We start from the raw sequence: 72,089 nt of genomic DNA, 5'->3' as shown, positions 1-72,089 counted from the left end.
GAGCCAAAACCTCGATATATAAGCTTCTGCCCAGGCATTTCCGCATTTGTGGACCAACACGCACACCTACATGAGATAAAATCTCGCATCTACGACTTCGGCTTAACAGATCAAGAACCGCACCTGCGAAATAGCTACCGCATCTGCGACACCGCAAAGCGTAGATAAAACCATAGAAGCAAATAGTCAACTGACACCCTATTCCCACATCTACAATCGACTTACCGCATATGCGAAACACCTGACCATGACAAAATCCAGTAAAAGCGAGTAAAACCTCGCAGAAGTGTTCCTGCATCTGTGCTAAAACCTCCACAAAAGTGGAACTCCCTTGAACACCTCCTCTTTGAAGAAGCGATCACTCCATTGCATAAGTGAGTCTGCACCTACGACCAAAGCTGCGCAGGAGTGAAGAACTAACATCAGAACTACCCAACACGATAAAATTAATTTGAAACACACTTGAGCCCCTTGGGATCCCGTCTGAATATGCCAACAAGTCCCAAAATATAACACCGACCTACTCAAGGCCTCAAATTATACATAACAACATCAAAACCACAAATCGTACCTTAACTCAAACTTAATGAACTTTTAACTTCTAAAACTCGTGCGGAAACATATCAAATAAACTCGGAATGACCTGAAATTTTGCATAGAATCCCAAATGACATAACTTACCTATTGCAACTCTTAGAATAACAATCTAAACCCTATAACATGAAGTCAACTCCCAATCAAAGCAATGAACTTTCCAAACCTTCAAATTTCCAACTTTTTCCAAATATTGCCAAAACCTCATAGAAATATCCAAATGCAAATCTGTGCATATGCCCAAGTTCTATAGCACCATCTAGATCTAACAGAGTCATCAAAACTCTGATTCGAATGGTCAAATACATAAATGTCAAACTTGGTAAAATTTTCTAACTTAAAGGTTCCTATTTAAGAATAATTCTTCCAAATCAATCTCGTACTACTCGAAAACCATAAACCAACCATGCACGCAAGGCGTAATGTATCATATGAAGATACTCAAGAACTTAAGCCACCGAACGGAATGCAAATGTTCAAAATAACTGGTTGGGTCATTACGTAGATCTTTGCCGTGTGAGGTGTTGATAATGTGGGCACACGGTTCCATATGTGTGTGATTTAATTTAATGACTTTCTTTGAGATTGGACCTTTATTTTTTCTATATTGTCATCACTTATTTTGATGAGGTTTATTTATTGCCTTATGTTACTCTTCCTATTGTCGGTCTTTAACATTTTGCAGAGGTTTTATTTGACTAGTGAGTGTCTTGAGTTGAACCTCATCACTACTACACCGATAGTCTCGATACTTACTAGGTATTGAATGTGGTGTCACATACTACACTTCTTTATATTTTTGTGGAGATCCAGGTGTCGAAGGTAGCAGACCCAGGTTGTGAGAGCTTCTTTGACCGCAAGGATTCAAGGTAGAGCTGCTTTGTTCATCGCAGTCCCTTGGAGTCCTTTCCTTACACTTATAATGTCAATTCTCCATTCGAAAAATATTGTATTTTTGAGCATGTATTCAGTTAGAGCTCGTGACTCTATAATACCTAGTCTTGAAGATTTGTTATGACTATCGTCGTGTTGGCTTGTATCACCATTATTTCTGCATGTATATTAAAATTTTCCTCAAAATATCATGTTTTATTGGTTTAATTATTGTAAGTGATCAGCTTGCCTAGTTTTAAAGACTAGGTTCCATCACGATCCTTAAGGTGGGATTTTGGGTTGTGACAAATTACAAGTAGTTCAACAAGGTTACCGTCAAGAACAAGTGCCCACTAATGCATATTGATGATTTATTTGATCGTATTTAAGCTATTACCATAATCTTGAAGATTGATTTGAGATAGGGGTACCATCAATTGAAGATTCGGGCTTCAGATATTCTGAAGACGGTTTTCAAGACCCGTTATGGTCACTATGAGTTCTTAGTGACATCTTTTGGGGCGACCAATACTGTAGAAGCCTTTATGCACTTGATGCATAACGTGTTTCAGCCCTATTTGGATTCCTTTATTATCATGTTCATTGATGATATATTGGTGTACTCTCGCAGTCGCGATAAGCATAAGGAGCACTTAAGGATTGTGTTCTAGATCTTGAGGGAGAAGAAGTTATATGTTAAGTTCTCTAAGTGCGAGTTTTGGTTAGACTCTATAGTGTTCTTGGGGCACGTGGTGTCCAGTGAGGGAACTAAGGTCGGTCCGAAGAAGATTGAGTCAGTTTAGAGTTGGTCCAGACCTTCTACTGCTATTGAGATTCGGAGTTTTCTAGGACTAGCTGTGTATTATTGCCATTTCTTGGAGGGTTTCTCTTCTATCGTCGCTCCTTTAACTCGATTGACTCAGAAAGGTGCCCCATTCAAGTGATCTGACGAGTGTGAGGAGAGCTTTCAGAAACTCAAGACTGCCTTTATTACAACTGCAGTTCTGGATTTTCCTTAAGCATCAGGCTCTTATACAGTCTATTGTGATGCTTCATATGTTGGCATTGGGTGTGTGTTGATGCAGGAGTTAGACCCCATAAATAATAGAAATCAGTATGGGCTGGTGAACAAGATAAACTAAACATGAACTAGGGACTGAGTGATTTGATAACGGTCGGCATCATGAGAATTTCAGATTGCCTTCCGGTGATAATAGAATGGACGACAGAAGAAGATTCATGAGAAATTCAAAGAATGGTCATTCAGGAAGACGCTTACCTAAAGCAAGCAATATGAGCAAAGTTGAGCTTAAGGGATTATATGTGCCAGTTACACTAAGTGTGGCCCTCGTGAGTAAGGAAATTTTTATCCTTGGTACAGAAAGATTACTGCAAGGCGAGTAAGGGCCATCGATTATGTGAAAGGATGCCAAAGATGAAGAGGTAAAACATCTATAGGTAGGTCGTCGTAGCTCCAACTCTTAGTACTCCCCTAAAGAGGGGAATATGGAGTGATGTGGCATTAAGTCAGAATTAAGTGGTTCAATAATTATGGAATGATAAAGGAAGAATGTGATAAAAATGAAAAAAATGAGATTGCACTTATTCAAAGCCTGCAGATATGCTACGATTCTAGAACATTATGCAAACACGACGTCTAGGAAAGGAAGTAAGGGTTTTTGCCTGAGGTGTTATTGATAAATAAGGAGCTAATACGAGACGTAAGTTAAGACAAAGAAAATAACCCAAGAAAGATTTCATAGAATATTGATATGAGAACGGGTCAACGAGTAGTTAGTAGTTGATTTAGGAAGAGCCTAGTTATGGCTAGATAAGAGGATACAAACAAATCAACAGATTGAGCAAGATAGACATAGTGAACTCCAATGTGGGAAATTCAGTCTCACAGATATGACATTATAATATTTGAGGAGTATTCACATAGGAGTTGGGTAGTTAAAGATATTGTATGAGTGTTATGGAAATAAAAGAGAGTCCCATTAGGAAGATGGTCAAAACTTTAGTTCAGAAAGCAACTGTGCGAGCACATGAGTGTGGAGAGCCAGAAGGTCTCCCTAAGTACTACAATGAAAGACTAGCTGAGGAAATAAAGAAGAAGGCTTCAATATAAGCAGAGTGACCTAAAGAGGAAATGGTCTTGTAACAAGAGTCTCATTACAACATTGTATGCACTCCATAAGAAAGTGGCACCTACCGTGGTTAATGAATGGGAAGGAAAAATCAAAAGTAATATTCGAGATCATATGAGTTGCACAAAAATTCTGACATGCGTGGGAACAAAGATAAGCTAAGTATGCACGCATCGACGTAGAAGACCAAGAAAAGTAATAGCTTACGTTTAAAGAAAGTTGAGAAGGAACGAAAGGAACTATTCGATCAATGATCCAGAGTTGGTTATGTTATGAATGCAGTTGCGATTTTATACATATATGTTGACAATCATACAATTGTAGAAGACTCCAATATAAATTAAAAGGAAGAATTGAGTCTAGTTTATAGACAAAGAATTGAATTGTTAGAAGATTGTATCCTAGATATTCTATAGCGTCCGTGAAGGACTAAAGTAATAACTAATATCATGAGCCGCAGAATTGGAAGATAGCTTAAGCCTACACGAAGGTTGATCAAAGGATAGAGGAAACTAAATAGTTACATCAACTAAGTAAATCAGGATTCTGTTTATTGGACCCAAAAAATTATAGACCTCACAATTGAGGACATTGCAGGATCACTCTTAAATATTAGAGGTACAAGAGAGATAGTACAATAGCCATATTCTATAAGGGCATCAGAAGAATACAAGCCTCATAAGAAGTCAGTATGAAGCTCTCATCAGATTATTTATACACTAGAGGTGTAAGTATTATAATAAAGCTTCAAGTTATGGATGTGAATTATACACATGTGGAAGGAAGGTCATGAAAGGGATACAATATGTGATGTAAGATTTTAAGGTAAGTAAGGTAAAGGTGGAAAATGTATGCGATATTCAAATGCAAAAGGTTGTGAATTGTCCATACTTCGGAAAAAAGGCTAGAAGCGCCGGGATTCAGTGTCCAGGAATGATAGCAGTGTCGTCAGTGGAATATCTTCCAACCTATGGTTTTAAATATCGAGAGATCTAGTTAAGAAAGTAAAGAGGAGTTAGAGAAGATGTGATGTCTCGCTTGATATTCTAAAATAACACAAGGAAATCTATGGTGCAAGCAAGTTGAAGGAAGGTTGCAAGCTAAAGCATGGTGGAGCGACGAGATTTTAGGAAGATAGGAGTAAGGATAAGAAAGGGCAAGTAAGAAGGTGACAAGAATGGATAAGTACTCGGGATTAAGCCTATGAAAACAAAAGGAGATGATGATTTCTCTAAGTTATATAAAGCTCAATATAGCCTGACTGAACTCAAAGAAGTCTAAGACTAATGGCATTTAGAATAAATAGTATGTTGCCCTAGTAGGAGAATAAGGGTGTAACTATGGTAGGTAAAGGACGACGTTTGGGCCTTCGATTGAGTTATAATTTGAAAAGAAAAGGGGGATTTCATGAGTTATACGGGATTAGAATAACCCCCAAAGGATGACTCACATTGGGATACTATGAAATACGGTGGTGGAAGTGTAGTATCGCCCCCAGGTGGATCAGTCTAATCACTTCAGATATTCCCCGATGAGACGTAAGCCTTAGTAACAATGTATTACGTAAGAGGTTTAAAATTATCTATAGTAGATTGCAGATCAACATTGAAGTGAATCAACAATTAATGGATAAAAGTTACAAAGTATGAGATAAGATTAGGCAATTGAACAGTAAGGTAAAAAGCATTAAAGGATTTAGTTGCATATAGGATAAGCAACGAGAATAACCCGGAGTTTGGTAGCAAACCTCAGTAACGATAAGTCGAAGTAATAGTTATGGTGTAGTATGACCTACCTAGATAAAGTAAAATCATGCAGATGGATAGCCCAGGTCTATGAAATAAGATAAAGCAATATTCATAAATTCGACAAAGTACTGAGTAATGAACTTCAGTATATCCATAGATGCTTAGAGGGACACCTTATCAAGTTTTGTATATGTTTACAAGTGAGGCCTAAAGATTGGCTAAAATACGGAGGAAAAAGGAGAGAAAAGTCACATAGGCACACTTACAAGGTCAGTCATAGAGACTGCAAGATAGAAGGTAGCAACAGTTACGAGATTGGAAGGATTCCGACCACAAGTCATGGTGTGCGAAAGAGGCCTAAAGTGGGGAATGCCCTGGACATTAGATTTTTTCACAGAACAGTTGCCTAGATGGAAAGAGAAGTACTAAAGTATTCGCAAAAGCTATGGGATATGAGAATGATAAGTGCATCAGTCAACATTCGAGGACGAATGTTCCAAATGGGGGAATGATGTTACACCCCATATTTTCGTACATGAAAATACGCCATAAATAAATTAATGAGAGCTCGAAAGTGAGATATTACGTCCTGCATTTTTGTACATTGATGTTTGGTCGTAAGTTAATTGACATAAGCTTAGAAATGAGATTATTTTGGAATTATAAGTATTATGCTATTTCAAACAAGGAATAAGTAAATTCATGAAGGTGAGAGGGCAAGCAAATCGAAGAAAATGAGTTTCGTTGAAGTTTGTCAATTTGGGATAAAATACGGTCCAAGCTATAATATCCGGGTATTTATGGACTAGTACCATACAAGGTATCACATGTCCATGATAGTAAGGTATATAAAGTGTACTAAAAGTGAGTAGTATTTCAGGTAATTGGAGATAATTCTTAATTAAGTGGGCAATTGGTTAATTATTGGATTTGTGGATAAATATTTAAGTGAAATTGTTGGATAATTATAAGGGGATAACAATACATGTGGAGGTATGTAAGTATGGCAAAACATTTCCAACTAATCAAGCCTAAAGGAGGAGGTGGCACTAAATGGATCAAACATGGATTTGCTAGACCAAATATTATAAATAAATACAATTTTCATTAATAGGAGGTGGATTTATTTATGCATAAAGAAAGACTACAAAAACGTTATTGATCTTCCAAATCAAAGTTACAAAAATCTTGCAATCAAAACCAAGTCCACCAACGTCCAAGAATGCAACTGAAGATGCAACGGGATTTTGCGATTCTAAGAGAGTACGGTGCAATCTTTCTCAATAATATCATACATGTTTTTCCTACTCTGGTCTTGCCGTCATGTGTTTTGTCGCGATTGTCATGTGTTAGAGGGATTGTCCGAAGAACCGTCTCAGGTATGTTAAGGCTATCTCTTCTTTCTTTTTGGCATGATCTATATGACACGAACAAAATGAGCAAATGCACAAATTCCAGAAATGACTATATTCATAGAAGTGTTAGAGATGTCTATGTTCTTGAATTCCCATGTGTCCTATTATTCTATCATCTGTTCAGGGGTCTTAGAAAATACATAAATTGATAAAGTTTATTTCATGATATTAATAGAGGCATAATGATCTTATGGCATTCTGAGAGGTTTTATTGACGTACTTCTCATGAATTGCATTTGTTTACATGTACATAGACCCATGATCATATGGTGTTATATACGCATACATATGTATATATGTATGTATATGGGATATGGGAAATGGTTACGGCGTTATATACACACCACCACCTGATCAGCTGGTATATGTTGATGATTTTTTGCCCACAGTGGCCGAGATGATATGATGGGATGCCCTCAGAGACTTGATGATATTATGAACACATGCACGACATGACATTCATACGCATATGCATGACACTGTAAGTATTTCATGATTTACAGAGTTATCTAGACTTACAGGTTGAGTCAATTGCTCCATGTTTCTTTCATGTCTTTTATGTAGTTATTTATGTGCCTTACATACTCGGTACATTATTCGTACTGACGTCCATTTTGCCTAGGGACGCTGCATTTCATGCCCGTAGGTTCCGATAGAAAGGTCGAGAGTCCTCTATATAGGCTATTAGCTCAGCGGAAGATGTTGGTGCGCTCCATTTGCTTCGGAGTTGCGTGTTTGGTTAGTATGATTTAGATGTATATTTGTTTTGTATGGATTGACTCTGTCCTGATCCTTATAAAAATTATGTATTCTTAAAGGCTTGTAGACAGATGTTATGTATGTAAAAGATTGTATGGTCTTGTCGGCCTATGTTCAGTATACGAGTGGTTATTTTGGTCTTATAGGCCAGTATGTCATATGTATAAGTTTGTATCTTCCCATGATTTACTTCGGTTCATTTATCTATGATAGAATTGTATGAAAGAAATGTTACGTTGGTACTTGGTTGAGTAAGGTACCGGGTGCCCGTCGCGGCCCATTGGTTTGGGTCATGAAAACTAACTTGGGAGTAGTTCTCACAGCTATTTCTAAAGAAGTTTCTCCCTATCACACTGAGAGAGGATTACCGCAGGTAGTTTGAGCGTCTCTAGTAGGTTAGTATGGCTATTACCCAGTACGAGACCCGTTTTGTGGATCTAGCTCCTCATGCCCTTATCGTGCTTCCTACTGAGAGGGAGAGGGTGAGGAGATTTATTGATAGACTTACTTATACTATCAGGTTGCAGATGGCGAAGGAGACCGGGGTGAGATTTCCTTTCAAATGGCTGCAAATATTGCTAGGCGGATCGAGATGGTTCTTGCTTAGGAGAGGGGGTAGGTGTCGAACAAGAGGCTTCGAGATTCTTTTTGTTTCAGTGGTGCCTCATCTGAAGGCAGGGGTACTTTTCGCAGGGCCATCCTCCTAGGCCATTTTAGTCAGCGCTTCGGTATCTCACAGTGCTTTAGGGAGTCGTGGTCCTTATGTGCCTAATTCTGTACAGCCATCCTACAATGCACCATCAGCTCCAATCAGTGCGCCTCTGACTTAAAGTTATCACCATTGTTATCCGGCTCGTTCAGGTCAGTCTCAGTTCCAGCAGCCACAGTAGGATAGATGTTTTGAGTGTAGTGGCTTTAGACATATTAGGAGGACCTGTCCGAGATTATTGGGCGGCATGCCATAGTAGAGTTCTCATGCCATGATCCTGACACCAGTTGCTCCAACGCCTGCTCATCTAGCTAAGGTTAGGGGTCAGGCAGCTAGAGGCAGCGGTCAGATCGTTGGAGGTGGAGGTCAGGCTGTTAGAGGTGGAGGTCAGGCCGGTAGAGGTGGAGTCCATCCAGCTAGATCCCATCCTAGAGATGTAGTTCAGAGTGGAGGGCCCCAAGCCCGATTTTATGCTTTTCCATCCAGGCCTGAGGCTGAGTCATCTGACACTGTTATCACAGGTATTGTTCCAGTTTGCCATAGAGATGTTTTAGTTCTATTTGATCCAGGCTCTACTTATTCTTATGTGGCATCCTATTTGGCTTCATATCTGGTTGTGCCTCATTATTCTTTGAGTGCTTCTGTGTATGTGTCCACACCTGTGGGAGATTCTATTACTGTATATCGTGTCTATCGTTAGTGTGGGGTTACTATTATGAGTCTTGAGACTAGTATAAATCTTCTACTTCTTGATATGGTAGATTATGATGTCATCTTGCGTGTGGATTGGATGTCACCTTATCATGCTATATTGGATTGTCATGCCAAGAGGGTGATCTTAGCCTAGTGGGGGTTGTCTCGATTAGAGTGGAAGGGGACTCTTAGCTATTTTACCAGCAAGGTTATCTCTTATATGAAGGCTCGACGTATGGTCGAGAAGGGATTTCTAGATTATTTGGATTTTGTTCGTGATTCTAGTACGGAAGTTTCTTTCATGGATTCAGTACCAGTTGTTCGCAAGTTTCCAAAGGTGTTTCCTGCATATATGTCGGGGATGCCACCCGACAGATATATTGACTTTTGCATTGATTTGGCTCCGGGCACTCAGCCATTTTCTATTCCTCCATACTTTATGGCTCCGCTAGAATTGAAAGAATTGAAGGAGCAGTTGCAAGATTTGCTTGATAAGGGCTTTGTTAGACCTAATGTCTCGCCCTGGAGTGCACTCGTGTTGTCCGTGAAGAATAAAGATGGATCGATGAGGCTGTGTATAGATTATTGGCAGTTGAACAAATTCACCATCAAGAACAAGTATCCATTGTCGAGGATTGATGGCTTATTTGATTAGCTTCAGGGTGCCAAGGTATTTTCAAAGATTGATTTGAGTTCTAGCTACCATGAGTTGAAAATTAGGGCATTTGATGTCCCTAAGACGGCCTTTCAGACTCGGTATAGGAAAAGATTGATTTGATGTCATTTAGGTTGACAAATTCCCCAGCAGCATTTATGGAGTTGATGAACCGGGTGTTCAAGCCCTACTTGGATTCCTTCGTGATTGTATTTATGATGATTTTTTGATCTATTCCTGCAGCCGAGAGGAGCACAAGCATTATTTTCGGATTGTACTCCAGACTCTAAGAGATAGCCCGTTGTATGCCAAGTTTTCAAAGTGCAAGTTTTTGTTACACTCATTCCCCCTTTTAGGGCATGTGGTGTCGATAGAGGGAATAAAGGTGGATCTTAAGAAGAATGAGGTCATTCAGAACTGGCCTAGACCTTATTCAGCTACAGTGATTAGGAGTTTCCTTGGTTTGGCGGGTTATTACCACCGGTTCATGGAGGGGTTTTCATCTATAGTAGCCCCATTGACCAGATTGACCCAGAAGGATTCCCCGTTCAGATGGTCAGACGAGTGTGAGTCGAGCTTTTAGAAGCTCAAGACTGCTTTGACTATGGCAGCAGTGTTGGTGTTGCCCACAGGATCAGGATCTTACACGGTGTATTGTGATGCATCTCATATTAGGCTTGGTGTAGTATAGGATGGCAGGGTGATTGCATATGCATCACGGCAGTTGAAGGTTTATGAGAAGAATTACCATGTTCAAGACATAGATTTGGAAGCCATTGTTCATGCGCTAAAGATTTGGAGACACTATCTTTATGGCGTGTCGTGCGAGGTATTCACTGATCACCAGAGTCTACAGTATTAGTTCAAGCAAAAGGATCTCAACTTGAAGTAGAGGTGTTGGTTGGTGCTATTGAAAGAATATGATATCACCATTTTGTATCACTCCGGAAAGGCCAATATGGTGGCTGATGCCTTGAGTAGAAAGGTAGTGAGTATGGGCAGCCTTGCGTACATTCCAATTTGTGAGAGACCGCTTGCATCAGATATTCAGGCTTTATCCAACCAGTTCATGAGGTTAGACGTTTCAGAGCCCAGGCGTATTCTAGCTTGGACAGTCGCTCGGTCTTCATTGTATGAGCACATCACAGAGCGGTAGTATGATGATCCTCATTTGCTTGTCCTTAGGGACATAGTGCGGCATGGTGGTGCTAAGTAGGTTATTGTGGGAGATAATGGGATTTTAAGGCTGCAGGGTCATATTTGTGTACCCAATGTGGATGGGCTTCGGGAGTTGATTCTTTAGAAGGCCCACAGTTCCTAGTATTTTATTCATCCGGGTGCCGCCAAGATGTATCAATACTTGCAGCAGAATTATTGGTGGAGAAGGATGAAGAAGTATATAGTTGCATATATAGCTCGGTGTCTAAATTTTCAACAAGTAAAGTACAAGCATCAGAGACCTGGTGATTTGCACTTCTGGAAGGCAGTACAATGTGAGTTGGGCAGGCAGGTTGAGTGGGCACAACATTTCTTCCCCAGATGGACGGACAGTCCGAGCGTACTATTCGGATATTGGAGGATATGTTTCATGCTTGTGTTATAGATTTCGAGGATTCTTGGGATTAGTTCTTGACACTTGCGGAGTTTGGCTACAACAACAACTATCAGTCTAACATTTAGATGGCTCTCTATGAGGCATTATATGGGAGGCGGTGCCATTCGCCAGTTGGATGGTTCGAGCCGGTGGAGGCTCGATTGCTAGGTACATATTTGGTACTAGATGCCTTGGATAAGGTCAAGATTATTCAGGATCAACTTCGCACAGCTCATTCTAGGTAGAAGAGTTATGCCGACTGTAGAGTTCGAGATGTTGCTTTCATGGTTGGAGAGAGTGTATTGCTCCGAGTTTCACCCATGAAGGGTGTGATGAGGTTCGTGAGGAAGGGCAAGTTGAGACCTAGGTATATTGGACCCTTTGAGATTCTTGAGAGAGTGGGTGAGGTGGCCTACAGGCTCGCATTTCCACCTAGTTTATCAGCAAATCATCCGGTGTTCCATGTGTCTATGCTCCAGAAGTATCATAGCGATTCGTCCCATGTGTTAGATTTTAATTCAGTCCAGTTGGATAAGGATTTGGCTTATGAGGAGGAGCCGGTGGATATTCTAGCCTGGCAGGTCCGACAGTTGAGGTCAAAGAGTTATCCTTCAGTTCGAGTGTAGTGGAGAGGTCAGCCGATCGAGGAAGCCACTTGGGAGTCTGAGTCGGACATGCGAAGTAGATATCCACACCTTTTCACCAGTCTAGGTACATTTCTATGTCCATTTTAGGACAAACGTTTGTTTTAAACGTGGAGAATGGGATGACCCAATAGGTCATCTAGAGCGTTAAACCTTAATTCTGTGTTTCGAAACCTCAAATAGCTCCTTTTATCCTTCCTCGACTTGCGTGCGCAATTCGTGTCTTTTTTCGGAAGGCTTTTATGTGAAAACTTGATTAAAATATGAAATCGTTCTTTAAAACTCACTTTGGTTGACTTTGGTCAATATTTTAAGCAAATAGACCTGAATCCATGTTTTAACGATCTCGGTGCATCTGTATCATGATTTAGGACTTGGACGTATGCCTGGAATCAAATTCAAAAGTCCCTAGCTCGAATTATCTAAATTTAATGAAAAATTGAAGCTTAAAGGTTTAAAGAATTAAAACGTTTGACTGAAATTTGACTTTGTCGATAACGGGTCCGGATATTTGGTTTTAGAACTTGGTGTAGGTCCGTTACTGTATTTACGATTGGTCTGCAAAATTTGATGCAAAACGGACATGATTTGACGTGATTCGGACGTCCGGTTGTTAAAATGAAAGTTCTTAAGTTTTATTAAAATATTTATTCGTTTTGGTGTCTGATTCATAGTCCTAGGTGTTATTTTGGTGTTTTGATCATGCGAGCGAGTTCGTATAATATTTTTGGACTTGGGTGCATGTTTATTTTGGAGCCCCTAGGGCTCGAGTGAGTTTTGAATAGCCTATAGACCATTTGAACTTAGAAAAATCTAGTTTGTTTGAGTGTTGCTGGTATCTGAGGTTTTGTACTTCGCAATCGTGAAGGTACTCCCGCAATCGCGAAGGTACTCCTGCAATCACGAAGGTACTTCCGCGATCGTGAAGGGAAAACTGGGATAGGGGAGGGTGTTCTTCTACGTGAACGCGTAGAACCGGTCGCGAACATGAATCAGTAGATGGATTACCCTTTGCGAACGTGACCGTTTGCACGCGAACGTGATGGGTTAAGGGAGATTCTGGTAGGGCAGGGGTTTCTCTATGCGAACATGAGCCTAGACTCGCGAATGCAAAGGCTAGGTGGGTGAGACCATCGCGAATGCGTAGGTTTTCCCACGAATGTGAAGGCCATTTAGGCCGCAATGCTTCGCGATTGCGTCAGGTGTCTCGCGAATGCGATAAACACCTGACGCACAGCCTTTTAAACGGTCCAAAAATTGGGATTTATCCCATTTTCAAGTTTGAGCTCGGCCAAGAAGCGATTTTGAAGAGGTTTTTCATCCCAACTTCATAGGTTAGTAGATTTTAACTAGTTTTCTTTCATTTCCATCAACACCCATTAATTCCTAGCCTTAATCTTTGTTCTTCCATGGTAGAAAACTAGGGATTTGGGAAGAATTGGGAGGTTTGCAAATTCGGAATTTAGACCTCAGTTTGGAGTCAGATTTCGAAACTAATTACATAATCGGGCTTGGGAGTGAATGGGTAAATAGGTTTTCGTTCGAATTTCGAGTTTTGACCAAGCGGACCTGGAGTTGACTTTTTTGACTTTTTGGGAAAAAGTGTAAAAATCCTAACTTTGTGTATTGTAATTGATTTTCTTAGCATTATTTAATATTATCGAGTTAATTGTGGTTAGATATGATTGGTTTGGAGGCGGATTCTAGAGGAAAGGCCCCAGTAGAGCTCTAGTTGAATGCGGAGTGAGGTAAGTATTGGGTTTAACCTTGATTTGAGGGAATTATGAACCCTCGGGCTATGTGCTATGTGAAATTCCTATGTTGCGGCGTGTGTGCAAGGTAAGGAGTGCTTATACGCAGCCGAATGGCTTGTTTTCCCTGATTTTTTGCATTTCCTTAATTATTTCCTTCAATGCCTTAACTGTTATGTACTTTAAATGCTTCCAATACCTTTATCCGCAACTTGTTAATCATTATTCTCATGTTAAAAATGTTAGATCTTCCCATGCTTTCATGATTCACTGCTATTTGACTTAATTGACTTACTTGCACCCTTTAATTGTCATTTACTGGACTTGTCTTACTGTTTAATAGTACATATGGTGAATCCTCAATTTGGTACGTGGTTTCCTTTTTGATTCGGCTTCATATTTGTTAATCATATAGGTTCTTGTTATTTGAGTTATTAATTTGATACTGATATGGTGGGATCGGGTTACACGCCGCAACATGTGAAATAAGAGTGGATTGATATGGTGAAATAAGGGTGAATTTATACTAATATGGTGGGATCGGGTTGCGCGCTGCAACAAGTGAAATAAGAGTAAATTGATACGGTAAAATAAGGGTGAATTTTGATTTTGATTCTGATTATATGGTAGGATCGGGTTGCGCGTCGTAACATATATAAATTTTTTACTATTGTTGATATTATTATGGTGGGATCGGGTTGCGCTCCGCAACAGGCTATGTGTTTCAATTTCCTTACTGTGTTGGTTTTTGGTATTTTCGTACGAGACTCTAAGGGTTGGTAATTCTGACCTTCACTGGGTTTTTTTTAGGATTGAGCTATTTTGTTCAGTTAACTTACTTATTTCATTCCTTATTTTCCTTTCATGCCTTTATTTTAAATTGTGTACAGGTTATAGTGTAAGTGACCCGCCTTAGCCTCGTCACTACCTCGGCGAGGTTAGTCTCGGCACTTATAGAGTACATGGGGTCGGTTGTACCCATGCTACACTCTACACTTCTTATGCAGATTTTGTAGTCGGTTTCAGCGACGGTCATTAGCATGCTCGGGCTAGCTATCAGTGTGGAGACTTGAGGTACAGCTGCTCGGCGTTTGCATCCCTTAAAGTCCCTTTCTTATTATTTTAGCTATATACTTTCTCTCAGACAACTCTGTGTTTTATTCAGACCTTTTATCTTTAGTATTCTAGTAGCTCATGCACTTGTGACACCAGATTCGGATTGTATTAGAGATTTTGGTTGTTACATTTTCCGCTCTTTACTTCAGAATTTATTTCAACTATTTCGGTTCTTTATTGTTATATAATTTGAATTGTTAACAATGAGCAAATACTCTAATATTAGCTTGCCTGGCGAGAGAAATGTGAGGCACCATCACAGCCCCGAAGTTGGGGAACGTTCCGGGTCGTGACACCCTCTCCATTAGTGATAAGTAAAATGTTGGAAGACAAGCTAGATCAGGTAGTAGAACTAAAAGATGCTCGTTTTCCCCTTTCAGTGCAAGCCTATCCGCCACTATATTGATTACCCTGAACATGTGCTTGATCTCCTGCATTTCTATTGGCTTCAATAATGACATGCAATCGTTAACAAGAGAAGAGAAGTCACATATATTGAGTCAGAGTTGTTGATCATTTCGATAACCTCTGTGCAGTTGTAATGACCGAAAATATTTTTTCATACTTATTGCGAGATTAAAGAATTATTTTTTTTAGTTATTGATGAGCCATATATAAGTTAACGAAAGAGGATTTATTGTAATATACTTACTCTGTTCACTTTTACCTATCCATTCTTGACTTTGCACATCACTTAAGAAATAATAAATAAAGTGCATAATTTACAATGATACCCATATTAATTGGTGTATAGATTTAATGAATTTTGAAAATGATTTGGAATGAGTAATTAATGATAAGAGCAAAAAAGGAAAAATAAATTATTTTTCTCGCAAAAGTGGACAAATAAAAATAAAAATCTATTTTTTAGAATAGTGGACAAGTAAAAGTGAACGGATGGAGTATAAAATAGGATAATAGTTAATTTGCTAGTGGACCATTCAAAGTTGTTTAATCGTGGGCTTTAAGACAATAAAAGAATTGGGCTGTGAGACATCCCCAGTCCCAATTACTGCCCACGTTTAAGAGAGTATTAGTTAAACTAATCTTATTCTAGCAGTGAAGAGAAGCAGCAAAATAGATCAAGAGCATTGGGAATATTGAAGGCACGTCAGAAAGCTTTTACTGTGAAGATCTTTTACAACTTTATAGGAGTCCAGGTATGAATATTAACTTTAACATGCACTTTGAATTTATTTTATCTAGAATAAAAGTGATGGCAAAATAAAGTGTATAAGCTAATTAATGATTAAAGTGGTAATTACAGAACCAAATATTATAGCAATAATTCGTAAACTGTAAAATTAGGTAGCGAGGAATTGCAAACTAAGAACTGGTTTATAAATGAGTTATTTGGACTTTACTATCTTAGAACACTGGTGGCTAAAGGATGATTAAGTGTTGTTGTTGGCGTAGCAAGGTTAGTATGTTATATTCCAGTGTAATATAATTAAGCTAATTTAACTTGAGAAATTAGGAGCAGTAGCAATTAATTGTCTTTAATTATGATAGAAAGAATCCAAGTAATTAAGTATATCTACTTATACGCTTCAGTAGTACAGTGAATTAATATGAGTAATATGGTTACCATGTATATGTTGACAATGATTAAGACAAGAATGTGGACAAATTAGTATAATAATAAATAAGTAATGACGAGAACAATGATTAAGAATTTAACCATTATATGAAAGTTATGAGATTATGCATGTTAGAAAGAAAACAATGGTATAAGTACGTGAAGTTCATCTGGGACGTTAGCATTGCAGCGTTACAGTGCCTCGTTTGGCATTTAATTGTGTACCAATTTTTTTATTAATTAAATCGAGGGTTGACTTTGATTTTGATTTGTCATAAAATTATGAAAAAATTTCACCTACGCTAATTAGGATATGTCATTCAATATTTTGGATAGATTGAAGCCATTCCATTTGGTTGGTGTTCTAAATATTGCAAAGTTGAAAAACATCCCGCTAGCAAGGTAAGTGAGACTTTAAGCTTTGATTCTTGCTTTTCCTTTTCACTATTAGAAATTAGTCCTATGGCAATGGCTGAAAACCGTTGCAATAGAGCTACTGGAACGGTTTGCGGACCGTTTCACCAGGTCGCGTGGCAATAGATCTACTGCAACGGTTTGTGTAACCGTTGCTATATTACTATCTATTGCAACGGTTTTTCCTTCCTTCTATTACCACGGAATTTTTAGTCAATTGGAACGGGTTATAACCGTTGCAATATCTTTATGCAAAGGTTTATTAAATCTATTGCAATGCCAAAATTATGATATTGCAACGGTTTCGAATAACTATTGCATCGGTTTTGTCGAGACTAAAAGCTAGTATAACACCTACTGCAACGGCTCACCGCACCTATGGCAACGGCTCACACATGCTAGCCCGGGTGTAAATAAATAATTATGCATAATAAAATGTAATACACCAAAATTTATATACATTACAAAATAAAACTATTCATAAACAAAAGCATAATCCAAATTATCCAATTGATAATATCCATAAGAGCAAAATACAATTCAAAAGTTAGCATAAGTTTCAAAATGAATGAAATTAAAAGATTCCTAAAATATCTAAAACTTCAGCAACAATTGAAATCTTCTTAACAAGGTCTTCACTGTTTTTGTCTGTAACTTTATCATTTACTTCACCTACAAAAGATGACAAATAAGAGTATGAGATAACATTAAAGTCATGTTAAACATTTTGACAATGCTACATGATTTATCAGCTCATCAATACTCAACTTTTGTTACTTCATATAGACTAGTGATAAAAGCATAAGTATATAAATGATTTGATATAAGATTTTATCTTGTTTCCATTTTATTTATTATTCCTGATCCGGACCCCACGGAAAGAGGAATTCTATCCATTAAAGAAAGGAAAAAATCCAGGAAGTCACTAATCCTTTCTTTGATCGGCCTTCCCCAGACCAGAACTGAACCGAAGGTTAGGCCGACTACTTTAGTAGAGCAACACCTAAAAAAGTTGATTCATGGCTGCCATCGAGTACTGGGTACATCAACTTTCACAAATTTCACTAAGAAGGTACATATATACTTAATAACTACACAAATTTTCCATGTCAAGTTTAAAAAATCTTTTCCATAACCAAATTATGTTCTCTTTTTTTTCTCCTTATAGAAGAAGAATTGGTGTTGCTAGAAGTATATGCAAGTATAAAGGGGTTGCTAGGTAATTAAACCCATTGCACCTTGTCCAGTCGCCAATATTCCAATCCTTTACTACCTTTTCGTTCAAAAGAAACAAAAGTATCTTTGAATTGAATTAATTTCAGAAATCATCACAGTAAATATGGGAATCAGACGAGTTTAGAAACAAAGATCTGTACTTAGAGGTACTTATAATAAGTACTTTATTTCACTCCACATAATTTCTTTCAACTTCTGATCTAATCAAGATCATTAACAGAGAAGGAAAAATTTTAAACTTGGTAGTTATCTAGGAATAGATGAGTAGTAGTTGCTTCACATGAATTGTACATGAGAATAGACCATCAAATGTAAGAATGAAAATATCTTAATTTAGCAAAGAAATCAAATATAGTAACTTGCTGTGTAGAGTCAAATAGTTACCATAGTTATTATCACAAGTACTGGAAATTTTAACTTTCTACATCATGTGTTTTTTTCCCTTTTAATCTCCTTTGCCCCCCCCCCCCTTTTTGTATCTTAGATTAAAGTTCTGGTGTTTCTGTACAAATATAGCTTTCTCCAGTAATCCTTCTCACGAGAGAGATATTAAATATGTACGTATCATGGGTGTTTATAGTAGATAGAAAGTTATAAGAGGAAGAGAAGGAAGAGTAGAGTTGGTGTAGCATCTAAAATAAATACTGACCTTGTTTGTTACTACTAGTAGAAAGATGAACGATGAAATATTTGTTGAATAGCAGTTTGAGGTGCAGAGGTATCGATCTTCTCCCAATGAACGAGCAGCAAATATAGCTAGCATTTCAACCACGTTCGTAATTTCTTGTCACAAATTCTCTTTTTGTTTCTCTAGTTTTACTTGTAAATTTTATTGAATTCTTTGATGCATCATGTCTTTAATTTTCTCTATTTTTTTTATTCAACTTCTCCTGAGTAACATTTATAGAGGCCCAGAACCTCCAACTTTTCCTTTCAAAACTGTTTTCGTAACCCCCGCCTATACAATCTCATGCGTCCACGATGCTTGGATTCCATGACTGATTGATTTTCATCTTCACTTTCTTGAGTTGGTCCATCTTGGGATATTCCTCCATCTTGTGGTTGTATATTAAAGTACTAACAAATAATCAAATTGAAGATTTTATGCCAAGCCAAAACAGAAAAATAGCAACAATATTTTCAAATTAAAAACCATAGAAGAATCTCTAAAGTTATGCACATTAAAACCAAGTGTGAAATATTCAATTAAAACAACTATGACAGGTGTGTTAGCCATAAAATCAAAAGCATCATGACAAATCAATTCAACTGCCAGGGGTACAAAATTGCTCAAAATTGTATAACTGTTCCTACTTTCCATGTTATCATAATTATCTCGTTAGCTCTAAGCTGGACATGTCACATGACGTTGTTGGAAAAAAACGATTTTACAATTGAACTAACAAGCAAATATAACCATAAAAAATATACATGTCATGCAAAATACTAAAGTAACATGGCAATCTTTATAACTTTTGATGGATCAATTTGATACTGAATTACTTGTCTCTTAAAATTGTAAAATGAGGCTACAAGGCATTAACTATTAAAGCAGAATATTCTACTAGAATTAAGTCAACTAAGAAATGAGAAAAAAGAAAAACACAATGATGCTTTCAAACCCGCAAGACCAACTTCATCTATTACCAGGTAAGAGTTTGGAGCCATAGTTAGCTAAAAGTTAATAGGAAAGATTCATGTGAGAGTCATTCAATTAGTTTTTCTGTACAATTCTACCTCCTAAACCAAGAAAAACACAAAATAAGCATATGAAACTCATTCTTAACAGTAATCCAAAGACGACCAATGATAAAATACACCTACACTATGGTCTTAGATTTTTTTGTGCTTCTATAGATGATTTTACTGACTTTCTAAGATGATTCATAAGAAAGAGTTGATAATGGATGATTAGCAGCTACTAAAACCCACGAATAGCCTTCAAAAATGGACAGTCAATCAATTATAAAGATGCAATAAAGAAGAAAAAGAACCCTAACAGATCCCCAATTTTAAGAATAAAGAGCAAAAATGGAAGAATTTTAATATGAAAAATCCTAACATGTCCCTAATTTAGATTCAAAGCTTCAATAGAAATAAAAATGATGAACTCAACAAGAAATTAATAAGTGGAACAAGAAAGGGATGATTAATTCAAGAAGAAACCCCCAAATCTTAAATACATTACCACACATCTTAAATTAGGGATTTCAAATTTTTGCACCTTTAACCTGCAACAAGCAGTAGGTAGAATACACGAAATCTAAGATTGCTAAAACATCTATCCAAGAAAATACACTTACCGGCGTCACCCAATAGAATTTTACAGTTACGTACCGACAATGATGTACAGCTACCGGCAGCGAGATGCTATATACATACAGGTTTCCAAAGCTATTTGGCACAGATTGTGGTGATAATTTACGGCTACAACTACTGATCATGGCTTTGGGATGATTCTTCCATAGATCTCAAGAGAATACTAGAGTTTTTCGGAACAGACTTTGTTCCTTAGGTCTTTGAGTGCGTTGAAGTTATTTGGGGTTTTAGGAGTTTTACAGATGTTATAATTAAAATAAAAGATAAAAGATAAAAAATAAAATAATAGTGTTGGACAAGCTTAGTGAAATGGGGGAAAAAGAGGAGGGAGCAATACACCGACCCAGTATATACTTTTAGCCTAAAATCCGTCGCCAAAGATATGTCTATTGCAACGGTTACAAAATCGTTGCAAACATTGATGCTACAACAACGGTTCCTAGAAAAAGGCAACGGTTCTATATCTAAAGTGTCTCAAAAGCACTTAGACCCTTAGGCAACGGTTACATCAATGTAGTGAAAACCGTTGCAGAAAAAATCGTTGCAATAGGCCCAATTTCAAGTAGTGAAAACCCATTTTGAAAGTATGTTTTGTTTGCCCGGTCCATGTGTTTGGACGAGCATGTGCTTGGCAGAATTGGTGATCTTCGACCAGCCGCAAATATATATTATTTTGTGAAAAAGCTAAAATTATTTGATAAGTGATTTGTGTGAGGCATAGCCTCGTGCTATGGCGTTCGGGCATTAGAAATTTATTTCTTCGCTGCTGTAATATTTTTGGGGCATTGTGTATGCTGACGTGATATATTTGGAGCATGTTGTCGTGGACTAGTCGGGGTGTTTGGTTAATTTCCTTCACTATCGTTTATGACAAGTCCTTAGTATCGATTGTGATCAGATATATAATGTTGTTGTTGAATATATGTTTGAACCTTATGGGTAGTTATATGGTGAAATAATTTCTGTGCATATTATTTTTGTGCTCGTTGTGTGTTTGTATTTTCTAACACTTGTTCCAGGGGTATTTAAAGTAGCGGGTTGGGGATCTTACTGGGTTATATTTACATATAACTCACTCCTTACATGCATGTCCATGCAAATACTATTGATGAGGACGAGACTAGTGGTTGAAGAGTACGTGAGCGGATTCCATTGCTGAGATGAGCCGCCACATTACTCGAGGAGGCTATTTTTCAGCTTTTCCTATTTTATGTCTTTCATTTCTTTTGAGATTTACATGCCAGACAATAAAACTCACATAACTCTTTAGATGCTCCATGGTCTTAGTATGGAATTTTGGTTAGAGATTTATTGCTTGAGTGTTCACCAGATTTTACAAATAAATTATATTTTTTGTTGGATAATTATTTTGTATTTAGTGATTTTTAATGCATTTAGGCTTGTACGTATTTCTCTCAAGGCTTATATAAAGGTTAAGACTTATATAGAGGTTAAGAGTACATAAATTACTTCGCCTGGTGTATGGTGTTAGTTGTGTGTCAGTCACGTCCAGGGAATAGATTGGGATGTGACACCAGTCCATTTCAATTTCTATTGGATGGAGCCATTGGGCGTCTGCCCCTATGAGTCCCTTGTAGAAAGTCCACTGTTCTGCATGGATACGATTGTTTGTGCTAAACTTCCATAATAGCCAAGAAACATAACCACCCTTGTAATTTTTTATTACTCCTATTCCCCCAACGCTCACAAATACTAATTAAACGTCATTTGAATTTTAACCAGTGCTAGATAACTGATATCATGCACAAGTTTGTACCTATATGGCTATATAGTAAGGATGCGTTATGACAATTGACAAGTGATGCGTTAGTATGGTTGACGTACTATTTATTGGTAGTACGTGTTGGAGTTATATTTAGGCCACACTTGACTATTCTGTATGTATCTAATTATTTGTATTGCTTAATCTCCTTTAATTATTATTTTTTGTAACTATTAGATGTACCCGTGCGATGCACGAGCAACATTAAAAAATATTAATTAAATTAAATTGTGATCGGACTTGTTTGAACAAATTAGATTGTATTACTTTAATAAATTTCAGTTGTCATCTTATTTGTCAATGTAATAGAAGATACATATTTTATTACTCTTGAAATATTTTTTTTTATTTTAAATTTTATCCTATTGTTCTCAATAATATTATCTGAAATTTAATGAATAAAATTTCTATTAAATTAATGAAACTTATATAGGCATTTAATTATTAACTAAATAACTAATATGCTATGTGGCTTTTTTCTAGACTGCCACTTGGCTTAAGGAGATGGATTTTTCGTTTCTTTTTAATAATATATAGATTTATTATTTTATAGATATTTAAATTCAAAAAATAATAACTAATAATAAATTATTAATTAAATAACTAATTATTAATTATTTATGCCATGTGGCGTTTTTCTAAGTTGCCACTGACTTGAGGAGATGACTTTTTCCTCTCCTTTTAACAATATATATAAATTGGTTAGACCTGAATGTATGTGGACTTGTATATAAATGATTAGTGGTTGCACTTTGGGACCAAGTTGCCTATTTTAGACAGAAACATCTCCCGTCTCTTTCTCGAACCTTCCCTCTTCTTCTTCGTTGAGTCTGTGATTATTTCATCAAATTCAACAGCACGTGAAGGAAGCATAAGATTGATTGAACATTAGAACCATAAAGAAATAGATTCGAGATAGTATATAACATTTTAACCCTTAGTATATTACTTCACGTTTCAATTTGTATGATATACTTTGCTTTTTAGCATGTTTCTAAAACGAATAATATTTTTGTATATTTAAAAATAATTTAACTTTAAGCTTTTCATTTTAACTTTAATATAATAATTTATAATCATACAACTATTTAAAACTTGCTGTAAATTACTACCAGTTTAAAATAATCCTTTCTTTCTCGAATTCGTGCCCAATCAAATTGCATTACATAAAATTAGAGGGAGGAATATATAACAGTTTCTCCAACTCGTAAATAGCTGGCATGTATTGCGGTACTACACTGTAAACTTCCACCTCAACGCCATTTCCCTTATTAGTATATCATAACATACTGCATGTCAGGTCATGTAATTATACTCATTTTATAAGGCTTTGTTTGACTGCTCACTAAATTTAAGAAAAAATAAGAATTGTTTTTATAATTCATGATATATTAATATTTTTATGGCTCTAACTTTATATCAGTAATAGTAAAATAAGAATTTAAATTAAATTATATTTAACTATAGAAAGTTCTTTTTTTTTTTTAGATAGACTAAAAGTAAGTGTACATGAAATAAGTCTGGGGGAAGTGTATCTCGAAAATAAATAGAATGGAGCAGCTAATTTGTTGAGTTTAATGAACACTAAACAATTCTCGATATTTTAAAAGGGTGATGCAATAATTTACATATATTAACAGTCAGCTTAATTTATCTCTTTTTCAAAATATAAAATCACGTGCATGTCATGTGACGTCATTATCCTGATAATGTTAAGGGAGGCTAAAACTGTACTCTCTCTGTTCCAGTTTATGTGAACCTATTTCCTTTTTGGTCCGTTCCAAAAAGAATGAACCCTTTCTAAATTTGGTAACAATTTAGCTTAAAGTTACAACTCTACACTTAATGAGAAGCTTTTATAACCACACAAATACTTTGGGTCCCATTTGGACTTGTTTAGGACCACAAATTCTAAAAATCTTCATTTTTTTCTTAAAATCCATATACAGTCAAATAAGTTCACGTAAATTGGAACGGAGGGAGTACCATTTCATCACATTCTAAGGTATACTCTGCTAAGGTCTAAAGTTAAGGGAGGTGAAACAGAGTTGGTGCCGAAGATAGGGGACAAAAGTCCATTTAATCTACTCCTTGCATTTTACAAAATTGAAAGAAAAGAGAACATCACTTGGGGTGTGTTTGGTATCAAGAAAAATATTTTCCATGAAAAATGTTTTTTTTAGAAAATATTTTCATGGAAAATGAGTGGTTCTATCACTTATTTTTCCTTGTTTGGTTGGTGAGTGGAAAACTTTTTCCGGAAAATATTTTATAGTGTTTGGTTAAAGAATAGTCGGATCGACGAGGATGTCACACACCGTATTGGGGTGGGGTGGATGAAGTGAAAGTTGGCATCTAGAGTCCCGTGTGATAATAGAGTGCTACCGATACTCAAAGGTAAGTTTTACAAAGCGGTGGTTAGACCGACCATGATGTATGGGCTGAGTGTTGGCCTGTTAAGAACTCACATATCCAGAAGATGAAAGTAGCAGAAATGAGGATGTTGAGGTGGATGTGCGGTCACACTAGGATGGATAAGATTAGGAATGAAGATATTCGGGAGAAGGTGGATGTGGCTCCCATTGATGACAAGATGCGAGAAGCGAGGCTTAGATGGTTCGGACACGTACTAAGGAGAAGCCCAGATGTTGCGGTAAGGAGGTGTGAACGACTGGTTTTGGAGGGCACGGGAAGAGGTAGAGGACGGCCTAATAAGTATTGGAGAGAGATGATCAAGCAGGACATGGCGAGACTTCAGATTTCCGATGACATGGCCATTGATAGGAAGCTACAGAGGTCGAGTATTAGGGTTGTAGGTTAGGATGTAATTGAGTCTTTCTTTACTTCGTACCTTTGTGAGGCTAGCCTGGTAGAGTTTTTATCGAAGTTAGTTAATGGCAATGTTGCATCTTACTACTCTTTTATTTTTCATAGTGTCGAGTCTATGTATCATCTATCGCTTTTGCTTTGCATCTACTTTCTCATTTTCATGATGTTATTTTTCCTATAGTTTCTACTAGTTATACTGATATTGTCTCTTTTCGTCTTCTTGAGCCGAGGGTCTTTCGGAAACAGCCTCTCTGCTGCATACACACTACCCTTCCCAGACCCCACTAGTGAGATTTTACTGGGTCATTTTTGTTGTTGTTGTTGCTTAGAGAGTAGAAAATATATTTTTGTGCTAATCTTCTCACCCCCTGCCCCCAAGTCCCCATGTTTCCTTCCTCCCCCCTAATTACCCAATGTTTTAGGACTCTATTTTCTTCAACTATTTAATTATTCTCCTAAAAATTCACACAAAACCAAAGGAACTAATGTGTTGCTTTACTTTTTTTACGCAAAACAACGTTGAAATTTATGCTCCATAACTATAAAGAAAATACTCTTTTTTTGGTTGAAAAAGAAAGTACTCTTTCTACAACATGAAAATAAAGTAATCATTTTATTGCAATAAAAGAAAATACATTTTCTACATCATGAAAAGAAAATACTCATTTTATTGAAATGAAAAAAATACTTTTGCTACATCATCAAAAGAAAGTATTTTTTTTTGTTAAAATGAAAAAAATACTTTTTTATATCATGAAAAGAAAATACTCATTTGTGAAAATGAAAAAAAAATCTATTTCTAACATTAAAAAAGTACTATTAATAATATTTTTATTTAGGGTGGCGGTGGAGTGTGATGGGGGTTGGGATGGGGTTGGTAGGTGGGGTGTGAGGGTGGGTTGGTGGGGCTGGGGAATAAGGTGGGAAGGTTAAAAAGAGTTTTGGAATATGTTTTCCCTTTTTCTTCGTAGGGAAAATATTTTTCTACAATTGGAGAAAAATGAGTTCATGAGGAAAATATTTTTCAAAATATTTAAGCCAACCAAACATAAAAAAATTGAAAAAGGTTTTCCTTCGTACCAAACACTCCCTTGATGCCGAAGTTTTCTAAGGTGAGTTTGCAAAACAATACTTGAAAAAGGAAGTTTGCATTTATACCGAACTGATCTACTTCTATTCATGAAATCCAAGAAAATAAATGTAAGAAGCGTTACAATTGCTACTTCCCACATTTTGCGGTGAAGATTGTCACAATTCTTATCCGTACTTATTCAGTACCTTACTCTCCTACTTACAACTCACTATTAGTACAATTATTATGGCAAAAACCAAAAAATTAATTAATGGAGGTTTTCCTTAGTTGAGAAGCTGGAGTAAACAGCACAGTTATGGCTCTCACCTCATTTTGTTTTGCTTGATGTCATTACTTCGGCAAACTCTTGGTTGTTTACGCCAATTTGACTTTATTAACCCACCTCCCCCTCCTCCTCCCCCCCTTCCCCTTTTTTTATTCTCATCTAATTTTTTTTAAAATTTATTTTGAATTCTTTAGATTTTGGCTTTGCAGGAGAAAACATGATTCAATATTGAAAAATCAATATTTGCTGTTAAACCCTTTGAGAATCCTGCGTTGTACTTCTTGGGATTTAACTTTGGAATATATTATAATGAAAAGGAAAAGAGAAATAGTTATGTTCGATAATTCGGTTGTCACTTTGATTTGTTGGATATCAGTTCGACCAATTATTAGAGTTAAATTGGACTGATATGTGAGATTCAAATTACTTGAACACAAAAATTTATCAATGCAGGTTAAGGAAGCATGCATGCACATTGACGAAAGATGGTGATAGTAAGTTCAAGTACATAAATGACTTCTGATCGTAAAGATAGATTTTATGTTCTCTTACCTAGGGTAATTAATAACTACTACTAATTCAAGGTTTCAAGATTTAGCCACTTCATTCATTTAATTTTTTTGCCTCCGGAAACATAGATTTAAGATAGAAACTCTAACCTTTTGTAGATTTTCTATCTAAATAGTTCTGTATATGCTGCATTAGCTGCAATACAATTTCACATATAATTTTCTCTTGTATTCAGCATACAATTTCACAAAAATTCAATTTGCTAAAACGATTAATATTTGACACCGAATGTAGTTAAAAAATATTAGCTCTTATCCTTCTCACGAAAGACCAAAGACAAGACAAATACACATGTATAAATATGAAAAAAATTCAGTTTGCTAAAACGATTAATATTTGAGATCGAATGTAGTTAAAAAGAAAATACGCTCTTATCCTTCTCACGAAAGATAATAAGACAGATACACATATATAAAGATGAAACAAATTAAGTTTGCTAAAACAATTAATATTTGAGACCAAATATAGTTAAAAAGAAAATAAGCTCTTATCCTTCTCATGAAAGATCAAAGACAAGACACAAATACACATGTATAAAAATGAAACAAATTGAGTTTGCTAAAACGATTAATATTTGAGATTGAATGTAGTTAAAAAGAAAATAAGCTCTTATCCTTTTCACGAAAGATCAAAGACGAGACAGATACGCATGTATAAAGATGAAACAAATCCAATTTGCTAAAATGATTAATATTTGAGGCAGAAAAAGAAAAAACAAAACACACTTGTTCTTCACAAGAAAGATCAAAGACAAGACAAATACTCATGTGTAAATAAAATAAAATATTGAATCCCAACTCATCTCCTTAACTATATAAATTAAAGAGGTTGAGGTGGTTCCATTGTGCATTTTCATCCCAGCATCTTCTCTAGGCTCTTCTTTATTATCCTTTATACCAACTCAGCCAGTTCCAAATCTTCCATTTTAATGGAGATTGATTCAACAAACCATGAAAAAGCTGGTATCTTCACCAGCTGGTGGAGCCAGCTCAAGGGATTTCCCAGGAAGTTAAAGGACAAAGCTAGGAACATTGCTAAAAACACAAAGAAGATTGGGAAAGATGATCCTAGAAAAATTTGGCATGCAGCTAAGGTGGGACTAGCTCTTACTTTAGTCTCATTTTTCTACTATAACGGGCCGCTTTATCATAGCTTTGAACAACCAGTAATGTGGGCTGTCCTGACTGTGGTGGTTGTTTTTGAATTCACTACTGGTAATTTATTTAATTTTTTCCCTAAACACATTGCTAGTTTTGGTCTAATTTATCATCCAATTTGTTGATATCATTTTGTTTTCTTCTCTTTCTCGAGAGAATTAATAGACATATTAATTGATGTTTATTTTAAAATTCAGGTGCAACCATATCAAAGAGCATAAACAGAGGTACTGCTACGGCACTGGCTGGTGTATTTGGTGTTGGAGCTAAATATTTAGCTGGCCTCTTGGGAAATGAAGGGCCGGATCCTATAGTTCTTGGGGTTTTGGTCTTCATTGTAGGTAAGAAATACAAGCATAATAGTATAACCTATTTCTCAAAATTAACAAAATGGACACAAATCATTAAATTGTTCCACATAATGAAATTAATTAAAGACTCCGCTTGTTCATTTATTCACATCAAATGTTCAACCCATTTCACCATGCAGGCTCTGTAGGTACATATACAAGGTTTTACCCCCAAATTAAGAGGAGGTATGACTATGGAACCATGATCTTTGTGTTGACCTTTAGCTTGGTCGCAGTCTCAAGTTACCGCTCCGAGGATATTTTGACCGTTGCTTGTGAGCGGTTAGCGACCATTCTGATTGGCGTCGCCACCGTCATGACCATTTCCATGGTTATTCGTCCAGTTTGGGCCGGGGATGATCTTCATAAGCTTGTTTGTACCAATCTTGAAAAGCTAGCAAGTTTTTTAGATGGTCAGTGGATATATATATTCCTGTTTTATTATTTTAATTAACCTTCCGTCATTACAATTTTTATGAAAAGTTAAACTTAATTCTCTCCTTAATTTGCAGGTTTTGGAAGTGAGTATTTTCACATTTATGAGATTGAAGGGAATGGTGGAGGTACCAAGAGCAATGAAAAGGGCTTTCTTGAAGCCTTCATTAGTGTTATTGGTTCTAAGGCCACTGAAGAATCTTTAGTGAGTAAAACAAATTAATATCCTCACTAGTTAGACTTTTTCATTCTCAAGTTCCATCAATCTTCAGAGAGGCAAAAAGAGGTTATTTATTTATGTTTGACTTGTTTTGAGGAGGACCAAGGTGACAAAGGAAAAGCAAGCATTAATTTATTCTTGCCCTTTTAATCCCGCCCTTTCTTTACCAATTTAGGTATAGCATGAGAGCCAATTCATATTTACTGATATTTGAGTACTAATTATTAAAATGAAAAACGATTCAGGCAAATTTTGCATGGTGGGAGCCCCCTCACGGATCTTTCAGGATTAGTCATCCATGGAAACAATACTTGAAGATTGGTAGTCTTGCCAGAGAATGTGCTTGCCATCTTGTAGGTCTTACTGGCCGCTTAAATTCTAAATCTCAGGTAGATATAAGTTGAACACTCTTTCTTAAAGACCTACTTCTCCCTCCCCTTTCCGCGTGTCATGCATTGAAGGGTGCAACACGCCTGCGCGTGTGGATTACAGGTAACAGTTAAACGAATATTAAAAAGTTAACAGTATCCGACAAAATTAAGGAATGAATGTAATTAATATGTCGGTTTTTTTATTGTATTTTATACATAAAATGAAGCGCGGATAATAAAAACAATTCTTTCCAAAAAAAAAACATAAAAGCTCTTAAATAACACTAAAGTGCACATATATTAGTTGTGACGACATATATGCATAAATGGTGAAATGAAATCCTTGACTGGCAGGGAACCTTTTTAGCTTAATATCACTCTGTCCTTTAAAAAGGAATGATATTTTTTTATATTTAATAATGATAATTTAATTTTAAGCTTCCTTTTTGTCCTTAAAGAAATATTTGATAGCCATAAAAATATTTATGGCATGTTTAGCCGACAACAATTTCACATATTTTTTCTTTCTTTTAAATTGTATGCTCAGTTAAACAAATGTCACATAATTGAGACTGAGAGTGCTGTAAGTTTGAATCTCTCAATAAACAAAATGGATTTGCAATAGTCCATCCCCATTTATATACACCAATTTAAATCTGTACAATCTTATTAATTAGTTATCAAAATTTTAAACTTTAACATTATTTATTAATTTCTCTTCCAAACACTAATATGATATTTAAGTCATACTATTAACATATAAACTCAATATCCAACCATATATCATCGTGTAAAATAGGACTAATTAAGACAATATAATAATTGGTATTTTTTTTTTGGGCAACTTGCTGATATTAACTAATATTTCCAGGTACCAACGGAATTCGACAGGAGAACAGAAGAAGTATGCAAAAGAATGATCACGGAATCTAGCAAAGTCTTAAAGGAACTTGCGTTGTCCATTAAAACCATGACGCAACCTTCTTCTTCCTTCATGGAGGAAACCCACATGCGTAACGCAAAAAGTTCCATTGATGACCTTAAAAAGACACTCGGTACATCCAAAACTTTCTTCCAAAATGACGAATCAAACGTCATGGACTTGGTCCCAGCTGCATCTGTTCTGTCCACACTCATTGACGTCACCAAATGTGTCCACGAAATCTCCAAAGCTGTTGAGGAGCTTTCAGTCAAAGCAGATTTCAAGAAGAAGAAAGATTCGCCTTCTTCTTCTTCTTCTTCACCGCCCCCGCCTTGGTCCCAGTTGCTGCACCGTGGAATTGTGAATCCTGTCATGGAGGATGACGTCGAGAGTGGTGATTTCATTGTGATTGAGATAGGTGAAAACATTGAATCAGCAGAGAAAGTGGAAATAGAGGAGGCGAATCCAGCCAATAATTCGCTAGCTGCAAAGAAAGAAGAATCTGTTGTTTGTGAGATACATGTGGTGGAGGAGGTGAAAACGGAAGAGAAGAAAAGAGAATCTGTTATTATTGGGGTACGTGAAAGCAGTGCAGCAACAACAGTGGAGGAGTTGAAAATGGCACAAAAAATTATGAACTTCGCCGATATTACAAAGCTTTATGACAGCACACAATTTTTCGAACCAGTTGAAATTGGGGTACGTGGAAGCACGGCATTGGTGATTACGACAGTGATGGAGGATGGCATAGGAGGAGGTGAATCCATCCCATGGAGAAAAGGATCGTCGGAAATAGACAATTGTAAATAGTAGCAAATTGCAGTGTAAAAATTAGACAAAGGACATAAGAGAGTGAAATTTGTTCCGGTAGTTTTATTTCACCCCTAGTGATAAATGATAATAAGAGCAAGTAAAGTGACGAAGCAGGATGGAGAGTGTTAAACCGTAACTTTCCTTTCAATATTTTGTATATGTAATACAAGTTATTTTGTGCGTTTAAATTCTCTTCTTTTCTCTCCTTTTCCTTTTTTCTGTTTTAGGATGCTAAAGTTTTCTATGCTAGTTTTTTCATATACACAAAAATAAATGAAACGGGGACTTGAAATATATGCTAACAATTAAATAAAAGGGGAAACGTAAGTTCTTAATCCTGACTAAATTTTATTACAGCGGAAATATTTTAACTAAAGAAAACAAGGTAAAAGCATAATTAAGTTGCAAACAACAATGTTTAATAAAATTTCCAATATATAGGCATAGAGATTGTTTGTCACACCTCAAAATGAATTGCAATATGGTCGCCACCCAGTGCCTACCAACTTGCACCGAGTGAACCGTAATGATATTGTACATACTTAAATCACCCTCGCGTGATCCAATATAACTAATTAATAATAAGTAATTAAAGTGAAATAAATATAAATAATTTTAAGTGAGCCATAATTATAAATGTCACTAGTAAATCCTTTGAAGTAGACATAACCCAAAGTAATACAAGTCTACAAATGGAATCTTTATGACGTTACGAGTGAATACAGAGTTATAGGTCTAGCTAGCGCTATACAAAAGAAACGAAATACAGCAACATGGTTCCCAAAATCTCAAAATGAGTCACCAAGTGTGTGAAGGGTGCAGGAATCCTAACTCGCGCGCGGGCTATGATACAATGCTAAACCTAATATCATAACACTGTATATGGTTAGAATAAGGTTTGCCCGATTTTGCCATTTAATCGAGATCAGGTCAGAACACGAAGATAAAGTATCAAGCTCGAGAATCGAGGTACTCGTCGAGATCAAGGCCAATAGTGATCATAACTATATATGATCGACTTTGAACGAAGCACAATAACGGAAAGGCGAGATATCCGTAACCGGTCGAAGATCTCAGCGGAAATCCCGGAACAGATCAAATCAAGGGCGGTTGTTTAGGCTAATCATGGAATTTATTTCTATAATTAGAGTTATATCATAATTAGGATTCCTCTACTATATAAAGAGGAGTCCCCATCATTTGTAGTCACCTTATATTCACGAATATCAAAGCAATATAAAATTTCCTAGCTTACCTTTTTGTTCATCAGCTTGTGATATCCTTTACTATTCTGGCATTAATTTGTTCGAAGGAATACGAGCTCGAGAGCTTAATTATGTTGCATAGCCGGTTTGCTTTATTTTCATTGTCAATTCCCATTGTTCATCTTTATATTTATCCATTAGTATTAGGTGAATCACACGTATCCTTGAAATCATATTATAAGTTTAATTGTTATCCAATTTTTAGGATAACCAGGTTGGCGCCTACCGTGGGGCTAAGGATAATAGTGATTGCCTAGTATTAATCCTCATAACACACATTGCTTTTACACTTGTTCTTGTAAGTGTCTTTGGTTTCAGGAATATAATCAACATGTCAAACTCTCAAGCAGTGCCCACTCACACAGACACCGACCTTGGTCTTCATGGCGAGAACGAGCACATAGTCGCCTCGGGAAACAGAGTACCTACAATCAATCCCGATGGACCACAGGCCGTAGATCCAGTCTATGTCAATTCTCGCATTGCAATTCATAGAACTTTATGTGCCGATCCTGAAAATAGCATCCGCAGAGACGCCCGGGCAGCCGATCAGAATGCACAAAGTGGTGAAGAAGCCGGGATTAGACTTCGAATGATATTTGAAATGTTGCAGACTCAGCAAGATGCGATAACACAGCTCCAAAATCAGAATCGAGCGCCAAGCATAATCGAACTCGATGCATCACACGAAGTTATTCAAAGGGTCAAGCCTATACCGAAAAAATCAAACGATAGTGGATCGAGAACTGACTCCACCATCATGAAAATGCTCGAGGAGCTAACTATATGGATCAAATCCGGAGAAAAGAAAATTGAGGCTAACGATAGAAATGTAGAAACATATAACTCACGGGTTGATCAAATATTGGGGGCACCCCCGATTTTTAAGGATTTGGATTCGAAGAAGTTCGTGCGGAAGCCTTTCCCACTGAGTGCGGCTCCGAAGCCCATTTCCAAGAAATTTTGCATGCCAGAAATTCCTACGTACAATGGCACCACTAATCCTAATGAGCATGTCACTTCTTATACATGCACAATAGAATGAAATGAATTAGAAGATGATGAAATTGAATCTGTTCTGTTGAAAAAACTTGGAGAAACTTTATCGAAGGGGGCACTGATATAGTACCATAATTTGCCGCCAAATTCCATCGATTCTTTCGTTATGCTTGTTGATTCGTTCGTAAAGGCATACGCCGGAGCAATAAAGGTCGCAACTAGAAAATTGGACCTCTTCAAAGTTAGACAAAAGGACAACAAAATGCTGAGTGAATTCGTATCTCGGTTCCAGAAGGAACACATGGACCTACCCCCAGTCACCGATGATTGGGCTGTTCAAGCCTTCACTCAAGGTTTGAACGAGCGAAGTTTGATAGCATCGCGATAACTAAAGTAAAATTTGATTGAACATCCATATGTGACTTGGGACAATGTGCATAATCTGTACCAATCAAAGATCAGAGTTGAGGACGATCAGCTAGGAGCCCCTTCCGGTTTTGTTTACCCAAATAGATCCAAAAGGCAGGATTCAAAGAGACATCGACAGAGAGCCCTGATCAAATAGAGATCGATACCAACCATACATCGTAGATCGTAGAAATAGTGGACCAGGACGTAATCCCGTTCGGAATGATCTAAGGAATGATCGAGGACAAAATTCTCAAGGGCTTATGAGTAAGAGTGGCTTCGATAAACATGTCGAGCCCAAGGAAGCGCCACAGTTATCAGAATACAATTTTAGCATCGATGCATTGGATATTATATCAACCATTAGATGGATCAACGATACTAGATGGCCCAGACCCCTACAGTCCAACCCGGCTCAAAGAAACCCTAATCAAATATGCAAATACCATGGAATCCACTATTATAAAACAGTAGACTATAGGCAATTAAGGGAGGAGGTAGCTCATTTATTCAACGAAGATCATCTTCGAGAGTTCTTGAGTGACCGAGATAAAATTCATTTCAGAGACAGGGATGCAAATAGGAAAAACGAGCAGGAGGAATCGCAACACGTGATTCATATGATCGTTGGTGGGGTCGATATTCCTCAAGGCCTAATATTTAAATGCACGAAAGTTACAATCACAAGGGAAAAGCGTACCCGAGACTACTTACCAGAAGATACCTTATCTTTCAATGATGAGGATACAGAATGGATCGAACAGCCTCACAATGACGCACTAGTAATATCTATCCTTATGAATAAAATTCAAATTAAATGTGTGTTGGTTGATCCAGGTAGCTTGGCAAATATTATTCGGTCAAGGTTCGTAGAGCAACTCGGCCTTCTGGATCAGATTGTGCCCGTAGCTCTAGTACTCAATGGCTTCAACATGGCAAGCGAAACCACCAAAGGGGAAATCATTTTGCCAGTAAATGTGGCCAGAACTATCCTGGAAACGAAGTTCCATGTAATCAAAGGTGATATGAGATAGAACGCGCTGCTCGAAAGACCTTGGATTCACCATATTGGGGCAGTACCTTCAACGCTTCATCAAGTCTTAAAATTCCCAACATCGGAAGGAATAGAAACAGTGTACGGCGAACAACCAGCAACCAAAGATATGTTCGCAATTGATGAGGTATTACCAGTATCGACACTAACATCAACAACAGGACCAGAATCAAAAGAAAAGCAGGAAGTCAAATAGCAACCACTGTCGCCGGCCTTGATCAGATCGGAGTAGCAGGAAATTATCGAGGATGATGATTATATGATATCTCGAACCTTTGTAATCCCCGATGATTCCGATGCCACGAAGTCAACGGTTGAAGAGTTAGAGCAAGTCATATTGATCGAGCATCTTCCCGATTGAAAGGTATACCTAGGCAGGGGGTTAACTCCCGAGCTCAGGGAAAAACTCATTAAATTCCTTATTAAAAATATGGACTGTTTGCTTGGGTCCACCTTAACATGACAGGGATCCCACAGGAGATTACCACTCATCGATTGAGCTTGGACCCAAAGTTCAGGCCGATAAAGCAAAAGAGAATGCCACAATCCGAGGTAAAGCACGCATTCATCAAGGATGAAGTAACCAAAGTTCTCAAAATAGGATCCATCCGGGAAGTAAAATGTTACACCCCGTGTTTTCGTACGTGAAAGTATGCCATAAGTAAATTGATGAAAACTCGAAAATGAGATTATTTTAAGATTATAAGCAATTTATGCTATTTCAAATAAGTAATGAGTACATTTGTGAAGTTAAGAAGGTAAGCAACTTGAAGAAAATGAATTTCGTCAAAGTTTGACATTTTAGGATAAAATACGGCTCAAGCTAAAATATCCAGTATTTATGGACTAGTACCATACCAGGTACCACAAGGCCATGATAGTAAGGTGTATAAGGTATGTTAAAAATGAGTAGTATTTTAAATAATTTGAGATAATTCTTAATTATATGGGTAATTGGTTAATTACCGGATAACAGAATATTACCTAATTAACTAATAAGTTTGGGATAAGATTAGGACCCACCCCCAGGTGGAAGCTTTTGCCATAACATATTGTGACTCTTACATTTTTTAGATAGGTGGCATGAATCCATACATGAATCCAAAATGAGTCTTTGAGAAAGAAGGGGCGGTGGCAGTACTTAAAACCAAGGAAATATAAGAGTTATATCTCTTTCCTTCCATTCACTTTATGGAAGATATACATATAACAATCACACATTATTTTGGTGTGAATAAGGGACAAAAAAACGTTCAGATTCCCTTAGTTAAGGATAAATCTTTGGAAATTCGTGCAACAAAAATTTATCCAAGTTTGAATGATTGATCTACGACCTTCTCGAGATCTTATGAGCAATTATGGTATGTTAAGGCTATCCCTTCTTTCTTTTTCGCATGATCCAAATGATACAAAAGAAATGAGCAAATGTACAGCTTTCACAAATGACTCTATTCATAGAAGTATTAGAAGTGCCTATGTTCTTGAATTCCTATATGTCTTATTATTCCATCGTCTGTTCATGGGTCTCAGAAAATACGTAAATTTATTTTATGATATTAATAAGAGGCATAATGGTCTTATGACACTCCGAAAGATTTTATTGATATTTCTCATGCATTGCATTCATTTACATTGACCCATGACCAGATGGTATTATATACGCGTATATATGTATATTATATGTATATGGAATATGGGAAAAGGTCACGGCGTTATATACACACCACCACCTGATCAACTGGTATACGTTGATGATTTGCCTATAGTGTTCGAGATGATATGATGGGGTGCCCTCAGAGGCTTGATGATGTTATGAACGCATATACCTATGCATGACATGACATTTATACGCATATGCATGTAATTATAAAAATAAATTCATTCATAAAGCTATGCAAACGTACATGTCGAGTTTTTTACTCCATATTTCTCTCATGTCTATTATTTATTGATTTTCATTCCTTACATACTCGGTACATTATTTGTACTGACATCCCTTTTTCTTGGGGACACTGCATTTCATGACCGCAGGTCCCGATAGACCGGTCGAGAGCCCTTCAAATAGGCTATCAACTCAGCGGAAGATGTTTGTGCGCTCCATTTGCTTCGGAGTTACTTGTTTGATTAGTATTATTTAGACATGTTTTGTTTGGTATGGCGGGACTCTGTCTTGACCTTTATGAAAATTATGTATTCTTAGAGTCTTGTAGACAGATGTTATGTACGTAAAAAATTGTATGGCCTTGTCAGCCTATGTTTAGTGTATGAGTGGTTATTTTGGTCTTATAGGCCCATATGTCTTATGTATAAGTCGGTATCACATGTTGTATTCTAATTATCTCACGGTAGCCTTCGGGCTCAGTTATCTATGATAGTATGACATGAAAAGATATGTTATGTTGGTACTCGGTTGAGTAAGGTATCGGGTTCCCATCGTGGACCATCGGTTTGGGTCATGACTAAAGTGGTGTCAGAGCAGTTCTATCCTAGAGAGTCCACAAGCCGTGTCTAGTAGAGTCTTGTTTATGGGTGTGTTGTACACCATACTTATAAGCAGGAGGCTACATGGCATTTAGAACTATCATTCTTTCTTATTACTCTAGATCGTGTGGTAGAGCTCAATTGTAAAAACTCAATTTCCTAAACTCTATCTTATTCATAATACTACGATGCCTACATTTAGAAAGACGGTTGGCAAGGGATTGAATACGGTTGTGGAAGAGTTGAGTCAGAGAAACTCGATTTTACATCAAGCTTATGATGAGTAAAAGTAAGGTCTTCAGCAGATCATGTGTGTACTAAGACGTGTAAACTTCTGGAAAAGGAGCCCTAAGGCATGAATATCTATCCACTCATATAGCAAAAAGCAATGAGAGATTCAGAAGGAAGATATAAGCTTCAACAAGTAAAAGGAGTAAGATGAGGGTACGAGGTACCTAGTTAATGAAAATTATCGGTATTTACAATTCACGAAGAAAAATATAAGCATTTTAAGTTACCTTCAACAATAGCAGAGGTATGTACAGTAGGCCACACCCATCTCATTTATGTCCTATAGGGGCTAACAGAAGTAGTATAAGAGAAGGACGGATATTGGAATCCGGCTGGGGTTAGAATAACCCAAAATGGTGGATGGATTGTTTGCGTTAGTTGACATTTCTGGAAGATATTGCAAATGTGCTAATAAATCTTCTTGTGAGACACCTAGATGATGCACTCTAAAATAGTATAACTAGATATGAGTACTACAAAGATAGGCACTGGAATCCTGGAAAGGATAAAAAAATTACCTTAGTACGGCCCCCGTCCCTAGTAAAGAGAGAATGTTAGGCAACTTGAAGAGCCAATGGATAGAGCAAGGGGAGCTAAAAGCAAAAGAATGTCTTGTTGAAGTTTTCAGAATAAAGTGATAGACTGAAACGTCAGCATGATTAGACACGGAATTTAAGAAAAAAGAAAAGACTTTTGAACTTGTGGTATAAAATGTATATTGTGTGGCTATAAATCATTACATAAAGGTAAATTGTTTTCAAATAAGGAGAGGTCATTCTTTTTGGCATGAACTAAAAAGTAAATAGGTTCGCATAAATTGAAACGGAAGGAATATAATAAAAGATCTTGAGATGATGGTGTCGTTTCTCATGGCATATGAAAGAATTAAAAGTCAAAGAGTGGGAGGTAAACCCAAATGAAACTGCTTTTGTTTTTTGTAGTGTTGAAGTTTTTGCCATCTAAACACATGCTTTCTTGTCATTGATGAAAAGTTGTGTTGTGGAATCTTCTACATTTGCTGCTTCAAAATTCAGGATGCCCCGGTGGTTGGATGCTCAGAATCTTCTTCTTCTTAAGCTCTTCACATCTGAAAGTTACCTAGGGCTAGTTACTTAACTATTCTATCTGCGGAATATTCTTCATCTCTAAGCGCCTCATCAGAATGAACTTTTTAACTACTTACCTGAACCACTGACCAGATGTCTTAGATTAAATAAGCCGTTTTGCTTTCTTTTTTTTTCTTTTTCTTTTGAGGTGTTGGAGGGTTTGATTTTGTTACCATGTTAAAGTTTCCTGGACAGCTGGACCTATCTTGATTAGATAAAACATTGTCTGTATTATGTCTTGACGAGGTTACTAGATACTATTATCATTCTAGAAAAAGGAAATTTTCTGTCTGAATGCTAATGGAGAATATATAAGGTTGGAGTTTGACATGTGAGCAAAAGAGCTCAAGTTAAATGAGGAAGGGTGTTTGGGACTGCAAGGGCATGTGAGCAGAGAATCTCTGATGAGTAACTGAGAGATCTTTTAAATTTTGTGGCAAAAGTCATCCTTAATTGCTAGATGTATTATGTCTGTTTGATTCTTCTTCCTGTGTTCAGTTGATATACCTTATCTATAACCAATCATTCTTTTCCCACAACAGTTGGATAACATTGGTGATCATGGGAGTAGGATCATAATCTACAATTTGTGGCTAAATAATGAAGGCAAAATGGAGCTCGACTTTCAGTCAGGTCCTGAGATTTGATTTCTTTATCTGATTTAATTTTCCCATTTGGAATCTCTTGCACTGTTATTTACCATAATAAGACTACTTCTACAACAATAATTGCAGGATATTCGTATCTCTTGTGATGCAGAAAGTGGTAAAAGTTGCTCCAGCACGTCAGTAAGTGACCTGCATCTTGCCAACACTCTTCAGTATTCACTCCGAGTAAGTTCTTTAATGAACAAGATGCACTTGAAGTTTCTTTATTCAAGGAGATCCCTGATTTCTAACTATGTTGTATTCTTCTTCTAAACAGGCATATCTATCTATCTTGTATTTGAAAATCCCTGAAAACTTTTGCATATTGTTGCGCGGACGGATAGTAGAGTATCATAACATTGCTAGAGATCTCAAGTATCCAAAATCTATCGTGTACAAACCTCAAAATGGTGGATGCAAAGAGGTTTCCACTAGTTTCTCTCTTTCTCAAACGTACTGTAAAGCATATCATTGATAACATTGATCAGAGCCTGCTCTTCTCCTCTATTTTATTTGTCAGAACAGTATATCAGTATAAGCCCATTTCTTCCTTTGATCTGCTTATGATTAAAAAGAGACCGATTATTAAGCATAATATATGGACACACTCGCACATACTATAATTTCTGGGAAAAAATGAAAAAATCTGTGTAAAGGGTAAGTTGAGTCAAACTTACCAAATGGAGGATGTAGTAATAGGGTATTCTAAAGCTTCAGATTTTTCTAATAACACGCAGCAGCTTCCTCCTTCTCCCTCTTTAAGATTCCTAACTGTTATTTTTCTTTATTCTTGGCAGGGTTCCATCATTATTTCCATTGGCTTCCTAAAGGAATTGTTGGGAATAAACCCCTTACCAAAATAATATTCACGGTAATAAAGCGGAATAATAATGTAGCACCGAGATACGGTAATTAACAAGAATAAAAGAGTAACAATGACACCAAGATTTTTACGTGGAAAACCCTTCTGAATAAGGGGAAAAAAACCACGACCCCGAGAGGAGCAACTGATATCACTATAGTAAGGAATTTTACACTTTGTAGGTCGGAGGTAAATACTCCAAAGACCACTACAACACTCAAAAGAAATAACCCTCTTTTGATATTCCCACCTCACTACAATATCGCTCACTCTCTATTTTCCTCACAGACTATTTTCTTATACCTTGTCTGTGAAACCTCACTCTTTCTTTCTCTCTTTGTTGGTGTGAAGAAATGAGAGTTGAAGCTCTCCTTTTATAGCCAAAGCTTCACCCTCTAAAGCCTACAATATTTGACAATTTACACACACTTTTCACAATTCAACAAAGTTGGCTACCAAACCAAAGAAATTCAACAAGGTTGGCTACCAAACCAAACTAATTCAACAAGGTTGGCTACCAACCAAACCAAGTCAACAAGGTTGGCTACCAAACCAAAGAAAACTCTTATTAGGCACATGCCTAATACTTCTTCAATGAGATGGACATCATCAATCTCCCCCTCCAGTCTCATTCATCCAGAGGAGGTAGCACTGTCTTCTAGTTTGAGTGCATGCCGACAAGTTCTTTGCATAGCTCGAACTTGTTCCTTGGTACCACCTTGGTCAGCATATCTGCGGGATTCTCATTTGTAGAAATCTTCAAGACTTTTAGAGATTCATCATCTACCATTTCTCGAATCCAATGATATCTCACATCAATGTGTTTGGTCCTTGCATGGTACATAGAGTTCTTGCTAAGGTCTATTGCACTTTGACTGTCACAATAGACGACATACTCCTTCTGATGCAATCCAAGCTCTTGAAGGAATCGCTTGAGCCATATCATCTCCTTGCCAGTTTCTGTAGCGGCAATGTACTCTGCTTCAGTTGTTGAAAGTGCAACGCACTTCTGCAACTTAGACTGCCATGATATAGCTCCCCCTGAAAATGTAAACAAATATCCAGTAGTGGATTTTCTGTTGTCAATGTCACCCGCCATATCAGCATCTGTATAGCCCTTCAAGATTGGATCAGATCCTCCAAAGCACAAACAATCTCCCGTGGTACCTCTCAGGTACCTGAGTATCCACTTGACTGCTTCCCAATGTTCCTTTCCAGGATTTTCAAGAAACCTGCTGACAACACCAACTGCGTGAGCAATATCAGGTCTAGTACATACCATTGCATACATCAAGCTTCCGACTGCTGAAGAATAAGGAACTTTAGCCATGTTCCCTTTCTCCTCCACTGTTGTAGGACACATCTTCTTACTCAACTTTAGATGACCAGCAAGAGGTGTGCTGACTGGCTTAGCATTCTTCATGTTGAAGCGTTCTAGTACACGTTCAATGTACTTCTCCTGAGATAGCCACAACTTTCTACTTGTTCTCTCTCGAACTATCTTCATCCCTAGAATTTGTTGTGCTGGGCCCAAGTCCTTCATATCAAATGACTTGGACAGATCTCCTTTCAACTTTGCTATCAACCCCTTGTCTTTTCCTACAATTAACATGTCATCCACATACAACAACAATATAATAAAGTTATTCTCAGAAAATCTTTTGAAGTATACACATGGATCAGAATAGGTCTTTAGGTATGTTTGACTTTTCATGAATGAGTCAAACTTCATGTACCACTGCCTTGGTGCCTGCTTCAATCCATAAAGACTCTTATTCAATTTGCACACCATGTGTTTCTTTCCAGCTACTTCAAATCCTTCTGGCTGCTCCATATAAATCTCCTCTTCCAAATCTCCATGAAGAAATGCAGTTTTCACATCCAACTGCTCCACTTCAAGATCTAGGCTAGCTGCTAAGCTCAAAATTGTTCGAATAGAAGTCATTTTGACAACAGGTGAGAAAATTTCATCAAAATCAATACCTTTCTTTTGTTCGAAGCCTTTAACCACCAATCGAGCTTTGTATCTGACCAGCTTGCCATTTCCATCTTTCTTGAGTTTAAAGACCCATTTGCATTTGAGTGGTCTTTTACCCTTTGGAAGTTCAACCAGCTTGTATGTGCCATTTTTCTGTAGAGATTCCATCTCTTCTTGGCATAGCTTTCATCCACTGGTTCTTTTCTGGATGGGACAACACCTCCTTAAGACTTTCTAGCTCCCCCTCATCACTGATGAGGACATACTCTGTGGAAGGGTACCTGCATGACTCTACCCTTGGCCTCTCTGATCTCCTCAGAGGTTGAGGTTGTTCTTCTTCCTGAGTGGGGTGCTCCACTTCCTCGACACCTTCATCAAGTTGCTCCCCCTGCTCAATAACCTCACCAGGTTGCTCCACCTGCTCGGCAACCTCGTCGGTTGTACTTTCTGCACTTGTGGGATTGTTAGAAGTAGAAGGAATAGTAACAAAGTTAGGAATTATACCATTCTTCGCCTTTTCTAACATATCAGCAGCAGTTCCAACTTCACTTTCTCGGAAGACTACATCTCTGCTTCTGATGACCTTCTTCTTTACAGGATCCCACAGTCTGTACCCGAACTCTTCATCTCCATATCCGATAAATATGCAGGGAACAGATTTATCATCCAGCTTTGTTCTCTGCTCTTTTGGTACATGTGCAAAAGCTCTGCAACCGAACACCTTCAGATGCGAGTAGGACACCTCCTTGTTGGTCCAAACTCTCTCTGGGATTTCAAACGCCAACGGAACTGATGGACTCCTATTGATCAGGTAACAGGCTGTCTGAACTGCTTCACCCCAGAATGACTTAGGCAGTTTAGCCATTCTGAGCATGCTTCTCACCTTCTCCACAATGGTGCGGTTCATCCTCTCGGCTACGCCATTGTGCTGTGGGGTTCCAGGAACTGTCTTTTCATGTCTGATCCCATGACTTGAACAATACTCTTCAAATTCCCTTGAAGTGTACTCACCTCCATTGTCACTTCGGAGACGCTTTAGCTTTCGACCCGTCTCCCTTTCTACTAGAGCATGAAACTTCTGGAAAACTTGAAACACCTGATCTTTGGTTTTCAAAATATAAACCCATAATTTTCGTGAAGCATCATCAATAAAAGTAACAAAATATTTGTTACCGCCCATTGATTCAATTTCCATTGGGCCGCAAACATCAGAATATACTAAATCAAGTATATTCAATTTTCTTTCAGACGATGTCTGAAATGAGACTCTATGCTGCTTACCAAATAAACAGTAGTCACAAGGTTTTACCGTTGTACCTTTGGCATAAGAAATGAGTGATTTCTTGGCAAGAATCTGCAATCCCTTCTCGCTCATATGACCCATTCTTTTGTGCCACAAATCTACAGAAATCTCATCTTGTGCCGCGTTCAATTCACCTTGGCATATTTCTGCATTTGTCCTGTACAACGTGCCACGAGCAACTCCCTTTGCAATCACCAATGATCCCTTAGTGAGTCTCCACTTTTGATTTGCAAAATAACTCTCGTATCCATCTCGGTCTAAAGCAATTCCCGAGATCAAGTTCATCCGCAAATCAGGTACATGCCGCACATCCTTTAGAACCAATGTGCATCCGACATTTGTCTTGATACAAATGTCACCAATCCCCGCAATCTTTGAGTAACTTGTGTTACCCATTTTCACTGTGCCGAAATCACCTGCTACATATCTGCAAAAAAGATCTCTTACCGGTGTGGCATGGTGAGATGCCGCTGTGTCAACCACCCATTCCGACTCTGGACCTGACAGGTGCATGCATTCCTCTTCCTCATTTATAAAGAGGACAACATTATCATTATTTTGCACCATGGCGGCTGTGTTGTCGTCATTCTTCTGGCCACTGGTTTCACCTTTGCCCTTCCTTGGATTTGGGCAATCTCTTTTGAAGTGACCTGGTTGATTACAGTTGTAGCAATTTCTGACTCTTGATTTGGATCGGTTCTTTGACTTCCCACGAGCTCCGGATCTACCATAGTTGTTCGAACTCCTTTGATAACTCCTGCCTCTACCTTCTGTGATGAGAGTCTGTCCTTGATTTTCAGGCTTCTTTCTCATCTTCTCATTGAGTAGAAGAGCCGATGTGACATCTTTCAACTCAATAGTAGTCTTACCGTGCAGGATGGTTGTTGCCAAATTATCGTACGAAGATGGCAACGAGTTCAATAGCAAGATGGCTTTATCTTCTTCCTCGATTTTCACTCCGAGGTTGGCAAGCTGTGTGATTAGTCCGTTAAACACATTTAAATGTGACAAAAAATTCGTACCTTCACTCATGTGTAGGGCGTATAACTGCTTCTTCAGGTACAATTTATTTGTCAGCGTTTTGGACATGTATAGGCTTTCCAACCTTGTCCAAATTCCACGTGCAGTGTCTTCATCAATGATGTTATTTACCACATCATCTGATAAGTGCAACCTAATTGCACTAGCAGCTCTTTCATCCAAGTCAGCCCAATCCTCAGCTTTCATGGTATCAGGCTTTTTGGAATCAACATCTAGAACCTTGTGTAATCCTTGTTGGATGAGCAGATCTCTCATCCTTCTTTGCCATGTTGAGAAACCGTTATCTCCGTTGAATTTTGCTACCTCGTACTTTACTCCGGACATTTTTATTTTTCACCAAGTATAGTACTACCGACAGTGAATAGTATTTCAGTGAACGAGCAGAACCTGTGCTCTGATACCAGTTGTTGGGAATAAACCCCTTACCAAAATAATATTCACGGTAATAAAGCGGAATAATAATGTAGCACCGAGATACGGTAATTAACAAGAATAAAAGAGTAACAATGACACCAAGATTTTTACGTGGAAAACCCTTCTGAATAAGGGAAAAAACCACGACCCCGAGAGGAGCAACTGATATCACTATAGTAAGGAATTTTACACTTTGTAGGTCGGAGATAAATACTCCAAAGACCACTACAACACTCAAAAGAAATAACCCTCTTTTGATATTCCCACCTCACTACAATATCGCTCACTCTCTATTTTCCTCACAGACTATTTTCTTATACCTTGTCTGTGAAACCTCACTCTTTCTTTCTCTCTTTGTTGGTGTGAAGAAATGAGAGTTGAAGCTCTCCTTTTATAGCCAAAGCTTCACCCTCTAAAGCCTACAATATTTGACAATTTACACACACTTTTCACAATTCAACAAAGTTGGCTACCAAACCAAAGAAATTCAACAAGGTTGGCTACCAAACCAAACTAATTCAACAAGGTTGGCTACCAACCAAACCAAGTCAACAAGGTTGGCTACCAAACCAAAGAAAACTCTTATTAGGCACATGCCTAATACTTGTTCAATGAGATGGACATCATCAGGAATCTCACGCTGGTGAATATTCATGGTTTCAATGTCTACCACAGGAATCGTTTGATATTGGTGAGTTGCTCTATCCAATGTTTTGATTTTGTAAATGGTACTTTGACTCATCTAGCACCTTCAGAAATTTCCCCACTTCTCCAGAAGCCACTTCGCGCTTTTAAAAGACACATAGCTTTTGAGGTTTACTCTAGGACCTGATAATGACTGAAATTGATATGCATAAAACGATAAATATGCATAAAACGATAAAATAGTAAATATTCCACCTGTCTTACTACAAAATTGTTTTGCATAGTGATAAACGAGATATCCATACCTTCAGAGTCTATTAGGACCCAAATAATTTAATGAAAAAGAAAAAGGAAAAAAGGAAGAGAAGGAAAATGAATGAGATGAGATAGTTTCGTAATTTGAACCTAATTGATATGGAGGATAGAGGGAAAAGGATTTCTAATGGGAAACTGTTTGCTGTGGGTCTGAAACAATGTTTCAGTATTAGTTCCATTACGCTTTTAGTTATGCATTCCTCCATATACCTACTTCCCTTAAACATATCTTTTGTAAGCCTTCTCAATTTTTCCTTCCATCTCTCTTATCTTTGTGAACTGACGCTAAATATATATTCTGCATTTAACCTGGTCTTCGGACAAGTATACACTTTTTTGCACTGTGTTTATATCCTTTTGCTTAATTATCTTCTGCAATGGAGTAACAGATTTTACTGTAAATGATATCTTGAGCCTATGTCTTGTCTTAAAAAAGTCCATTCGTTTCTTTGCAGCCATTTTGGAATGTGGCAGGCTCTTCTACCGCTAGAAGCAGAGGGGTTCTAGGTAAGGAGCCTATGAAGCATTTCTTCTCTACTTGTGGGGCTTTATCTTTTGGTCCACTACTAGCTGGAAAAGGCTCTAACTAATTTTCCTGCCTTTTTAGGTGTTCTAGAAACAAACTTTATTCAGCCAACTCATAATAAACAGGACTTCGAGAAAACACCCCTCTTTCAAAAGCTCGAGAACCGATTAAAGGAGATGACATGGGAGTACTGGTAGGCTATTACTTGAAGAACTCTACGCCTACAAACTGCTGTTTAGCACTGAGTTGTATCGCTCCTATTCCTGGGCAACTAGTTTATCTAACTTCTCCACATGGATTACACACCAATAAACTGCTGCTTAGAAAATGAGCTGAATCCCAACTGTCTTGGACGGCCATTTTACATTCTATGCATGTATTTCTGTCTTAAGCAAGGAAATGAGAACTGTCTATTTAGCTTCTCAAATTGATTGCTATTGTTTATCATTCTGGATGCCCTTTTTGCTTGTTCTTTGTGTGATTCTTGTTAATTGAATGTTTATTTGTTGATTGATTGGTTTTATGTATTTATGATTTGATTTTGACAGGGATTATCACTGTGGACTAATTGGTTATCATGCAACTAAAAGGCTTTATAAACCTTCTCAGGTTTCATCAGAATCTAGACAGAAACATGGTACGTATTACCCCATTCCGTTGAGCAAAATGTCCTCTGCTGTTGCTGGTGCCAAAGTTTTCTGTACTGGGAAACCTTCCTTCCCAAATAACACAGAAGATGTTGACGGACCAAAAACAAATAGAGTCTGTTGTCATTATGTGCATATTTCGGTGGGGTTTGGATGATTCCTCATTTCAAGGAGGATTTTGTAGCAATTTGTGAAACGAACAGAAGTTGGTGGAATCATCAAAGAATGTGATATGATAGTATGTACCTGGATATGTGTTCTTGTCAGTAACTTGCCACGGGAGTTGAATCTCTTAACTTGCAAACAACGTATCAAACAAAAGCACAGCTAACACGTGATACAGTTTGAAAATATTGTTTATTGTGCCCTAATCTTCTCTAATTTTTAGTGCTCCTGGCACATAATAGATATACCAAATACATCCACAATAGGAAGATCTGCAAGTTGAAATTAATGGTGTCTAACTTCTGAATGATGGCTTAAAAACAGTAGTATTGTAATATATCCCATCAGACATTATTTAGTATTTGATCAAATTAGGGGGACACGGAGATATAGAAGAATGTATCATAATTCATATTAGATGTATTGTTTGGGAACTTGTTGCTGTCTCCCGTCTTGCATGTGTTCGCAGATTGCATTTTCATATACTTTTATCCACTGGACATACAGTATTAATGCATAAATTTCTCTTTGATCCCTCGAGGTTGTTCAACTTTCATTTCACCTCTATTTGCTATCAGAATAGGTCTTACCCTTGGCCTTTAACAACCCGATGAGTTTGCGCTATACATTCCCGTACTACCCGTAAGCACCTTTTGTCACTAGTACCTCTCATACAATCTTTTGTGATTTACAGCAACCACGAAAAGGAAAGACCATGATCATTCAATAGAACCTGAAATTCTGAAACTAAAGGCGGGATTAAGGGTCAATCTAACTGGTCCCGAGTCCATTCAAAATCCGGTTTGTGTCTACGAACTTTCCTCCACTTATTTTGACTTCAATAATTGACTGTGAAAGTTAGCATTATGTTTTTCCATTTTGTCCATGCATTTGAGGTCATGCTCTTCTTTTCTTTATGTTTAACTGAACATAGCCTGCCAGCACTACCACAAGTCACTTGGAAGATCAAGAGATGGTCCTCCTCCTTAAAGAGAACAAAAGGCTCAACGCACGGTAAGTTCAAAATGAGTCACTTGACTTCTTTTTTATCCTAATTATTCCCACCATGACGGTATTTGCTTGGATGCGGAGTTTAAGGAAGAATGAAAAACTTTTGACACAAGATAAATAACATACTAAAACTACCTTAGGATCATGTGATCTTCTACTTGTTATTTCATCCCTATAAGAGCATGTTATTAAGAGAAAATGAGAATTTTAAAATAAAAGAGTTAACAAAAATAAAAAGGTGTCGATCTTTTTGGAACAGAACAAAAAAGAACAATATCAGATAAATAGAATGGAAGTAGTGTGATAAATTCCAAATTCCAAATTCCAATTGCACCCGTACTTTTGGGCAAGTACAATTCAGAAAGATAAATATACTTAGCTCATAACTGCCAGCACTTTGCGTTCTTCCTTGTAAACATTATGTTCATGATAACCAGCAGTTTTGCATTCTCCCTTCTCGTAAACATCGTGGAGTTGTTACTTGTAACATACTAGTCTTTTCAGATGCTCTTTTCTAAAGTTCCCTTTTATGTGCTTTTTCTGTCCTTCAGATGCTCTGAATATGAGAAGATGGATGAGGAACTTAATGCTAAGGTAATCCTAATAGAATTTGCTTTAGCTGTTGTGTTTTGATGTTCCAGTTGAACGGTGGCATCTAGTTTCAAGTTTTTGCTCTAGTATATTATGAAAGATCTTGAGAACCATGTATTGTTTATGCAACCTATGTAGGTAACTTTGCTAAGGAAGGAACTGAAGGAAGCCCAGCGCGAGTACGGTCGGTTGCTTATTGAATCAGGATCCCTGGAGTACCCCAAGATGGAAAGTACTGTTACTCTATAGATAATACTTGTTATAGTGCTCGTATGTATATATATTTGTAAACTTTAAGAAATCCCTTGCTCAGCTTCTATGTGCTTGTAAGAATAGGGAGCTAACTTGTTATAGTGCTTGTATGTACATATTTTCTGTAAACTATATATTTTTGGTTAAGAAATCCGATATAGCGTCTGCTGAAATTAGCAGGTTCTTCTTCTGTCTATGCACATTTGCTTGTCCCTTCCATATAGGGGCGGATACAGGTGGAAGGGAGTGGGGTTCACGTGCACTCGTACTCCCCTTCCTAAATTACTATAGTAATGCTATCTCTTTAAAACTACATAAAATATGTGCACCCAAGATAAAAAAAATCTATGGTATAATGATTACTGTGTGTACCTCTACAAGGCTAGGAGTTCAAATCCATGTTGATCTTGTTGCCTTTTCCTTTCTTTTTCTAGAATTAGATCCACCTATGAGAGACGGGCGTATGTGGCGTCTCCTCTTGCGTTTTAATTAAGTGTTTTTTTTCTTTTGGTTTATTCTTGCAAAATTCCCAAGTCTCAAACATTGAAATCCCTATCCTACTTTTGTCACCAAAAAACCAAATGTTTGAGTCTAAACTAGTGGAGGTGGAGTACGATGGTTCCGTTATACAACAACAAGGGGGTATCCGAAACTGCATCAACTATAGGGCATCAAACTGTTAAGCCACACTATGTAAGTCTGGGAGAGTGGTGAATATGAGGGTGAGGAGGGGTGTCGATTGTCGAGAACTAGTTCAGATTTATGTCGGGGGGAATCAGCTAGTGAAGCCATTTATACTGTAAGGAGATTGGTGGAACATTATAGGGAAAGAAAGAGGGTCTTATATATGGTGTTCATTGATCTAGAAAAAGCATACACAAAGTTCCAAGGGAGATTTTATGGGATGTTTGGAGGATATAAGGGTACCCATACATTAGGGCGATTAAGGACATGTTTAATAGAGCCAAGACCTGTGTAAGGTAGTGGGAGGAGACTTGGGAGATTTTCCTGTCAAGATGGGGTTGCACTAGGGATCAGCTCTTGCCCCCTTTTTTATTCGCCTTGGTGATAGATGTATTGGTGTGACACTTCCAAGGGGAGGTGCCATGATGTCTGTTATTTGCAGATAACATAATACTGATTGACGAGACGTGAGGTGGAGTTAATGCGAGGCTGGAGGTTTGGAGACAGACTCTGGAGTCTATAAGTTTCAGCTTGAGCAAAATTAAAATAGAATACATGGAGTGCAAGTTTAGTGACATGACTTACGAGGCAAACGTGGAAGTGAGGCTTGACATACAAGTCATCCCCAAGAGAGAAAGCTTCAAGTATCTTGGTTCTATCATCAAGATAATTGGGAGATTGACGAGGATGTCACACATCGTATTATAGTGGGGTTGGATGAAATGGAGGCTTGCATCAGGTATCTTGTGTGGTACGAATGTTCCACAAAGCCTTAAAGGTAAGTTCTATAAGGTGGTCGTTAGACCGACATATTGTATGGGACAAAGTGCAGACATCTAAGAATTCCCATGTTCAGAAGAAAAAGTAGCAAAAATGAGGATGTTGAGATGGATGTGTGTGTATGTGTGTGTACTAGGTGATATGATTAGGAATGAAGACATTTGTGACAAGGTAGAAGTGGCTCTCGTGGTGGATAAGATGCGAGAAGCAAGACAAATGGTTTGAGCATGTGAAGAGGAGATGCACATATGCCTCATTGAGGAGGTGTAGGAGGTTGGCGATGGGGGGTCTTAGGAGAGGTAGAGGCAGATCGAAGAAGTATTGAGGAGAGGTGATTAGGCAGGTTATGACTCACCTTCAGCTTACCGAGAATATAGCCATGGATAGGAGGATGTAGATGTCAATAATTAGGGTAGTAGTAGCAGTCTCGTATTACTTTGGCTTATATTTCTATTACTACCTACTGCTTCTTTCTCTTTGATTTTTCTATTATTTTGTTGTAGCTACTGCTTCTCTTTTCATGGCTTCTTTACTACTTTATTTCCTTTTTACTACTGTCGGTTTTTGCTTTTTTTGAGCCAATGGTCTATTGGAATAATCTCTCTACCTTCACAAGGTAGGGGTAATGTCTATGTATACACTATCCTCCTCAAATTCTACTTATGGGATTCCACTAGGATTGTTGTTATTGTCGAGTCTAAACTAGTACTAGTAGTGAAGGATGTACCATAAAGTCAATAGATTCAATTGAACTAATAATTTTAACACTCCGTCATATATATATATATATATATATATATAGAGAGAGAGAGAGTAATATAAATGTAAACTTGAGCAAGAGTAAAATAAATAAAAACTTGATTGTTATTGAAACTGAAAAATTGATAATACAAGTTAAAAACTTATAATAATATATTAGAGAGAGAGCTCTAATCAATTCTAGAGAGAGAGAGAGAGAGAATTCTTTCTCAAGTGATAGTGTAAGGTATGTGTTTTAAGTGATAGGAAGCTATTTATAGCCAAAAACTAAAAATTACTTAGTGTTTTCTAATGTCATTCATGATGTCATTAGAAGTAAGTGCTAGATGATGTCATGGATGATGTCAGTTGTGATGTCACATTGATGTAGTTTCTGATTAATTTCTTAGAACATTAAATCATGGTCTTCTTCTTCCTCTTCTTCTGATGATTTTTCAGACAAATTGCTTGATTTTGTTGACCTGGAACTTGTGTCTTGAGGAAATCAAGAATTTTCTTCATTTCCTAAATAAAATTAAGCCTGCTGCTGGAATCAGCTAGTTGTGCCTTTGCAATAGAATTTTGTTGTAAAAATAAAATTTGAGCAGCATCTATGATAGCAAGATGTTGCGGATGAGATAGAAACCACTTGTCTACTGCTGGCACTAGGAGTGTCAATGAATATTTAAAAACCAACAAAGACGACCGAACCTTACCGCACCGAACCGAATTTTAGGTTTCTTTAATAAAACCGTAAGTTTTTATTTAAATCTATAACCGTACCGATAATTAGGGTATGTTTTTTAATTTTATAAAAACGAACCTTAAAAATACCGAACCGTACCGAATACATTTACATGAAAAAAATATGTTTATATATTAAGTTTAAAAATAATAAAACATTAAATTTTTTCTTGCTTTGGAATTATGAAAACGTTTACAAGACAACAAGTAATTAAACTCAAAATCTTAATTCTTAAACCTATTATACTACTCCTATTGAAACTAAATTATTTCCATCATATTCACTAGCAAGACACAAGGTATTCTAGTGATTATGAGTAACAAACTACAATGTATTGCATATGTTTTCTTTCATATGATTTAAATTTATATTTTTAAATATTTAATCATCTATAGACTTTATTCTCGAGTTCAAGCTTGCTTAATATCTTTTAACTCGTGTGATTTGTATTTTCTTTGTCTTTGCTTAGTTTCTTTTACATTTGATGAATCTATACTCTAATCATCTTTCATGTATTCTTAATTCATCAACCTTTAAATAGTAAAAAAAGTCTAGAGAGTTTTTCTAAGTCCTATAAAAGTATGTATGTTATTGCATTCTGCTTCTACTAGTGCTTTTAAATGACATTTTAAAAAATACCGAAGATTAAATCGAACCGTATATCGAAGAGAAACCAACATGATTGGTACGGTTTCTACAGTCTAATTTTAGTTATACATAATAGAATAACCAAAAAATTGGTATGGTACAAATTTTATAAAACAACCGACCGAACCGAACCATTGACACCCCTAGCCTGATATGGATTTTGACTGAACCACAGTGGTTGATGAATGTGTTGGTATTACTGTGTTTAACATCAGAAAATTAGAGAAGCAAACAAACGTTAGTTCAATAAACAAATCGTAAAATAATTCCAAGCCCACTGAATGCACAGTGTGTCCTTACAAAATTTAATCCCCTCACTGTTTCCCAAGGTATACGGATTAATTCCTCCCAGGATAGAACGGAATAACTATTCTGTGATAGCAGCACTTCAAATCACAGAACTTCAGCGAACTCAACAAATGGAGCAAATCACACATGACACTTATGTTTATTTAGAATATAATGCAACCATAGAAAAGAGAGGAGAAGATTTCAGATTTTTCTTGTCTCAAAAATGAGGCCAAGCCTCTAAATTTATAGACAAAGGAAGGGTGAGATGGAGAGGTACAATCCAAAAGGTGGCTCTTTCATTTCTCATTCACACCCTTTAAAGAAAAAATGCAACAATCCCTTACATGAATGGGGAATGGACATATGTGAAAAAACATGCATGAAAATACTGTGTGATTCGCAAGTAAGGATTAATCGCAGCTGGATAAGTAGGTTTCCCTTTGAACTTTCTGTAGTGAACTTATGTCGGATATACTCGGTCAATCGGTAGATTTGATATCTTTGAACCGTCGATCTTTAGTGTATACCTAGACAACTATAAGTTACACAATCAATCCTTAACCGTCGTTGGTTCTCACGGTTGTGTTTGTTTCAACCATGAACACCGCCCGATTTCATGAATGCTTAGAGAATGGGCCTTTAATTTCATTCCCCTTAAAGCGGCTTACACTTCACACTCACATAGGTGATTTCTAAACGTGTAATCCTATAGACACACTATCTGGTCAATCCTGCCAGACTTAGCAAATCATTAAAAAGCTTTAAGCTTATTGACTCATCAAAAAGCCTTAATGTTTTACCTTGATTTCTGAATATTGTCTTCATCACGAGAATGGGTTGAGTTATTTGACAATGTTGAACCGTCATTCATAACTTTGTTTGATCTCTTTGAACCTAGCTCTTGGGATCTCCAGTCTGCTAGGTAGAGTTACTGCCATGATGACTTATCCCAGGCCTTAGCCTCATTCCCTTCGATGATCTTTCAACTGCCTCTCTAGATAGGCCTTTTGTAAGTGGATCCGACACATTATCTCTTGACTTTACGTAGTCAATCGTGATAACACCACTAGAGAGTAGTTTGTCTAACGGTATTGTGTCTCCGTCGAATGTGACGAGAATTTTCATTATACATAATGCTCCCTGCCTTGCCTATTGCCGCTTGACTATCACAATATATACGTATAGGTGCCAAAGGTTTGGGCCAAAATGGAATATCTTCCAAGAAATTCCGGAGCCATTCAGCTTCTTCACCGGCCTTGTCTAAGGCTATAAACTCAGCCTCCACTGTAGAGCGGTCAATGCACATTTGTTTGGACGATTTCCAATACATCACTCCACCACCGACTATTTAGAATCGGTTGAACCGGTAATCTAATTTGCATCACTGTACCCCTCTATTATCACGGGATACTTATTGTAGTACAAAGCATAATTTGGAGTATATTTTAAATACTTCAAAACTCGTTTCATTGTCATGAAAGTTCAATGGAAACTTTCTTATGTCGTAGAGTAATACGTCTCGACTTTCGATTGTATATCAGATTATTGATTACAGTTAGTATTAATAGTATATTATAACAATAGCTAGAATGATTGGCATCAGTTGTGGCCACAACCTTTTAATATATAATACATTTCACAATCATTCCGTCATTTTCAAGCATTTGTATGTTATTTATTCATACGTCTATATGATATGCAAATTATAGCACCTTCATTCATGAAACAAATCCAACTTGCAATAGATTTTGATCATGTTCATCGGTTGGTTCACCTCATTATAGACCAACGTATTAATACGTTCGTTCATGAAAGGTCATATTTATACAAAACATAAAAACGCACTTTTCATGAAAAGTCACAGCCTTTCAGGTGACACCCTTTCATAAAGAGCTAAACATTATAAATGTTTAAGATAGAACAAATCATTTCTAGAAAGGCACGTAAACAACTTTCGAATTTGTAGTTTCATCACTAGTCATAACTAAGACTGAACATGTAATGAATTCACCGACTACCATATCAATATCCCTAATGATTCATGGGGTTCGAAGAATTATATCATCTAATTCTTCTAGATAATATATACATCACGTTTTAACATTAGCTTTTGTTATGCATAAGCTAAATGCCCCCACATTTCACTTGTTTCATGTGCATTTACTATCGATATATAATCCATATATAAACAAATAATGACTACATAATTTAAAGTATTCTTAATGTAAATACACTAGTTTGAAATCATTTGACAACATTTTCTAGTCAAATTTCATATGCCATTATTTGGGTGCTTGTTTTAGTCCGCAAAGTGACTTAACAAGTTGACAAACCTTCTTTCTTTTTCAGGAACCACGAACTCTTCAAGTTGTTCCATATAAATTTCTTCCTCCAAATCTCCATTTAAGAAGGATGTCGTTACGTCCATCTGATGGATTTCAAGGCCATATATGGTGGCTAACGTTATTACCATTCGAATAGATGTAATTCTCGTTACCAGTGAGTACATGTCAAAGTAATCAAGACCTTCTCGTTGTCTTAATCATTTGGTAATCAATCTTGCCTTACATTTGTCAATAATACCATCAGCTTTCATTTCCCTTCAAAAACTCCACTTAGAACCCAAAGGTTTATTTCCTGGAGGAAGATCAACCAATTTCCAAGTATGTTTATTTAATATGGATTCTATCTCACTACTGACTGCCTCTTTCTAATATTTTGCTTCCGAGGAAGACAATGCTTCTTTAAACGTTTGAGGCTCATTTTCTAACAAGAATGTCAGAAAATCCAGTCCAAAGGAAGTAGTTATCCTTTGACGTTTACTACGTCTTGGATTTTCCTAATTAAACTTACTTTCCTTTGCTTCTTCTCGAGTTTGTCTAGATATTTCACTAGACGACTCATATTTCTTTTTATACGGATAAATATTCTCAAAGAATTCAGCATTATCTGATTCGATTACCGTATTATTATGAATGTCGGAATTTCCTGATTTATGAATCAGAAAACGATACGCCTTACTATTTGTTGCATATCTTATGAAAACGGAATCAACAGTTTTTGACCGGATTTTTATCCTTTTGGGTTTAAGAAATTGCACTTTACCCAAATACCACCCCACACTTGCAAATATTTCAAGTTGGGTTTCCTTCCTTTCCATTTTTTTCATATGGAATGGATTGTGTCTTGCTATGGGGAACGCGAATGAGTATTCGGTTAGCTATAAGCATAGCTTCCCCCCACAAGTCTTCTTTGACGTTCTATTCTTCTTTCCGCAATTCCATTAGATTGCGGTAACTAAGGGGCGATCGCTTGGTGAATAATTTCATATTCCAAACATATTTTTTTTCAAAAGGAGATTCATATTCGACGCCCCTATTACATTGTTGAGTCAACCACAAGAACTGTTGTTTGTGTCATGACAAAGCCAGAATTAATAAATGGTGAAGTTTTTAATCTTCAAACCAAGTAACATCTGATACAACTAGATCTAGTAAACGATGAAGTTTTTAATCTTCAAACCGAATAATATGTGACACGTCAAATTTAATAAACGGTGAAGTTTTTAATCTTCAAACCGAATAATAAATTGGAGTAGAAAATCACTAAGATTTTAATCTCCAAAATGAGTATAAAATCACTTAGACTTTAATTTCCGACAAACGAGTAGAAAGTCATGAAGAATTTATTCTCAACGAACGTGTAAAAAATCACGCAGATTTTGATCTCGAAGCGGGAGTAGAAAATCACGAAGATTTTATTCTCCATAATGGATATAGAAAATCACGAGAATTTTAATTCCCTTTTCAAATGGTTTTCTAACTAAACAATTATACACTTTAAACAATTTGATCTCTTTCTCTAATCAAACACATATATGTTCATCTTACATATCATATTCATGATCTCAAGAATATGTTCAAGTATTAGTGTAAGCCTAATTCACATCTTACAATCGTGATGTCACGACCCTAACCCCGAACCTGGAAGTGACGGTGCCTCTCGTGAAGACAAGGACAGCCAGTTAAATCCAATTCACTTTTTAAAGCAGTTAACCAACATAAAAATAGTCTAACCATGATTTAAATATACTAAATAGCGGAAAAATCTCGAAAAAATGCGGAAATACAACCCGACACAGCACTAACCGGGGTGTCACAAGTCACGAGCATCTATGAGCCATAATACAAGTCTGCTAAAGTCATAAACTACTACAAAGGTTTGAAAAGGAACAAAAGTGCTAGAGGAGTAGAGACACGGGGCTGCGGACGTCAACAGCTACCTCGTAATCTCTGAAAGGACCGCCTGGAACTGGAGGAAATCAGCACTCTAGAGCAGAACCAGCAATGCCTGAATCTGCACACAGAGGTGCAGGGAGTAAAGTGAGTACTCCAACTCAGTGAGTAACACAGGTAAATAATGACTGAAAGTAAGAAAACACGTAAGGCACAAGGCATTCTATAATGAAGCAGTAAAACCATTTAAAAGCATTACAATAGTGAAAAGTTGAGTAAAATTCTATTTCAACAAGTACGCAAGTAATTGACACGTAATTAAGGTAACGTAAACAAAAAGAAGTTCGCCCCTCGGGCACAGTATCGACAAATCCGCCCCTCGGGCACAGTATTGACAAATCCGCCCCTCGAACAACATCTCAGAACAGTACCAGCCCCTCGGGCAATCACATAGAACAATACCAGCCCCTCTGGATCAATCTTACATCACAGTGGGTACCCGCGCTCACTGGGGGTGTGCAGACTCATGGAGGGGCCCCTTACGGCCCAAGCGCAATAACAAGCCATCTCGTGGCATCAAACTAGGCCATCGGCCTCGGATCCATCCAGCCACCTCATGGCGTACATATCTCAGGCCCTCGGCCTCAAATCTGTATCAGTGTTTTCTCACAACATAGGCCCTTAGCCTTACTCAGTTAAAAATCCTCACAAGCCCCTCGGGCAATAGTAAAAGAGTGTTTCTCAGCCCAAACATCATTTAAAATATCATTTAAGTATTAAAACTAAGTAAACATGGCTGAGTAGTAAAACAGTGACATGACTGCGTTCAAGTATAAAGTTAAAACAGTGGGAAATATCAATAAAAATCCCTGAAGGATTCAAGTAGTTGGCACTAGGCCCAAATATGGCATTCATCTCAAATAATAATGATAGCAAATAGTTTTCAATCAAATACGCGGTAAAATCATCAATCAGGACGGACCAAGTAACAATCCCCAATAGTGGACGACCCCACGCTCGTCATCAAGCGTGTGCCTCACCTCAATATAGCACTACGATGTGCAATCCGGGGATTCAAACCCTCAGGACATCATTTACAATCATTACTCACCTCGAACCGGCTAAATCTCTAGCTCGCGACACCTTTGCCCCTCAAATCGGCCTCCACGCGCATCGAATCTATCCAAAATTAGAACGAGTACGTCAACATATGCTAGGGGAACAAAGCCCAAGCGAAAACAATCAACAAAGGGCACAAATCCCGAAATTACCAAAACCCGAGCCCCAGGCCCACTTCTCGAAAATCAGGAATTTTTATATCAATAGATTCCTCATCTCCCCACGAGTCAATGCATATCAAGAATACCAAAATCGGAGTTCAAATGATCCCTCAAATCCTCAATTTAAGGCCTCTTAAACTCAAGCCCTAATCCTCCATTTTTAGCCTTTTAATTCCTTTAATTTTAGTCTTAATCTATGAAATACTACCATAGAAATGTGTTTTAGGTTCAAAATCCTTACCTTAACGAAGTTCCCTTGAAATCTCCCTTCCAAATCGTCCAAAAGCTCTCAAGCCGAAGTCAAAATTGTGAAAACCTTCCAAAAATCGCAAAGGCAAGCTTATATACATTCTGCCCAGACATTGTCGCATCTGCGACTCACCAACCGCTTCTGTGGTATTGCATTTGCGGTCAAACCACCGCTTCTGTGGAAATTCATTAATCCAGCCTAAACCGCATCTGCGGTCCAATCGCTGCATCTGCGACTCCGCAGGTGCGGCCCCCATACCGCATCTGCGGTTCCAGACATCCCTCAGCCTTTCCGCTTCTACGACACACTCAACGCACCTGCGACACTGCACCTGCGGTCCCCTAACCGCAGGTGCGAAAACACCAGAAGTAGCAAACTTCAACGGCTGCAATAACCTTCCACTTCTCCGTTAACCACCCAAAACCATCCCGAGACCCCCCGGGACCTCAACCAAAAGCACAAACATAACTCAATACCTTATTCAAACTTGTTCGAATCATCAAAATGCCTCAAACAACATCAAATCTACCAAATCACATCGGATACAAGCCTAAGTTTCTCAAAATTTTCCGAAATACGTTTTCGATCAAAAACTCAACCAAACCACGTCCGAATGACCTGAAATTTTACCCACACATCCCAAATGACACGACGAAGCTACTGCAACTCTTGGAGTTCCATTCCGACCCCTATATCAAAATGTCGTCTATCAACCAGAAATCACCAAAATATCAACTTTGTCAATTCAAGCCAAATTCTACTCTAAACCTCCAAAACCTATTCTGATCACACTCCTAAGTCATAAATCACCTCCCGAAGCTAACCGAACCATCAGAACTCACATCCGAGCCCTCTAACACATAAGTCAACATCCAGTTGACTTTTCCAACTTGAGCCTTCTTAAAAGAGACTAAGTGTCTCAAACCTTATCAAAACCACTCCGGACTCGATCCGACCAACCCGATACCACAAAACACGGATAACGCAGCATAAAGAAGCAGAAATGGGGAAAATGAAGCGGTAATTCATGAGACGACTGGACGGGTCGTCACATCCTGCCCAACTTAAATAAACATTCGTCCTCGAACGAGTCAAGAAACATACCTGACGCCTCAAACAGGTGAGGATATCTGCTCCACATCTCCCGCTCGGTCTTCCAAGTAGCCTCCTCCATGGGCCGACCTCTCCACTGCACTTTCACTAAAGCTATATCCTTTGACCTCAACCTTCGAACCTATCGACCTAGAATTGTTACGGGCTCCACATCATAGGTTAAATCATCATCCAACTAAATCGTGCTGAAATCCAAAACATGAGACGGATCCCTAATATAATTCCGAAGCATCGAAACATGAAATACTGGATGCACACTCGATAAGCTGGGTGGCAAAGCAAGCTCATAAGCCACCTCCTCAATCCTCCGAAGCACCTCAAAAGGTCCAATGAACTACGGACTCAATTTCCCTTTCTTCCCAAATCTCATAACACCCTTCATGGGTGAAACCTTCAATAGAACCTCTCGCCCACCATATAAGACACATTGCAAACCTTCCTGTCAGCGTAACTCTTTTGCCTCGATTGCATTGTACGAAGCCTCTCCTGAATCACTTCCACCTTCTCCAAAGCATCCTGCACCAAATCTGTCCCCAATAGCCTAGCCTCACCGGGCTCGAACCAACCAACTGGAGATCTACACCGCCTCCCATACAAAGCCTCATATGGAGCCATCTAAATACTCGACTGGTAGCTGTTGTTATAAGAAAACTCTGCAAGCGGTAGAAACTGATCTCATGACCCTCCGAAATCAATAACACAAGCACGCAACATGTCCTCCAACATCTGAATAGTGCGCTCGGACTGCCCATCTATCTGAGGGTGAAAAGTTGTGCTCAACTTAACCTAAGTACCCAACTCTCGCTGCATAGACCCCCAAAACTACGATGTAAACTGAGTGCCTCTATCTGAAATAATGGAAATTGGGACACCATGCAAATGAACAATCTCCCGGATATAGATCTCTACCAACCGCTCTAAAGAATAGGTAGTACACACAGGAATGAAGTGCGCGGACTTGGTCAGCCGATCCACAATCACCTAAATAGCATCGAACTTTCTCAAAGTCCGTGGAAGTCCAACAACAAAGTCCATAGTGATTCTCTCCCATTTCCACTCAGAAATATCCATTTGCTGTAGCAAACCACCCGGTCTCTGATGCTCATATTTCACCTGCTGACAATTGAGACACCGAACTATGAATCCCAAAATATCTTTCTTCATCATTATCCACTAATAGTGCTGCCTCAAATCCTGATACATCTTCGCGGCACTCGGATGAATGGAATACTGCGAGCTATGGGCCTCCTCCAGAATCAACTCTCGAAGCCCATCTACATTGGGCATACAAATCCGGCCATGCATCCTCAACACTCCATCATCACCAATGGTCACATCTCTGGCATCATCATGCTGGACTTTGTCCTTCAGGACAAGCAAATGCGGATCATCATACTGGCGCTCTCTGATGTGATCATATAAGAAAGACCAAGAAACCACACAAGCCAATACCCGACTGGGCTCCGAAATGTCTAACCTCACGAACCGATTGGCCAAGGCCTGAACATCAACTGCAAGAGTTCTCTCCCCAACAGGAATATATGCCAAACTCCCCATACTCACTGCCTTTCGGCTCAAAGCATAGGCCATCACATTGGCCTTTCCCGGATGGTACAATATAGTGATATCATAATCCTTAAGCAACTCCAACCATCTCTGCTGCCTCAAATTAAGATCCTTTTGCTTGAACAAATGTTGAAGACTGGGATGATCAGTAAATACCTCACAAGATACCCATACAAGTAATGCCTCCAAATCTTCAATGCGTGAACTATGGCAGCCAACTCCAAATCATGAACGGGTAGTTCTTCTCATGGGGCTTCAACTGGCGAGAAGCATAAGTAATAACTCTACCCTCCTGCATCAATACACAACCAATCCCAACTCTCGAAGCATCACAATACACGGTATATGAACCTGAAGCTGATGGCAAAACCAATATTGGAGTTGTGGTCAAAGCTGTCTTGAGCTTCTGAAAGCTCTCCTCACACTCGTCCGATCATACAAATGAAATACCCTTCTGGGTCAACTTAGTCAAGGGCGATGCGATATATGATAATCCCTGAACAAACCGGCGATAATAGCCTGCCAACCCAAGAAAGCTGCGAATCTTTGTGGCTGAGGTCGGTCTGGGCCAACTCTGAACCGCCTCTATCTTCTTCAAATCAACCTGAATACCCTTGCTGGACACCACGTGCCCCAAGAAAGCCACTGAACTGAGTCAAAATTCACTCTTGGAGAATTTTGCATAAAGTTTCTCCTCCCTCAATCTCTACAAAACAACTCTCAAAATGCTCCGCGTGCTCCTCCTGACTACGCGAATACACCAGAATATCATCAATGAAGACTATGACGAATGAATCGAGATAAGGACGGAACACATTGTTCATCAAATGCATGAACGCTGCTGGGGCATTGGTCAGCCCAAAAGACATCACCAAGAACTCATAATGACCATATCAGGTCCTGAAAGCCGTCTTAAGAATATCTGAATCCCTGATCTTCAACTAGTGATAACCCGAACGGAGATCAATCTTGGAGAACACCCTCGCTCCCTGAAGCTGGTCGAATAAATCATCAATGCGAGGCAAAGGATACTTGTTCTTAATTGTTACCTTGTTCAATTGCCTATAACCAATGCACATTCTCATTGTGCCATCCTTCTTCTTCACAAATAGAACCGGCGCACCCCAAGGTGACATACTAGGCGAATGAACCCTTTATCTAGGAGTTCTTGAAGCTGCTCCTTCAATTCCTTCAACTCCGCTGGTGCCATACGATATGGCGGAATAGAAATGGGCTGAGTGCCCGGCACCAGGTCAATACCAAATTAATATCCCTGTCCGGCGGCATGCCCGGTAGGTCTGCAGGAAACACATCGGGAAAATCCCTTACAATTGGGACAGAATCAATACTGGGAGCCTCAGCTCCGACATCCCTCACAAACGCTAGATATGAAGGATGACCCTTCCCAACCATACGCTGGGCCTTCAAGAATGAGATCACTCAACTGGAAACATAATCAGTCACACCTCGCCACTCGATCCGTGGCATACCCGGTATAGCCAATGTGAATGTCTTAGCATGATAGTCCAGAGTAGCATGGCACGGAGATAACCAATCCATGCCCAAAATGACATCGAACTCCATCATACTCAGTAATAACAGATCCACTCCAGTCTCCAGACCCCCAATAGTCACCACACACAACCGGTACACACGGTCTACAATAACAGTATCGCCCACCGTTGTAGATACATGAACAGGTAGAGCAAGAAACTCATGGGGCGTACCCAAATAATGGGCAAAGTATGATGACACATAAGAAAAGGTGGAACCGGGATAAAATAATACAGAGGCATCTCTGTGGCAGACTGAAACAATACCTATAATAACAACATTTGAAGCAATAGCACGGTTCTGCTTGGGAGTGCATAGAAACGAGCCTGACCACCCCCTGATCAACCTCCCCCTCTGGGGCGACCCCTGGCTGACTGACCCCCACCCCTAGCTGGCTGAGCGGGTGGTGGTGAAGAAATTGGCGCTGAAGCCGATGGCTGGCCCCTCTGCTAGGACGAACTAGCAACACGGCAAGGATACTACCTCCACATGTGGCCCATCTCACCATACTCAAAACAACTCCCAGGTGCTGGGGAAGGGGACTGAAGGGAACCCCTCGCACCGGAGTGACTACCAGATGTACTCGGCATAGAAGAACCCTGAACTGATGGAGCACAGAATGAAGTCTGAGCTGGAAGGGCACTAAGGGATGACTGGCCCTATTGAGAACCATAATAACCATGACCTGAAGATGCCCCACGATAACCTGGGCGAGCTGGCTGAGCAGACCTGAATGAACGGCCTCTGCCATGCTGAAACTAACTGCTCGAAGGAGCACCACTATAGCTTCCAGATCCTTGAGGCCTCTTGGCCTCCCTCTCCTCACGCTCTTGACGGCGAACCGTCTCAATCTCATAAGCGATATCCAAAACCTCCTCGAAGGTAGCACCAATCACCCTCTCCTTTGTCATAAGAATACGAAGATGATAAGTAAGACCATCAACAAATCTCCCGATCCTCTCTCGATCTATCGGAACCAACCAAATGGCATGACGAGCCAACTCAGAAAATCTCAACTCATACTGTGACACAATCATATCCCCCTGTCGCAACCACTCAAACTGCCTACGCAGCTCCTCTCCGCGGGACTGCGGCACACACTTCTCCAGGAAGAGAACGGAGAACTGCTGCTAAGTAAGGGGCACTGCACCAACAGGCCTACGCCTCCCACCAAGTGAAGGCAGCCCCAGAAAACTGAAAGGTAGTAAATGCCACACCACTAGTCTCAAGAATCCCTGTTGTACGAAGCATCTGCTGGCACTTATCCAAGAAACTCTAGGCATCCTCACCCTCTGCACCATTGAATGTCGGAGGCTGGAGTCTACCAAACCTCTCAAGTCGACGCTGCTCATCATCCGGCATAACTGGTACCACAAACTCCTGAGTTGGTACAATCGGCTGGGCTGGAGGTGCCCCCGGCATCTGAAGTCCCTGCACAACCTGCTCAAGTGTGCGAGCGGTGGGAGTCAGGTTGCCTCCCCCGGCCTGTGAAGTAGTTGCGGCTGTAGTGGCTGAAACCACCTGAGCCAGGCCAGTGCAAACTGATAAGATCTGCGCCAAGGCCTCCTGAAGACCCGGAATCACGATGGGCATAGTTGGTGCCTGAACTGGTGATGTTGGAGCATCCATAGCTGGAGCCTGATCCTGAGCTGGGCCAGCTGTTGGATCTACAGGTGCTGCCCTCGCTGCTCTGCCTCTACCACGACCGCATCCACGGCCTCTGGTGGCCACAATTGGTGGCATTGGTGGTCGTACACCTCGTCTGGTAGCTCGTGTCTTCACCATCTATGAGAGAATAGAATAACAGAAGTTTAGTACTCGGATCAATAAGTTCGCACGACAAGAATTTCAAGAATATGAAGTTTTTCCTAAAGGTTCTGCAGCCTCTCGAGGATAAATACAGATGTCTCTGTGCCGATCCACGAGACTCTACTAAACTTGCTCATGACTTGTGAGACCTATGTAATCTAGGCTCTGATACCAACTCGTCACGACCCTAACCCTGAACCCGGTCGTGATGGTGCCTCTCATGAAGACAAGGCTAACCAGTTAAATCCAATTCACTTTTTAAGGCAATTAACCAACATAAAAATAGTCCAACCATGATTTAAATATACTAAATAGCGGAAAAATCTCGATAAAATGCGGAAATACAACTCGACACAGCCCTAACCGGGGTGTCACAAGTCACGAGCATCTATGAGCCATAATACAAGTCTGCTAAAGTCATAAACTACTACAAAGGTTTGGAAAGGAACAAAAGTGCTAGAGAAGTAGAGACACGGGGTTGCGGACATCAACAGCTACCTCGTAATCTCCGAAAGGCCCGCCTGGAACTGGAGGAAATCAGCACTCCAGAGCGGAACCAGCAACGCCTGAATCTGCACACAGAGGTGCAGGGAGTAAAGTGAGTACTGCAACTCAGTGAGTAACAAAGGTAAATAATGACTGAAAGTAATAAAACAGGTAAGGCACAAGGCATTATATGATAAAGTAGTAAAACCATTTAAAAGCATTACAACAGTGAAAAGTCGAGTAAAATTCTCTTTCAACAAGTAAGCAAGTAATTGACAGGTAATTAAGGTAATGTAAACAAAAAAAAGTTCGCCCCTTGTGCACAGTATCGACAAATTCGCCCCTCGGAAAACTTCTCAGAACAGTACCAGCCTCTTGGGCAATCACATAGAACAATACCAGCCCCTCGGGCTCAATCTCACATCACAATGGGTATCCGCGCTCACTAGGGGTGTGCAGACTCCTAGAGGGGCCCCTTACTGCCCAAGTGCAATAACAAGTCATCTCGTGGCATCAAACTAGGCCCTCGGCCTCATATCAATCAAGCCACCTTGTGGCGTACATATCTTAGGCCATCGGCCTCAAATCAGTATCAGAGTTTCCTCACAACATAGGCCCTCGGCCTTACTCAGTCAAAAATCCTCACAAGCCCCTCGGGCAATAGTAAAATAGTGTTTCTCAGCCAAAACATCATTTAAAATATTATTTAAGTATTAAAACTGAGTAAACATGGCTGAGTAGTAAAACAATGGAAAATAACATGACTGAGTTCAAGTATAAAGTCAAAACAGTGAGAAAATATCAATAAAAATCCCTGAATCGTTCAAGTAGTGGGCACTAGGCCCAAATATGGCATTCAGCCGAAATAATGATGATAGAAAATAGTTTTCAATTAAATATGCGGTAAAATCATCAATCGGGATGGACCAAGTCACAATCCCCAATAGTGGATGACCCCACGCTCGTCATCAAGCGTGTGCCTCACTTCAATATAGCACTACGATGTGCAATCCAGGGTTTCAAACCCTCAGAACATCATTTAGAATCATTACTCACCTCAAACCGGCTAAATCTTTAGCTCGCGATGCCTTTGCCCCTCGAATCAGCCTCCACGCATGTCAAATCTATCCAAAATCAGAACGAGTACGTCAACATATGCTAGGGGAACAAAACCCAAGCGAAAACAATCAACAAATGGCACAAATCCTGAAATTACTAAAACCCGAGCCCTAGGCCCACTTCTCGAAAATCAGGAATTTTTACATCAATAGATTCCTCATCTCCCCCACGAGTCTATGCATATCAAGAATACCAAAATCGGAGTTCAAATGACCCCTCAAATCCTCAATTTAAGGCCTCTTAAACTCAAGCCCTAATCCTCCATTTTTAGCCTTTTAATTCCTTTAATTTTAGTCTTAATCCATGAAATACTACCATAGAAATGTGTTTTAGGTTCAAAATCCTTACCTTAACGAAGTTCCCTTGAAATCTCCCTTCCAAATCGTCCAAAAGTTCTCAAGCCGAAGTCAAAATGGTGAAAACCTTCCAAAAATCGCAAAGGCAAGCTTATATACATTCTGCCCAGACATTGTCGCATCTGCGACTCACCAACTGCTTCTGCGGTACCGCATTTGCGGTCAAACCTCCGCTTTTGCGGAAATTCATTAATCCAACCTAAACCGCATCTGCGGTCCAATCGCCGCATCTGCGGCTCCGCAAGTGCGGCCCCATACCGCATCTGTGGTTCCAGACATCCCTCAGCCTTTCCGCTTCTACGACACACTCAACGCACCTGTGACACCGCACCTGCGTTCCCCAAATCGTAGGTGCGAAAACACCAGAAGCAGCAAACTTCAGCAGCTGCAATAACCTTCCACTTCTCCGTTAACCACCCGAAATCATCCCGAGGCCCCCCGGGACCTCAACCAAAAGCACAAACATAACCCAATACCTTATTCAAACTTGTTCGAATTATCAAAATGCCTCAAACAACATCAAATCTACCAAATCACATTGGATTCAAGCCTAAGTTTCTCAAAATCTTCCGAAATACGCTTTCGATCAAAAACTCAACCAAACCACGTCTGAATGACCTCAAATTTCACCCACACATCCCAAATGACACGATGAAGCTACTATAACTCTAGGAGTTCCATTTCGACCCCTATATCAAAATCTCGTCTATCAACCGGAAATCACCAAAATATCAACTTCGCCAATTCAAGCCAAATTCTACTTCGAACCTCCAAAACCCATTCCGATCACACTCTTAAGTCATAAATCACCTCCCGAAGCTAACCGAACCATCGGAACTCACATCTGAGCCCTCTAACACATAAGTCAACATCCGATTGACTTTTCCAACTTAAGCCTTCTTAAAAGAGACTAAGTGTCTCAAACCTTATCAAAACCACTCCGGACTCGATCCGACCAACCCGTACCACAAAACACGGATAACGAAGCATAAAGAAGCAGAAATGGAGAAAACAGAGCGGTAATTCATGAGACGACTAGCCGGGTCGTCACACTTGAAAATAGTATTGCATGCTAATCAGATTGCATATCAACAAATCATTTTCATTTGATAAAAGGAATAACAAAACTAACCTTTAATAATATATTATTCCTAATCATCACAACATGAAAATCGAATATATTTTGAGATCATCATGTAATGCATATCTACTGTAACATTTGCAGAAATTGGATTTCGTAAATCACATAGGATAAAAAAATTAAATTCGGAAGAGTAGAGAAATTAGAACCCGGTTTTATTGCCAGTTCTTCTTAATTCATCGTTTTGAAGTGTATTCAACCACCATCTCACTGTCTTTTAAGAGTTCATCATTCCATGAGAATACTTGCTTCGTTCACACGATTACTGGATTTGGTTTCTCGTGACAAATCGTGTAACCACGCCATCACAGTATTTGGGCTCTCCGACATTATCACTTTGCATTGGATAAGTGAGATTTCAATTAGTTATCTATGGAAGAATTTCAGAATGGAAATAAAGGTAGGAGATTTCGGTTCCTCCGTGGTAACGCCACCATTTTAACCGATTTTGTCACCTCCTTCTTTCTGATATACAGAATGAATAAGAGAACCCACCGGTTGCTGTTATATTTGTGAAAACCATTGTCATGCCTTTTCCAAGTCACTAGATTAATATATTAAACCTGCAGTAGACTTCAATGCCATCGTTGTATATTTGAGAAAGTTTCAACATTTCTTTTCTCAACTTAATTGGTATTGTCCGCAGAAGTATAACAACTTCTTAATTGTCAAACCAAAGTAATCAAGTCATGCCATTTCGGAATCCATTTTTCCTTCAAGATTAGTCTGTTCCTTCGTGACTACACCATAAAAGAACCAGAACAAAAATCTTTCTTTGCCACGCTTTGTAAGTTGAAGTGCCAAGAATTCCAAACAAACTTTCTGGATTAATTTTGGTTTTTGCTCCAACAACCAGATGTTAAGACAAACATAGAAAACAAATTAAAATCCTTAAGATTGTTGGTATTACCGTGTTTAAAATTAGAAAATCAGAGAAGCAAACAAACGTTAGTTCAATAAACAAATCGTAAAATAATTTCGAGTCCACTGAATGCACAGTGTGTCCTTAAGGAATTTAATCCCCTCACTGTTGCCTAAGGTATACGGATTAATTCCTCCCAGGATAGAACGGAATAACTATTCTATGATAGCGGCACTTCAAATCACAGAACATCAGCGAACTCAACAAATGGAACAAATCACACATGGCACTTATGTTTATTTAGAAAATAATACAACAATATAGAAAAGAGAGGAGAAGATTTCAGATTTTCCTTGTCTAAAAAATGAGGTCAAGCCTCTAAATTTATAAACAAAGAAAGGGTAAGATGAAGATGTGCAATCCAAAAGGTGACTCTTCCTTTTCTCATTCACACCCTTTAAAGAAAAAACGCAACAGAATTACTATGGGACAATCTTATGAAATCACAAAGATGCATTACTATTCTATTTTTCGATGTTTTTTTCCTCACTTAATTTTAATAATACTTACTATTAAATTGCAAGATTCTCTACTTTGCTAGAGGAACATCCACAGAGTCAACTTTTAACATTCCATTGACCAGTTTAATTAAATACTAATCTTACCATATTCTTACAACCTGACAGCAAACATCTTTTAAAACTAGTAAAACAGCTAGAACCACTGTTCTTGTCCTTTACGCAGTATTGGTTTAGTCATTTCCATTGTTTCCTTTTGTTTTTCCTTCTACTTTTGAATAGCATGGTAAAAAGGAATACTAAAATCTTTCTTTAGTATTAACATGGTTGAAATTTGAGAATAAAAGTTTAAATTTTATTCACTGACAGCTTACAAAATATTGACATAAGCAGGTGAGTCACATGAGAATTACAAATAAATTTTTGTGATAAACATTAATTTATAACCTAAAAGAAATAATAGTTAACTTGCTATCACATGTTAAACTATACTGATAGTACAAATAATTTTTTGGGAATTAGGGTTTCCATTAGAGTTGGGGGTAGATTTTAAATATTGCTAACGGCAAGGATAATTTTGTCTGGACAGTATAACGAAAGTTAAACATAGATAAATACGAAAGTAGAGGAGTAAGTTTGACCATTTTCCCTATAACTTATGTCGTTGAGATAATAATAGCACACTCACAAAACAAATTGACTTGTATAGGACCCAAAGCATGGACATTGGTGGCTTGAATTGGGGTCAGGATTATTAGTAGGGTACTGGCCTTCATTCTTGTTTAGCCATTTGCAAAACCATGCAAGCATGATACAATTTGGAGGTGAAATAGTGAACTCAAGATTAATGGAATTTCACACTTCAACACAAATGGGAAGTGGTCATTTTGCAGATGAAGGCTTTGGCAAGGCATCTTATTTCAGAAACTTGCAATTGGTTAACTGGGACAATAACTTGATTCCTTTATCAATCCTTCATCTTTTAGCTGACAATCCTAATTGCTATGACATCAAAGCTGGAAAAACTAGTGTTTGGGGTAATTGTTTTTACTATGGAGGTCCTGGTAGGAATTCAAGGTGTCCATAAAAAATAAAATGCTACATTCTTGGTGATCTTGTAGAGTATCCTATTGTTCTGACTCATATTTTTTTGCCTCTCTTTCTGACTTTAATTTTCTCTTTTTTACTTTTGTATACGATCGAAACCGGGATCGCCCCTTATATGGTTAGTCGAGATTGGGATATGATAGGTTAAGGTTCAACCTCGTGTTATATCAAACCATGATGCAAAGTTGGATTGCCGAGCTCGTGACCCAGAGACCAACCAAGATCGAGACCAAGCAAGATAAAGATCGAGCGAGATCCAGGGAATCTTATCGAGCCAAATAATGGAAAATCGAAATATCCGCAATCGGGCGAGGATCACGGCGGAAATCCCGACACCTATCAAAAAGAGGCCGATTAATTAGTTAATCATGAGATTTCTTATTGTATTTAGAATTGTATCAAGGATAGAACTCCCCTACTATATAAAGAGGGTCGGATCATTTGTAAAACATATTATATTTACGCAATACAAAGCAGTACACTGCATTTCTCTAGTTTTTACCGTTTTGTTACTCTGTTCTTATATCAGTTGAAACTCACTTGGTTCAAGGTTGATCGAACTCGAGGACCAAGGTTGTTCGATTCGTTCGGGTAAACAGTTTGGTTGTTCGATTAATTCAGTTTGCATTTATTTCTTTGTAGTCAATTTCAATATTAATATATATTTTCTCAATTTGTGCCAAGTTATATCATGTATCCTTAAAACCACGTATAAATTCAATTGTTATCCGTTTTTAGGGTAAACAGTTTGGTGTCCACCGTGGGGCTAAGGATAATAATGGTTACTCGGTGCAAACTTTCATAACACACACTATTTTTCACTTGTTCTTTGAAGTATCTTTGATTCCAGGATCAGAATCTCGAACTCTCAATCAGCACCGCTTCACGTCAACAACGGTTTCGGCCACCACAGTGAGAATGATAACATAGCACCAGGAAATGACATACCCCTAGTTGACTCGATGGAGTTCCGGCAGTAGATCCAATCGACGTCAGCTTACATATAGTCCTCAACGCCAATTTGGCAGTCAATCCCGAGGGCAGCATTCGCGGGGACGTTCGATCAACCGCTCAAAGTGCACATGGCAGCGAAGACGACTAGATCAACCTATGAGTGATCTTCGAAATATTGCATGCCCAGGAGGCAGGGATAGCCCAACTCCAGAATCAGAATAACCCACCAAGCAGGATCGAACCTAAACCATCGCAGAAAGTTTTCCATAGGGTCGAATTGGTTTCAAAGAAATTAAATGATAAAGAGTCGGGGACCGGTCCTGCAATCATGAAGATGCTCGAGGAACTGACAAAACTAATTGAGTCCGGGGAAAAGAAGATCGAGGCAAACAATAAGAAGATGGAAACTTACAACTCCAGGGTTGATAAAATCCCGGGGGTACCACCGATATTGAAGGGTCTGGACTCCAAAAAATTCATGCAGAAGCCTTTCCCCCCAGGCGCGGCTCCCAAACCGATCCCCAAGAAGTTCCGAGTGCTTGAGATTCCTAAATACAATGGAACAACCGATCCGAATGAGCATGTAACCTCTTACACATGGCTATCAAAGGGAATGACCTAGAGGATGACGAAATCGAATCTGTCTTACTAAAGAAGTTCGAAGAAACCTTGTCGAAGGGTTTTATAATATGGTATCACAATTTACCGCCTAATTCTATCGACTCATTTGCTATGCTTGCAGATTCTTTCGTGAAGGCACACACCGGGCCAATCAAGGTTGAAACTAGGAAATCA

General features: G+C 38.3%; 2 protein-coding genes and 1 long non-coding RNA gene across 4 annotated transcripts; 2 read left to right on the top strand and 1 right to left on the bottom strand.

Annotated features, from left to right (window-relative positions):
- Positions 1-17,151: 17,151 nt before the first annotated feature.
- LOC104242261 (uncharacterized) lies at positions 17,152-20,623 on the bottom strand. 2 transcript variants are annotated; one of them, XR_011401223.1, is made up of 3 exons: positions 20,268-20,569; positions 18,580-19,007; positions 17,152-17,366 (listed from the first exon to the last, which is right to left on the bottom strand). It is a non-coding gene; the product is annotated as an uncharacterized lncRNA (long non-coding RNA). The 2 variants fall into 2 exon arrangements; XR_714947.2 differs by having other exon boundaries at positions 18,580-20,623.
- A 7,094-nt stretch (positions 20,624-27,717) lies between these two features.
- LOC104242264 (aluminum-activated malate transporter 8-like) lies at positions 27,718-31,054 on the top strand. The gene is made up of 7 exons (XM_070152032.1): positions 27,718-28,003; positions 28,144-28,287; positions 28,437-28,709; positions 28,809-28,936; positions 29,197-29,340; positions 29,870-29,905; positions 30,194-31,054. Exons 1-7 carry the CDS (start codon positions 27,718-27,720, stop codon positions 31,052-31,054), a joined length of 1,872 nt encoding a protein of 623 aa, XP_070008133.1.
- Positions 31,055-45,848: 14,794 nt separating this feature from the next.
- LOC104223327 (protein MICRORCHIDIA 6-like) lies at positions 45,849-49,242 on the top strand. Its single transcript, XM_070151002.1, has 8 exons — positions 45,849-46,100; positions 46,322-46,373; positions 46,474-46,585; positions 46,941-47,029; positions 47,899-48,005; positions 48,139-48,218; positions 48,767-48,809; positions 48,945-49,242. Exons 1-8 carry the CDS (start codon positions 45,966-45,968, stop codon positions 49,053-49,055), a joined length of 729 nt encoding a protein of 242 aa, XP_070007103.1. The 5' UTR covers positions 45,849-45,965; the 3' UTR covers positions 49,056-49,242.
- Positions 49,243-72,089: the final 22,847 nt, after the last annotated feature.

This window comes from Nicotiana sylvestris, chromosome 7 (assembly GCF_000393655.2).
Source record: "Nicotiana sylvestris chromosome 7, ASM39365v2, whole genome shotgun sequence".
NCBI lineage: Eukaryota > Viridiplantae > Streptophyta > Magnoliopsida > Solanales > Solanaceae > Nicotiana > Nicotiana sylvestris.
This window is presented reverse-complemented; position numbering and strand designations above follow the sequence as displayed.

Coding starts and splice junctions, on each gene's coding strand:
- LOC104223327 (XM_070151002.1), top strand. CDS start 45,966: ATGGAGGATAGAGGGAAAAGGATTTCTAATGGGAAACTGTTTGCTGTG. Junction 46,374..46,473: donor TAGAAGCAGAGGGGTTCTAG/GTAAGGAGCCTA, acceptor CTGCCTTTTTAG/GTGTTCTAGAAACAAACTTT. Junction 47,030..47,898: donor AGAATCTAGACAGAAACATG/GTACGTATTACC, acceptor TGTGATTTACAG/CAACCACGAAAAGGAAAGAC.
- LOC104242264 (XM_070152032.1), top strand. CDS start 27,718: ATGGAGATTGATTCAACAAACCATGAAAAAGCTGGTATCTTCACCAGC. Junction 28,710..28,808: donor GCTAGCAAGTTTTTTAGATG/GTCAGTGGATAT, acceptor CTTAATTTGCAG/GTTTTGGAAGTGAGTATTTT. Junction 29,341..29,869: donor GCTTAAATTCTAAATCTCAG/GTAGATATAAGT, acceptor TTGTATGCTCAG/TTAAACAAATGTCACATAAT.